This window comes from Muntiacus reevesi, chromosome 2 (assembly GCF_963930625.1).
Source record: "Muntiacus reevesi chromosome 2, mMunRee1.1, whole genome shotgun sequence".
Classification (NCBI taxonomy): domain Eukaryota; kingdom Metazoa; phylum Chordata; class Mammalia; order Artiodactyla; family Cervidae; genus Muntiacus; species Muntiacus reevesi.
In genome coordinates this window covers 236830481-236884263 of record NC_089250.1, presented here as the reverse complement: position 1 = coordinate 236884263, position 53783 = coordinate 236830481, and the positions used below count along the sequence as shown (strand labels likewise).

Sequence of the window (53783 nt, the reverse complement as noted above, 5' to 3'; positions counted from 1 at the left end):
TGTGCCTGCCCTGGGAATCTCATAGAGCATGAAGGTTAGAGTCCAGGAAGGGAGAAGCACTTATGAAACAAGTTGTTTGAAGAGTCTTTGGTTACCTGTAATTGGAGAGCTTTTATCCTGGCTGTTAAAATATTGATATAAGAGGGCAAACTCCGTGGGGAGAGTATCTTAGAAGTGGCCAGGGTGTGGGGGTGGGGAGGGCAGGAGCTGGGGCCAGAGATGGAGAGGGCGTGACCTGGAAGGGGGCACAGCGGGGAACCGGACCGCATTGTCCCTCCAAACTCCTAGAGACCTGCAGTCACATGGGCTGCGCTCTTCCTGCGCTGTGGCTCTTTGCTCTGATCGTGACCTCGCCCTCCACTTCCACGGCTTGGAATGAGCACTCCTGAAGTACAGAGAGCGGGGTGGCGTTTGGAAATATTTGGCCCGAGCAAGGTGCCAGAGATGCATATACGGTAAACGTTCCCTAGCAGCGGCACGCCCTCTGGACTTGGAGTTTTGCACCTAGCCAATCTGGTGGCCTCAAGAGACACAGGGGAGGGTAAACACCCCAAGGCACAGCTGCACGGGCTCTGACATGTGCAAAGAAAGATCAGCTAACTCCCCCCTCGCTGCTGAGAATGTGGGATAGCAGCTCCTATTCTCCTCTTGATTATTAGTATAGTGTGTGTGTGTGTGTGTGTGTGTGTGTGTGTGTGTGTGTGTGTGTGTGCGCGCGCGCACCAGTTGCTCAGTCGTGCCTGACTCTTTGCGACCCCATGGACTGTAGCCCACCAGGCTCCTCTGTCCATGGAGTCTCCAGGCAAGGATACTGGAGTGGGTTTCCATTTCCTTCTCCAGGGGATCTTCCCAACCCGGGGATTGCACCCTCATCTCCTGCATTGCAGGCGGATTCTTTACCATCTAAGCCACCAGGGAAGCCCCGATTGTTAGTATGGATAAGGCCAAATGATGGAGAGTGGCTCACCAGAGTATTATTACCGATTCTGGAGCCAGAATGTGTGGGCTCCCATCTGGCTCTGCACTTAGTAGGTGTGTGTGTGTTCTTACTCAGGGGATATCCCTTTGCTGTGCCTCGGTTTTGCACATCTAAAATGAGAGTGACAACTAGGTTGTCATTGGACTGTTGTGAGATTGAAATGGGTTGTTTTTAAAAGTGCATGGAATGGAGAAAGTGAAAAAAAGGGAGGGATTCATAAATAAAGAAGTTGCTTTAACATGCGGTATATTAATAGACACTCTGAGGTGTGGTAAAGCCCATGTATCTGGAGCCAACTGCCATTTAAGAGATAGTTTGTTAGTCCCAGTTCCCCAGAGGAGGGGGCGTGACGCCACCTGGTGGGGCACAAGGTGATGCCCTGGGTGTGTCGGGTGCAGAGGAAGGAGGGAGGAATTGGGGGTAAGAACTTAATCTTGGTTGGTGGGAGTGGGGGTGAAGGAGCTAGCCAACCCCCCCCTCCTCCCATGGTCTGGGGCTTAGGGACTGCCCACAGTTGTCAGGTCCTTGACCTAGAGTGACAAGAACTGGATGATAGTGGTCCATGTGGAGGACCTAATAAAGAAAGAAGTTGGGGAACAGGCTCTGGGATGCTGGAAGGGAAAGTTCACTCTTATCTCCAGGGATTGGCTAACTCTGGGAGGGGCAGTCCCCCCAGAATCAGCAAGGCTCCAGCAGTCAAAGCGTCAGAATACAGGACATAGAGGACACGATTAATACAAGGGTGCAGCAAGGGACCTCAGAATGCATCTGTACTATTTTATAGATGAAAAAACTGAGGCTCAAAGAGGGAAGTGTGCCCACAGTCAGCTGGAAAATCATGCTCTGAATTCTATCTCTGTCTCCTGAGTCCAGAGCCAGTGCTCTGGCCATCAGTGGTCTGACAGCCCAGCCTCCACTGGGTTTAACCCTCTTCCTGGTGCTGTGATGCTGTGAGAGGCCTGGAACCAAGGGTAAGAGCAGAGTAAGAACCAAATTAGGAGATGGTTTCCACCTTTAGAAAGTCCATATTGGCTGCCTCCATCTCCACAGTTAACTCATCTGTAAAATGGACATATTAATATCTACTTAGTGAGACTTTGAGCTTCCCTGACGGCTCAGTGGGTAAAGAATCTGCCTGCAATGCAGGAGACACAGGAGACTTGAATTCCGTCCCTGTGTTGGGGAAGATCTTCTGGAAGAGGAAATGGCAACCCACTCCAGTATTCTTGCCTGGGAAATCCCAAGGACGGAGGAGTCTGGTAAGCTGCAGTCCAAACGGTTGCAGAGTTAGACATGGCCGAAATGACTGAGCATAGATGTGGACAGCCAGGCTTTTGTGAAGATTAGTAAAAAGGGACCGGACTGCACATGGAATAATTTAAAAATTGTTAAGAATTTCAAGATTACAACAGAGTACTAAAGCAATCACGGGGCCTGGAGGCTTCTGAGAGTGGGTATTGTATAAGAGCACACGTCTCACATCCATGACACAGCTGGGATATGACGCTTGGTTGTCTGGCTCCAGAACCCAAGTCCATAGGTGCAAAGTAATTCTTCCTTCCTACACAGAACACGGTTTAAGGATATTTATCTGGGCTTCTCATGTTTAACTTCATGCCTGATTCTGGCCAAAGGCACCCATTTGATTGACAGTTCTCTGCTGCCCTCTTGTGGGCAGTGTCAATAATAACCACACCTCCTTCAAGGGTGGTGGCTGACCTCCACCCCAGGGCAAGACTCTCAGCAATGATCCCGAAGAATGGTGACTATGCCTGAGCCGACACACCCAGGGGCAGCATTCAGATTGCCCCTTTGTCTTTTGCAGCCTCTAGGGCCCTAACCATGAAGCAGTTGCTTGGGGCCGGGAGTTGGGGGGTGGGGGGAGGGTCGGCTGCACGGAGATTCCCAAATCTTATTCCTCCTTCAAGCTGAAATTAAATGCCTTCTGGTCCAGGTGACCTCCTCAGGCTCCAAGATGGAACCAGTTCAATATTTAGCACCTCAGAAGTGCTGAGGCAACTTGACTCATAAAGCATTTGTCTGAAAAGGATCTATCCTTTGCCTCTTACCTGGGCTAACTGAGGATCCTCTTTAGGTTGGCTGAAAGGCCCCTTTGGGTTTTTTTCCCAGCACATTTTACAGAAAAACCCAAATAAACTTTTGCACCAAGTTTGTAGTGCTTCCTGCCGCTGTTCTCCACCCTGCAGAGCCAGAGCGGTACATCTGAATGGCTACAATCATTTTCGCTTCTCTCTGTGCATACCCTTTGTGGTGTGATTTTGCAACTGCACTCAGGAAGCGTCTGGGCTGGACTCTTAACTCACTTTGATAATAAAATAGAGCAGATGTAGTGGTTTGCCAGCTCTTGACTCAGGCCTCAAGAAGCCTTGCACGTGAACACTTACGCTCGCGCCCCTGTGACTGCCATGTGAGCGAGTCCAGTTGAGCCTGCTGGAGAATGAGACAGCACCTAGAAGTGACTAAGACCCACAGCTGCAGACACATGGGTGAGCCCAGTCAAGATCCGCTGAGGCTGATCTGGGTCAGCAGAACTTCCAAGGTGGCCCACAGGCTCAGGAGCTGAACATATTGTTGTTTTCAGCCTGGGGCTGGTTTGTTACGCAGCAACTGCTCGCTAATACACTATATACAACCAAGTATGATCACATTGTGAGAGGGCTTCCCTGGTGGCTCAGATGGTAAAGAATCTGCTAATAATGCAGGAGACCTGAGTTTGATCCCTCGGTCATATTACTCCAGTGAAAAATACAAAGCTTTTCATTGGCTCCCTGTTGCCCTCTGAAAAAAGTTCCATCTTCTTATCCAGAATAGGAGGGCCCTTGTCTTCCAGATTTTATTTCCTTCTGCAGTCCCTCTACTTAGACACTTCAAGTCTGCAAGTCCTTGTATTCCCTTACTGCTTCCTAATTCTGTGCTGTCACTCTAGTGACTCTCATGACCTGGAATTTCCCTCATGACTCAGCTCAAGGGCTACCTGTTATGGGGAGACCTCTCTGGTCTCCCTAGGTGGGATTCTGTGCATGATCTCACTGCCAGGTTGAGAAACAGCCTTGCTTCATTCATCTGTAAACCCAGACATCCACTGAGGGCCGACCATATGCCAGATACTTGTCTAGGCACTGGAGATACACATAAAAGTAAGTGGTCGTGACCCTCTGTACCAAAAGTTGTTAGTCCTCTGAAAGATCTTTGACAACCTGTGGTAAATGCAGTGACAAGGACAGGCTCAGAAAGGCTTTTATAAGAGATGACATCTTAAGGGACAAAGAGGAATTAGCAAGTTTCAGAGAAAGGCACAGGAATGCAGTCCAGCAGGCCAGGTGTGCTTGGGGACATACCTGCAGCTAGTCCAGGTAATTGGAGCAGAGAGGTGGGGCAGGCTGAGGAGGCAGAGTTTGGATTTACCTTGAAGGCCATGGGAGCCATTAGAGGGCTTTAGAAAAGCATGCAGCCAGTGCTCAACACACATTTCCTTATTAGCACACCATCTGTATTCTTCATCAGACTGGGAGTTCCCGAGGACAGGGTTATTCCTTCCTTGTATTCTCTGGTTCCTTCCTGGAATAAGAATGGGACTGAGTATAATTCTGATCAAAGAATGAATGAATAAGTGAATAATTCCACCCAAGATATAACAATACAAAACCCAGTGGAGTTTTTTCCACCCAAACAAGAATGGCTCTTCACTATCCTGGCCAGGCAGGTGTTGAGGGTTCAAAGAGGCTCTGAGATGGGCCCAGAGAACAAAGACCCTCAGTCCTCCTGATGTCCCTCAGCCTCTGCTTGGCAGCCAGGAGTGTGTGCTGGTGCCACCTGGAGGCCACGGTGCTCATGTTCTGTTTGGAGTGTCTTCCTCCATTGCCAAAGTGCCCTGTCAGCCCAAGGAAGGGGAGCAGGAGCCTGGGGACGGCCAGAAATGGTCTGCCCAGCATGTAACTGAAAATTTGGTCCCTGTTCCCAATGCTGAATGAGAACAAGGACAAAGCTTTCAATAAAGTAAAAAAAAAATTTTTTTTAACATAACCACACTCCTTGCTCTCCTAGATGATACAAAGCAGGGTCTTCAGAACTCAGTATTAATCATAATACCACCCCATAAGGCTATATATAGCCTTAGAAACACTTTGTGCTCCTTAGATGTGGGGGGCAACAGGAGAGAATGGAAAAGAACAGTGGCTTCTCTGGATAGCTTCACCAGAGTGCCAGGTTATCTAATCCAGTTGTTTGGAGTGAGAAAAATTTCCTGTTAAGTAGTTCACCATCCTTTCCAAAGCTTTGCAGAAACCTTGTGCTCTTCTGCTCTTGGCACTTAGAAACAGTCCAGTCTGTTAGCTCGCTGATTAGTCCTTCATTCAACAAGCATATGTTTTTTTTCATTCACATCGCAGCTCAAATGGGTTTTGCCAATTGCAACTTGCCTTCCCTGGTGATTCGGCATCTGGATTCTCCATCCTGGGATGCTGAGATCTTCCAGGGCCTCCTGAGTCATTTCTGCTGTTCTAGAAGAGTCTCCTGGAGAGGTGGGAAGCAATTGAAGCCCACCCTGAGGACATAGAAGCTGGCAGTAGCCATTGTGGGGCAGTTCATTCTACAGAAACACACCGGTGCTGACCAGTGCCTTTCTGGAGTCCTAAATAAATGTTTATTTATATTTAGTTTTTGGCTGCCCTATGCAGTTTGCAGAATCTTAATCCCCTGGTCAGGGATCGAATCTGCACCCTCCACAGTTAAGGTGAAGCGCCCTAACCAGTGGACCACCAGGGAAGTCCCTTGAGAGATTTATTAATTTGCCAGCAAATGAGGAGGGTAGCAGACTAACATCTTGAAAACTACCGTCCTATTCTCTGAAAGAGGGCAGGACTATCTAAGGAGAATTCTGAGGTTTGGGGTGGCAGGACTGCATGACTGAGACATGCAGTGTGTTTGGAGAAAGCGAGCAAAGGTATTTTCCTTGACTTACAGGAGAGGTTTGTTCAAGATGAACTCTCTTACTTTGTTATCCAGAGCAAGTCATTTGCTTCCTAGCATATTGTAGGCAAATTATATTTATATATAAATGTAGAATATTGAAGTGCATATATATATAACATATATAAAACATATGTATGTGTTCAAATTACAAATGTGGATACACACAAATTTATTTTTATATTAGGTATTTGTAATTGAAGAGGGTGTTGGAACTGGTTGAGGATCCATGCCTCTACCAACTGGATCACGTTATGCCTGAATGTCTGGGGCCCAAGGGATATGGCACCTGTGGTTAAAGGTCAGACTAGAGCCAGATTTCCTGGCTTCAAATCCTAGTTCCCCCAGCTACTAAGTTGCATCATCCCTTTTTGTCTCAGTTTTCCCCACTTACAAATGGGGCTAGTAATACTAACTCATTGACTCATTGAGAAGATTCAAAGAGTTGCAATTTGTAAAGTACTGGGAACAGTAACTGCGGCAAGATAAGACAGTGTGCTTTTTGACTGAATGTCAGCTCAGGGCATTGGCCTTGTCCAGGGTGCTGATGTCCGTAAGGTCTCAGTCCTCCTGGGGACTGTGGATAGTCCCATTTTCTCTGTTAACAAAGCCAGGTACTCCTTGTGCCATTCTCTCTTCCAATTCCCAAACCATGATGGGGGATTCTATACAATTTAATTGCTTACCTAATAATTCTAGTCGTGGCTCTGTCTGTCACTCACTGGAAATGTCGGAGCTGTAATGTCTTTCCTCATCTGCGAAGTGAGTTTTTCTCATTTGTCAGCCCTGCCCTCTCACTCCTCCCCATTGATAGGTTATCGTTATTAGCAAGTGACCAGATGGGAGGGGTCAGGGATCAATGGCAACTACCAGGGAAGTCTGGGGGGGCTGTGGTGTAAGAACAGAAATGTAGCAGGAACCTGGGCATGGATTCAGGGTGGGCAGCAGGCAGGTGACTTGTCATTGGCCTGACTATGACCTTCAAGTGTGCCCCAGACTCACCGTCTCCAGGAGCTGGACTTGCTTCAGGGCTCTCCTCTCTGACTCCGGGTCTTCCTATCTGAGGCCAGAACTCTGGACTAGACTTGAAGCTGCAGCAGGTGGGGTGGTTGCTCCCTGCATAAAGCCATTCTTTGCTGTAGAAACAGTCAGTCATGGCTCCGGGGTATGGTCAGGCCATGACCCTCGCTGGGCCTTCTCTGGGGACAGAGGTGGTCACTGCACCTCAAATCAGAGGTGGTCTGATTTCCTGCAGCCCAATCCCTTACCTTCATGTTTTTATGGGCAGCTCAGCTCCTCCCTGGCCCAAGGTTGACAAGCCAGTTGCTGATAAAAAGGACATCTGAAGCCAATCAGTAGCCAGATCTTTCGGGAGTCTCTGGTTACCACACTTCTGTCTCCACCTCTTCTGGGTCATAGCTGAGGCCAGGGCCTCCCTGAAACATGGCCCAGCTAAGGGAGCATCTCCCTCGCCAGCAGCCTAATGGGGGCTGACAGCGGAGGGTTTGTGGGGCAGCTGGGTCCTGTAAGAGGTTGGCTGCTGCCTCCCAAGACCCATGGAAGCTGGTATTTTCTGAAGCTGGAACTTCCTGTCCAGCTGTTCACATGCATTCAGGCCCAGGGAGACTCAGATTTGGCTATTCCCAATTCAAACATCTGGGGTGCTATCCTAATGAGGGGACAAGAGAACACACGCTGTTTTGGCTACATGAAAACACAGCAGCAGTAGCTGGGCTGCCTTTGAAACGGGCAAAGATGGGTGAGAAGGAGAAGAAATAGATAATCATTATGTAACTGACACGTGCTAAACATAAACTAACAAGCTGTGCAAGCTAGCCCTATTCTGAATCCAATATTAATATTTAATCCTCTCTACAGCCCCATGAGGTGGTCACTATCATCATTCCCATGTAAAGATGATAAACTGAGGCAACGGAGGTTAAATAACTTGCCAAAGTCTTCACACAACTGAGTGATGGAACCAGGATTTGGATCCAGGCACTGTGGCCCCTGAAAGGTCGCTCTTAAGTGTTTATCATCTTGTTTGATCCTGCTAATCCTCTTAAAAGTCTTATTCTCATTCTTCAGAAGCAAGAGAGACTCAGAGATTTTACGTAACTTGTCCAAGATTCCACAAGAGTGAGTAGTAGGGCTGGTATTCAAACCCAGGTCTAACCTGACTCAAAACCCTTTGTTCTTTTCCCCAATCCTGGGCAAACCACAGACTGCAGGCCAAATCTATTCCACCACCTGTCTTGTAAATAAAGCTACTTTCATTCTACAACAGAATTGAGTACTTGTGACAGAGATCTTTACAGAAAATGTTTGCTGAAACCTACATTAAAAATATGGAATGGATGAAAAGCAGCAACTTCCACTTCTGTCTATTAGGAGCTACCTAGAAAGGTAGTCATTCACATTTTAGTATGAATTCGTCCACCACAATCTGTAATTGCTCCCTGAGAGTATATCATAGTCAAAAACAGAAGGGCCCTTGAAATTCAGCCCTAGAAATGAAAAAGTGAAACTAGTTAGCTAATTAGATATCCATTTTATAATTAACTGAAAATATGTGTCAACCATTTACCCCCCCTCAAACTTCTGTCCTAGGTTATAAAAAGAGTCATTTGGGTGAAAGGTGGGCCACGATGACCAGAAACTCTTCATTACTAGCTGGAGACTGGTCATGGAAGACCCACTGGACTTACTTAATTTTGTAGTAGTTTACCTCCAAGCCAGAAAGAATACCACTACCAGATATATGGCACAGGAAATATCCTTTATTATTCTGTACACTGAATTTTCCAGGAAGAGGACAGCTTTTAAAATAAACACACACCAGATATGGAAATCTGCATGACACTGGAACAGTCCGTGACACAGGGCACCATTGAAAGAGTCCTTGTTTACACAGAAGTGAATAAACAGAAGGATGAGGGCAGGAACCCCAAAAGCAACTTCACATTCACCAGAATTTTGGTGACTTGTACGACTGTAACTATAGCTGAGCTGCACATCCTCAGAGCTGTGGATTTTCGGACTCACGAGGGCATGACACCTGTTGCCCTCAAATTCCTTCAAACAAAAGGGTTGCATTTATTTTTTAAACTACCAAGTGTTTCTGTCAACAGCTGAAGAAATACTGGAGAAAGAGGAAGTGCTGAATGTCCAGAAAACACGATACTTCCAACATGTCTCTACTTAGTAGATTGTTATCGGTCACTAGATCATCAGGAAAGCCCTCCAGTAAACTGTACGCTTCCTTCTTTGTAAATTTAACATAATAACGTTGCTATGGAGACAGGATTTTTTTTTTTTTTAACTGGGTGAGACCTTCAATCCTCTGATTCAACCCTTGCTTTTTTACAGACAGAGAACTCTGCAGCCCACAGAAGTGGAGCCCATGCCCCCAGGTTACCCAGTAAGACAGTCACAGACTCAGTCTGGTAAAACTCTAAATGCTGCGCTGCTTCCCCCCACGCCACACTCCCTCTGTTCTCCCGTCCATGGCTTTCAAAGGATAGAAACGAAACGAGCTCGGTGAACTTCTTACTAAGAAATGACATCTTTGGTAAGAATGTTTAGTCTCACTCACATTACCAGGATCCTTTGGCAAGAGACAGGCCCCCACCTGGGCTGGAACCTCTCTGAGAATTAAGGACCTTTATTTAGCAGGATATTTGGCAAGAGTCAGCAGGTCCCCTTCACCTCTGTCTCATTCGCATCTGGAATGAAGACCAACTCACAGGTCGACACTAAATAATTAGACATTGAAGAGCTGTTAACGGAATAATCTTAAACAGATATTTCAACACTTCGTGGAAAACAAAAATTCTTTACAAATCTAGTAAAATAGCAAAAGTGCCCTATACAGTACACAAGAGCACCCTTATCCTGGGTAACCTCTATAATAATAATAATAATAATAATAAAATGTCCTCAAAGAAGAAGTCAAACACCGTTTATGATAAAGCCCACGCTCTCTTCTCATTAAATGTGGGTGAAAGGTGAACCCAGAAGGTCTGCCAACACCTCATGAGAACGTCCACAGGTGTCCCAGGTCCCCCCACCCCCAGAGCTGTTCCCCAGGCTCGGGAGGCAATTTTCCCCAGAAAGCAGCACTGTTGGGTTGGTTGGTGTTGGGTCAGCTAGCACCACATTTCCAAATGCGCCCTCAGACATATGTCTGGAAGCAGAAGGGCCACATACAGACGACAAGAGCAAACGGCAGGATTTGTCTGAAGGGGGCCCCTGGTACACAGGCTTTTCTGACTAATATCTGCCCAGCAGACTCAGCTCTGCACATGCCACTGTTCCCTAGAGCAGGGGTCCCCAACCTCTAGGATCTAACACCTGATGACCTGAGGTGGAGCTGAAGTAAAAACATTACAAATAAAGTGCACAATAAATGTAATGCGCCTGAATCATCCTGAAACCCTCCCCACCCCGGTCCATGGAAGAACTGTCTTCCATGAAAGCAGTCCCTGGTGCCAAAAACGTTGGGGACCATGGCCCTAGAGTGGCTCTTTTCATCGAAGGAAGTCAGTGAAATACTTTCCTCCCTGGCAAACAGCTAGAGGAGAATGAATGACATCTCCTCCTCCCCTCTTGCCTTCTTCCAACACATTGCTCTTTTGCTAAGAAGTAAATACTCCTTGGCCACTTGGCTGGATGGATTGTTGTTTCCATTTCATGACAGCCCTGGGCATGGTGAACCGTACTGTGCTGGGAATGTCAAAGTGCTCTCAGCTGAGACTCGAGCTGAGAGCTGAGGGTCCGACTGGATCCCTTAGTAGCTGAGGAACTATGAGCAAGAATGACAGAAATGTTGGACCTTGGTTTTCTCACCTGGGAAATGGGGACAGAGAAGCCAGCCCTACAGAATCTGCTGGGCGGATGGGAGGCAATGTGAATGAAAGTGCTTTGTAAAAAAAAAAAAAAGAGGTTATACCTAGGGAGGAATTATCCTTCAGGGGCGGATTTGGAGCCACAGGTGGGACCAGATAACCACCAGGGCACCGATCACCCTGCTCTCATTCCCACACATGTTTATTCCACTCGGTTGGGTGCTTCCAGGCTGCACCTGCTACTTGGGTTGTCTCCGATTTCTAACTGGACTTTTTTATATGAGAAGATCCAAGTCTCCTGAGGTTCCCACTTTAAAGAAAGACATAAGGAGCCTGACTCAACAGAAAATCCACCCCCCTGCCCCCAGCCAGCCCCCAAGAAACCATCTGCCACAGACTCCGCAATCAGTAGATCGGGCTCCCAGGCTGCCCGCCCCCTGCCCCGCCCCACCTTCCCTACAGCACCTCTGGGGTGTCACCCTGTACTCCCAGTGAAAGGATGTGGCCTTGTTTTCTCCCCCAAGATTCTGCAACAGGGCCTCTCACACAGAACAAGAATCCACGAGTCTAGGTTTCCGAGCGTATAAGGAACTGATACCACAGGGAGAAATTCCAAATAGATGTCACCGACTATACCTCACCTCTGAATGAGCCAACACTAGCCAGTAAGCACCACCAGAGGGCATCACTCGTGAGAGTGTATCAGAAATCAACCTAGAAATGCTTCCCAAGAGCCAACCTGCTCCCTGAGCTCGGAATATGAGTGACCTCAACCTGAGTGATCAGGGAGCCGTGTCCTGGGTTCCATGCTGCCCTCATGAAGAGAGACAAAGGGAGTTTTCAGGGCCCACTCCCCGCCACTCAAGAACCCCTGGTCCACACGGGGGTGGGATTCCCACAGAAAGGCTTTGAAGGTGTCTGTGAACAACACGGAAACAGCCGTCTGTCGGACGGCCTTTGGACACTGACCTGGCTCTGTGAGGACAGCAGAGGATCCTGTAGTGGAGACACACAGCTGGCCTTGCTGGCTTCCCATCCCGAGTCCCCAAGGAAGGTCCCAGGAGCCACAGGTAGCTCTCTGGGCATCATTCCCGTACAGAGCAAGACCCGCATGTGGCCTCTATAGACCCATCTGGTTCCTATGCAGAAGCCACTTACTGTGACACCCACAGCTCTGGGCCCTCTGAGCACCAGAAGCCAGAAGAATGTCCCAGAACACACACAAATCAAACCCAGGTCAACTGGAATGAAAACCATGAAGATTTATGCTCATGATCCCCCCAGAGGTTCTATCCGTGGACTTCATAACAGCGACAAATATCCCCAAAGCTCCCTGATCAAGGTCCAGCACTGACCAGGGCAAACGAGAGAGGTAAGATCTAGGTACCACTCCCTCGCCCCCCAAACTCAGCCTGGCTGCTTATTCGTGTTTTGGTTTTACAGTGTCTGACCCAAAAAGCAACACCCTCTGTCTGATTTGGTGGACTGAAGATTTCTTCTGTGGCCCAAAGTACCAGCCAGCACACTAGGGAGTTCTGCCTGAGACACGAACCTCAGCCCCAGCTGGCTCCCACAGCTGGGGGGAGACTTCCTTGAAACTAAAGAGGTTCAACAGAAGTCATTCTTCCTATTCCCTCCTCTCCTCTTCTCCCACGAGGCTTAGCAATCCAAAAGCCCACAGCCCTCGGGCCAGGTGAACAGAAGGTGAAAGAAAACCAGGTCATTAAATCAGTGGTAACTTGGAAAAGAGGAAGAAGAGGGGGTCGGAGAGGAATCCCAAGACAGGGTCCGGGGCGGCCTTTGACCTGAACGTTGGCGCTGCAGGGTTCCTCCTCGGGGCCAGGTTCAGATGGCCAGCCAGTGCTGCAACTGCAGAGAGAGACAGCAAGGCCAGGTTCAGGGTAGGCAGGGGCTGAGGGACGAAGGCTGCTGAGAAAGACAGTAGGACACAGGGGAGGGCAGGAAACACCGCTGCTTCCTTCAGAGACTTGGAGAACACCTAGGAGGATTCCCTAGTTGTCACATGGGGACTTCCCTGGTGGTCTGTCTGGTGGCTAAGAATCCACCTGCCAATGCAGGGGGCATGGGTTCAACCCCCAGGCCGGGAAGATTCCACATGCTGCGGGGCACCCATGCCCATGCGCCACAGCTACCGAGATCGTGCGCCCACATGCTGCAACTGAAGCCCGAGCTCTGCAACAAGAAAAGCCACCGCAATGAGAAACCCCAGCGCCGCGACCAGAGAGCAGCCCCCGCTTGCCACAACTAGAGAAAGCCCGCGCAGCAATGAAGACCGAGCACAGCCAAAAATAAATAAAATGAAACCGAAAAAATTAAATTATAACTTTCACGGAGACCCAGAAAGGGCAAAGGAGGCTTTGCAAAGTCACACAGTCAGTCTGAAGCAGGGGAGTCACAGGGAAACTCCCCAACCCCCACCCCCACATTTTGAAAGGGAAAAGAGTAGGACTTAGATCACCAAGTCACCGATGTACTTGCAGCACTTCCTTCAAGATAAGCAAGCCTCAGCCTAACCTGGGGATACTCCACGGTCACAACTCAAAGAGGGAGAACAGAGTTGAGGAAATTGGGGCATCTGGTACCTCGGGACCCAGGAGCAGAGGGGCAGGCGGAAGCTGGGAGTGGGCAGAAGACAGGCCCCTTTTCCTCCGTTCCTAATATCACACCCCCAGGCGCTAGAGCCCACAGCGTTCTGGGCTTTCTGGCGTGTGTGGTGTGTGGTCCTGCCAGCACACCATGGAGCAGTGGGTCCCCACCCGCAGTCCCCGCCGGAATGGTCCAAGCTGCACCTACTTGGAACTGCCTGATGTCCCTCTGGGCCACCAGGTGATGCTCGCTCTCTGGAGTTATGCCATAGGCCAGTCTCTGTGAGGATGGAGAAGTGGAGGAGGCCTCAGCTTGGCCCAGGGACACCCTTCCGGCAGCCCGGAGCACACCCCACATCAGGGCCGCCTGCCGCTTGTCCCTGCAGGCCCATGTGGACAGCAGGAGAGGTTTGTACAAGACGCTCTCCACCCTGGCTTATGGAGCTGGTCAGTTCACTCTGAGATATGCATTCAGCGAATGCTTACTGAGCCAGTGACTGCTGTCACACACTGGCCTCGGCCCTGGGGGTCCAGGGCTGAAGGACACCCACACACTCTGCTTTGGGGGAGCTTACAGCTCACGGAAGGGGCTGACACTGAACAGACACACACAGAGGCAATTTTACAATCTTGATCAGAGGCAGTGCTGCAGACAAGCTCAGAGCACAGTGAGAAAACAGTCGACAGAACCTCAGTCCTGCCTGGGGACCGGGGCCACCTTCTTAGGGGACTAGACACAGGGTGGACTCAGGGAATGTGTCTGGAATCAATGTCTGATCACTAGGTGGGGGGACCTCAAAGTGTGAAGAATAAAAAAACTCAAAATGGGTCCTGGTTCCACGTCCAGGATGGGTTCACTGAACACGGTCCTCCCAGTGGCCCAGAAGTTCCCGGACCGTAGGATTTCATGAGCAGGAGACATGGCTCACGGGGGTGGGGGTGGACACAGCCCTGCCTGGGACCCTCTCCCCTAAGTTCCTGTATGGCTCACTCTTTAGGTCCTCCTGTATGTATCTGTCCTTTCGTGAGAACCTGAGCCCAGGGGAGTGTGTCTAGTGCTGAGAATACAGCCTGCCCTGTTCCGACTCTCAGTAAGTATGAGTAAAGACAGTGGATAAAGAAGGAATGAAATCAGGACATGAGGAAAAGACTATCACCATCATTTATAAAGAAAGGGCATTTAACCGAAGAATAGGGTGGACATAATTTCAGTTAAAAGTCTCCGGTTCCCAAATACTGATCCTGAATGTATGTATCTGCAATGCACACAGCTCAGAGAAGAAATGTACTTTGGAAATCTCTGCTTTAGGTTGATCAGGTATCAGATCCAGGAAAAAGGCAGGTGAAATCCAAAATACAAGGTCATGGTGACTCCAGATGGGGACAGTGGGAGATGTGTGCGGTGATGACAAACCTTAGGAGATGGGACAGGAGTGGGCACAGTTAATGCAGACTGATTCCTCCTTAGGGGAATGGAGGGCTGAGCTCAGCACGGTGACAGTGGTAGGAACAGAGGGGCAGGACACTACATATGACAGGCGACATAAGAGCGGGCATCCTGTGGGGGCGATCGACCGTGTGCCAGGCACCAGGCTAAGCGTTCCCTTTCACCTCTCAAGGGCCACGGGATTATCCCAGGTTACAAAAGTGGGACCTGCGGCTTGGGGGTAAATAACATGGTCAACATGGTGCGTCCGTCTGACTCTAGAGTCTGTGTCCTGTCTGTCTCTCTTTTTTAAAGATTTATTTTATTGAAGTATAGTTGATTTATAATGCTATGCAAGTTTCTGCTATATAGCAAAGTGACTCAGCCATGTGTGTGTGTGTGTGTGTGTGTGTGTGTGTATTTTTTTTTCTCATATTCTTTTTTTCATTGTGAGTGTTTTTTTAAATTTTTACAATGGCATGTTGGTTTCCGCCATACAACCATGTGAATCAACCACAACCACACATACATCGCCTTCCTTTCCTTCCTGTTTGTCTCTCTCACCCCAGCAGGAATGACTTGGGATGCCCCTTCTCCTGCTGTCCTCACCCTCCCTGCTGTCGCCACCCTTCCCTGCTGTCCCCACCCTCCCTGCTGTCCCCCACCCTCCCCTGCTGTCCCCCACTCTGCCCTGGGCTGGTCCAGAGCTCACCTCTCGAATGGAGCCCCGGGTGCTGAAGAACTTGTAGACAACGTAGGCGGGCACCAGAACCATGGAGGAGCCCGCGATGCCCCATCCGACCCAGTTGGCCCAGAGTGGGAAGATGTAGTCATCGTAAGTGAGTGGCTTGAAATTGATGATACTCACAACCACCACAAACTGGGGGGAAAGGATACAAGGATGAGGGAGAAGAGAGACAAGGGGAGATGGGGGAGGAGGTGGGAGGGAGGGAGAGACGCAGAGAGGAACCAGAGAGAAGTGAGGACCGATGCATGAGATGGATGCCGGGGATGGAGACAATAAGGATGGAGGGAAAGACAGAGAAAGGATTCAAGGAAGGATGGATCATGAAAAGGAGACAAAGAAACGAGCAATACAAAGAGAAGAAGACTAGAAGGGTGACCTTGGAGCTGGGCTGAGGGGTGGCACACACAGCCCCCGCCCCAGACCTGGCTCCAGGCTGGACACCCTGCTCACATGGAAGCCTCCTTGGAATCAACAGGGCAGGCGGAGCCTCCTGAGTAGGTCTCTGCATCCCAACCTCCTCCCCTTAGAAGCAAAGATCCCCACCTCCGCCCTCACCCCGGGATGCTCCCACCACACACTACACACCAGGAGGAAGGCAGGGCTGACAAACTTCCAGCAGAGTCTCCAGTACAGGCCGGGCTTGAACCCCATCATCTGCTGGATGTCGTTGCTGAATCTGTCCACACCTGCGCACACACAGGGCGGGCCCGTCACCGCGGCCCCTACAGAGCCTGGGGCTGCCCACTCCTGTCTGCTGCCTCTGTGGGTCTGCCCCCAGGCGGAGAGCAGAAAGCTGAGGCAAGCAGGGGCACCCTGGCTCATGGCAGACCTGGGATGGGCACTCGGCTGGTTCAGAACAGGCGAGAACACACTCAAGGGTAGCGTCCCCTTCTGTGAGTAACCCCAATTCACTTTTCAGAAGGAAAACCAGGTCCTGGGGAGGGGACTTGTCCCTGTTACACAGCCAGGGTGGCCTGATCCCAAAGCCCAGCTCTTTCCTCTTGCTTCCTGAATCTTAAAACAATGATGTCTGTGGATTCAGAGGCTTCCCTGACTTTAATCTGGTAGAAGAGACAAGACTCTTTCTGGTCAGCAGAAAAGAGTGAGAACAGGATAAACACGTTAATTGTGACACATTGGGGGCTTTCCCTGTGGCCCTAGAGGTAAAGAACCCGCCTGCCAGTGCAGGAGACATAAGAGACACGGGTTCAATCCTTCGTTCAGAAAGATCCCCTGGAGGAGGGCATGACAACCCACTCCAGCATTCTTGCCTGGAGAATCCCACAGACAGAGGAGCCTGGTGGGCTAAAGTCTATAGGTTGCAAAGAGTTGGAGACGACTGAAGCGACTTAGCACACGTGCATGGGGAAAAAAGCGAATGACAACACATTTCACTTTCTACCAAGTTCTCCCCGTTCAGCTCCAGGATAAGGTTGCCAGAGAAAACACAGGACACTCAGTTGCATTTGATTTTCAGAGACAACAATATAAATTTTAGTTTAAGTAATTTCATGCAGTATTTGGGACATAGGGATATATACTTAAAAAATTACTATCTGAAATAAGGGGTCTTATTAACAAGGGGTCTTGTATCCTGGGTTGACAAAATCTGGCAACCCTACTCTAGAATGAATGGCAAGGGAACAGCAGTTTCCTCTGAATTCCTCTCTTAACAGCTGACACTGATGCCTCTGGGGACTTTGCCGCCTCTTGTTAAAGGGAGTTCATGCAAAGATGCGTTGAGAGTTATAACCAATATAAGCCACTTATACAATTCTGGGATCAGCCAGTGACAGCCCTGGAGATGGAAAGCCCCTTTGCCTGACCAGGTGAAAAGTCTCCAGAAGTTCAGGGGGCTGAGGCTTTTCCACACACACTCAGGGCCCAGGACCTACCATAAAACCAGGAGACGCCGATGGCTTCCATGAGCACAGCAAAAAGAATGGAGGTTCCCGCTGCAAACGTGTCCAGCAGGGTCAGCACATATATTCCACCCTGGGGTGTGGACAGAGAGAGCCTGAGGCCTTCATGGCTAGAAATAGTGATCAACTGTTACATCCATCAGATTGAGCTCTCCCCTGTCCAGCCCACTCAGAACTCACCCCTACCCCATACTCAAGTAATGAGGTTTACAGTGCTACTGTGCTGCTGCTACGTATTCTAACAAAGACCTTCTGGGGTCACTGGGTCTGAGGGTGGGGACTTCAGCCAGTAAAAAGCAAGTGGGGGGACTTCCAGGGTTCAATCCCTGGTCAGGGAACTAAATCTTGCATGACGAAACAGAAAGATCTCGCATGGCTCAGAAGATCGAAGATCCTACATGCCACAACCAAGACACGGTACAGCCAAATAAATGAATAAATTAGTATTAAAAAAAAAAAAGCAAGATGGATTTTATCAATGAAAAAAATGTTGCCTCCCATGTAAGTAACAAAGGATGCTGCAGCCATCAAGCCATCACATTACAGCTGCCCTGAAGCTGAGCCCTGAGGGAATTCAGGATAGAAACAGGATACCTGCCATATAGCAACCAACTGCTGCAGTCACCCCCTGTGGGGGCACTCAGCATCAGAAAGTGTGGATACTGGCCCCAGGTAGTGGAGCTATATATCAAAGGAATGATTTCAATGAGCCCAGACTCTTGCATCTTCCTATACAGAGAAAAGCACTAAACTCCTTAAACTTGAGATGTCTGTTTTTCTTTAATTAACAGTAATCTTTTGATGTTCTGATTTCCTTGTTCTTTGTTGCAAAAACTCATATATTCCTGAGGCAGGAGATAGATGGGCTCCGGGTTTGACATTTACAACTGGCCCCCTGTTCACACTTACTGGGGTGATAAAAAGACAGGCTCCAGGCCAGATACTCACTACCAGCCCTGTGTTTACATTTGCTGAAGCAAGAGACTAATGGGCTCTGGGATACATGTTTAGGACCAAAGGCCTGCCTACATTTTGAGATCTGCACTTCGATATGTCAACAGGAATACGGTGGGTAACCGGGCATTGGGTACTTCACTGGTGTGAACAGAGAGGGGTTAAACCCTGTTAAGAGATCAAGAGGTCATACGTTTTCCATCCTTGGGCCAGGGAGACACTACACATGTGCAAAAGGCTTCTTGAGATCAAAAATGCAGGGGATGCCAGACCATACTAATGCCAGACCCCCTCCATATGCCTCTGCGATGAATTCTATCTTGACTGAGAAACGTGTGCACACCTAGGGAAGGGTCCTGAGGTAAATTAGCCATGGGGAGGTTAAAGCAAGACGACTGGCCAAGAAGAAAAGACCTGGAAGACTTCCCCTTTAACAACGATTTAAACCTTCCAAAGGCGCGACTCTAGCAGCTCTGAGTTCACCCATGCATCTTTCCACATGCACTCTGCTTTTCTGATATATACTTTACTTACCTCTATACACTCCATCTCCTTGTCTGATTTTTCCTTACAAGGCAGACAAGGACTAGGGACAGAGATTCTAGGCACCAGCCCCTATGTTCTAATGTTTAAGATTCCTTATTTCCACCCAGACAACTAGGGTTTGTTTCTAGTCAGGGAACTAAGGTCTTGTTTCCAGCCACTGCTTACTGCAAGCTACTGCTTCCTGCTGCATGCATCCGAAATCATCCTGGCTCCTCCCTGACCTTGTGGGAACAGCGCCTCAGAGCTATCTGAGATGCTGAGCCAGGCTTAGGGCTTCCTTGGTGTTCAGATGGTAAAGAATCTCCCTGCAGCGCAGGAGACCCGAGTTCGATCCCTGGGTCATGAAGATCCTCTGGAGAAAGGAATGGCTACCTGCTCCAGTATTTTTGCCTGGAGAACTCCAAGGAAAGAGGAGTCTGGCAGGCAACAGTTCATGGGGTCGCAAAGAGTCGGACACAACTAAGCAACTAACACTTTCAGGTTAAGTCCTCAGTTTGGTTCACCAAATAAAACCTAATTCTCAACTTTCGGGTTGTGCACTTTTCAGCTGACAGTTTAAAATGGCCCTTTGCTGCTCCCCACCCCCAAACCAATAAGCAGGTTTACCTGGATGTCCTCAGGCTTAGAGGCGATAGACGACAATGGGATATAATCCTAGAGGACTGGACCACAGAGTTCAGGATACCAGGTACTGCCATGGTCCCCCTAGTCCTACCTTCTGCTTCAAGTCTGGGAATATCTAACTGGATTAAAATGCGGTGACCCAGAGCCAAGCCCCCCTCACCTTGGTTATGCAAAACAGAGCCAGAAGGAAGGTTCCAAAGGAGACAGCAAACGTGAAGAGTTTCCGGTGTCGCTTCAGAACCTGGAAGTCATCAGCCAGGCCCGTGATGACCGCCTCCATGCCTCCCATCTGGAGGGGACCAGGCAGGGTGGGATGCAGAGGTGAATGAAAATTGTGGCCCGGCATATCAGCAAACAAAGGATGCCCCAGCCGTCAGCTCCCAACCAAAGGTACACCCTGAGGAGACTCAGGATGGGAAAAAACAGGATACTGGCCCTAGATGGCTAAGGTACATATTAAAGAAATAATTTCAGTGAGCCCAGACTCTTGTATCTTTCCCTTAAAGAAAAGCACTAAATTCGTTAACTTGAGATGTTTGGTTTTCTTTAGTTAACACTGACCACCTGGTTTTTGTTGCAAAACTCCTATATGTCCTAGCTCCTACGTTACCTCTTCAGAGCAGCCTCAGAGCAATCTGACAGGCTGCCTCCCAGGCTTGAAGTCCTTAGAAAATTCACCAAATAGACCATAAGTATCAGCTTTAAGGCTGTGTAAATTTTTTCAGCCTAGGGAGTCATTCCCTGAACCTAAGTCTCAGGTCCCCGGCTCCCTCGAACTTCCCAGCAGCTCTGAACTCACGCACCCCCAAGAGGTTTCTAGAGAAATTGGCAGGTTCGACTTTCTCCCTGCCCTCTCACCCCACTTTTGCCCTGTTGTCAACCAAGCTCAGAACTCAGAAACCATGTGAGAGGGGGCCAGGAGTTAACTCCTCTCTCCCCCTTACCAACAGGGACCTGACTCCTGTCCACTCACTCAGCCTGAGTGGATGCTGACAAAATACCACGGGAAGAATGGTTGGTGAGATAACAGGAGCTAGGAAACTCTGAATTCAGTTTCCCCGTCTGTAAAAGGAGAGTACTGGGCTGGCTTATCCCAGGTCCCTTCTAATATAAATTTCCACAGTGCCAAGGCGGTTTCTCCTGGTTCCCGGCAGGTGGCTCAGAGACAAAAAGAAAACCCGCCTGCAAATGCTGGAGAAAGAGATGCCAGTCCGACCCCTGGGTCGGGAAGATCCCTGCAGGAGGGCACAGCAATCCACTCCAGTATTCTTGCCTAGAGAATTCCGTGGACAGAGGAGCCTGGCGGGCTACAGCCCATGGAGTCGCAAAGAGGTGGACACAAGTGAGCACACATGCCATCATCATTGCCTTTCTGAGTACTGATTTCTTTGCTTGCATTTAAATAGGGCCTTCTGGAAACAACTACTAATCAGGAGTTTGAATGGGGGAACACTTGAGGCTTAGCAGTGTGTGTGTGTATATTTGGGGAGGGAGAGGGTCAGAGGCTAGTCTCTGGGGGCGGATGGTATCCTGAACAAGGTCACTCACCGAGCTATCAATTCCCAGAGCCAGGAGCATGACGAAGAACACGATGGCCCAGAATGTGGATCCCGAGAGGGTAGAAATGGCTTCTGGGTACAGGATGAAGACTAGGCCAGCTCCTGGAAGAAACATCAAGGACCTCATCAATGGCTGGGGCTGTGGGTCTGAGCTGCAGATGACAGGGGAGCATTTTGAGGCCCAATAAGCCCCAGTCCAGCCCCATCATATTTGGTCAATCATGTGTGGATAGAGCAAACCAAGGTTCTAAAGACGATGGACTGGGACTTCCCTGGCAGTTCAGTGGTTAAGACTCTGCACTTCCAGTGAAAGGGCTGTGGGTTCAGTACCTGATCAGGGAACTAAGAAAACATATGCCATGTGGTGAGGCCAAGAAAATAAACAAATAAATATGACTGATGAAGCCAGCTCCAAAATAAGGCTGGAAAGAAGGTGGGGTCATCTTAACAAAGTTCTTGAATGCATAGGTGAGAAGCTGAGAGGCGCTTGGGAGCCATGGAAAATTTGTTGAAGAAGGAGGCTGATGACTTGATTTCCCAAGAGTTTGATATCAGTTTCATATCACCAGTATGTCAAAGGTTCGATCCCTGGGTTAGAAAGATCCTCTGGAGAAGGAAATGGCAATCCACTCCAGTAATCGTGCCTGAAGAATTCCATGTACAAAGGAGCCTCGTGGGCTACAGTGCATGGGGCCCCAAAGAGTCAGACACGATTGAGTGACCAAGCAGATACACATGTGCCAAAGAGGCTGACCTTAAACAGCCAAGCCAGAGAACAGTCCTTCTCCTGGCCAGTTACAGGCAATGGTTCTCAAACCCCACCTCCTACACCTTGTGAGGGATCCTCTTACTCTCAAAACTTTGTGAGTTTTCAGAGTTCATCATAGGCAGCCCCTCCCCAGGTCTCAGCCTCTTTGTGGCCATAAGAATATGAGAAGAAAAAAATAATAATATGAGAAGCAGTGGGGAAGCATAGACTCTACTGCAGGACTGGTCAGGGCTCAAACGCTGGCATGAATCACTAGCTGGGTGACCTGAAACAACTTCAATAGACTGAATTTCAGCATTTTAATCTTTAAAGTGGGTCCATTAAGACTTGCCTGGCAGCACTGCCAGAACTAAACCAAGATATGTCAAGTGCTTAGCCCAGGGGCTGGTAGAGAGTGGGTCCTTCAAAAACCTATCTGGCCTGACCTGATTCAGAAGATTCTGCCTGGAATTTCTATTGACGGCCTCAAAGAAAGTCCATCCAGCAGCAACAGGGAAAGCCCCATGCCCAGCTCCCCTCAGTCCTGCAGCCACAGGAGAACTGCACAGCTGAGAAAGGCGTGAGTTTCTCAGCCCCTTCTTTCTCAGTGGGCAGGACTACCCACCCACCTTCAGTGGCAACATCCTCAATGTTGACCTTGTGTTCATGGGCCATGTAACCAAGGATGGAGAAGATGGCGAACCCAGAGATGAAGCTGGTTACACAGTTGATGGTGCTGGTCAGCAGGGCATCCCTGGGGAAAAGCAGGACTGTTAGTTCAAGTGGTCTGACTCTTCACAACCCTGCTCAGGGACCATCTATGGAATCCACAGCTTCAAATGCCATCCCCCTCTTCAGTTTGTCTGATGCCACCCAGACCCCAGTGCCCCACCATCCCTGGGTCAGAACTTGTAGATGTAGGAAATAGGTCAACAACTGCTGGATAAAACACTTTGATACCAGCAACTGATATCAAACTCTTGTTGGGAGACTGAATCACCAGTCTCCTTCTTCAACAAACGTTCCATGGCTCCCCAGTGCCTCTCAACTTCTCACCCAGGCATTCAAGAGCTTTGCTAAGATGACCTCAGCTTCTTCCCAGCCTTCTTTCGTGGGACTCTCTAACATGTACTCTCTGAGCAAGCCAGTCAGTTTGCTGGTTCACAAACATACCACCTCTCCTGGCTCTGCTCAGGCTGCTTGTGATCCACCCACTCCACGTCTGCCTATCCCAACCCTAACTCTGCCAAGGCTCACCTCAAATGTACCCTCTATGTTCTCATCGATCCTCTATCAGAGGGCTGATTGCCCCATTTCCTTAGCCCCCCCTCCCCCATAGCCTGTCCCACTGGCATGCATTCATCCTACTCTGTCTCGTACCAGGGATTCTGTCTCAAGCCTTTGACAGAGAGTGATGAAGCAGCCCCCAACTATGCCCCTGTCTGAAGCCTTCACAGCACTGGGCCTGCAGGAGGCAGCATTAAATGCTTACAGAGCCAGATGATCTGGAGCACCGTCTTCTGAGCAGGCTTCTTATTCTTCCCTGTGGTTTTAAGTTCTGACCCTGCCAGGGCCCTCACCCCTCGAGCAACCAGCCTGGATATTCCGCCCTTGTCTGCCCCCCAGGTGTCAGACAGACAGACAGGCAGTGCTGGCTGCTCTGAAAGCCACACAGTGTCCCTCTGTCACAGCTATGCACTCCCATGATTTCCCAGGGTTAATGGCCTCAACTATTCCAGTTCCTCAGCTTGCACTGTTTAAGAATTGTCCTGAAGTGACATATGTTCACCAGGACCCCCATAGGCCATGTCAGAGTTCATGGAACATCCAGGATGATCTTTACTCTGTCTCCTCTCACAGGGAAAGAAATCCAAGAAGAAAATCTGACTTGTTCCAGACCAGAACCCTCTCTCCCACCCCTCTGAAGGTCCCCAGGATTTAGAGCTTTCTGAAGTCCCAGGAAGGATCTTACCTGTAGCAGTTATTGTCAAATTTGTTGTAACTAGCAAATGCAATCAAGACTCCAAATCCAGCCCCCAAGGAAAAGAATATCTGAGTTGCAGCATCAATCCACACCTAAAATGGGCAGATAAAGGCCATCACCCTCTGCTCCCAGAGAACTGGACTACCTCACTGCTTCAGATGGGCTGAGAAGCCCCAGGGATGCTCTTAGACCCAAGAAATGAGATCTAGCCAGAGATGGGGCAGTCACACAACTCCTGCTCCCCAACAGCCTGTACAAAATCACTGTCGAGAGAGGCTGGGGTCTCTCTGGCATCGCACAGCCTTGGGTGGTCATGAGCAAGCTCACCCTGGAGGAACTCACTGGCTGAATTTGATATTTTGATTTTCAAAGAACATTAAAAACTGAAAGTTAATAAACTAAATGCTCCAGGCAAGAAAGTGGATGTGGCAAGGGCAAAGGGTTATGACCATCACAGGCGTTATGGAGACAACAGCTTCAGGAAGGAGTTACGATTCCTAGTAGCTTGACCAACCCACAGAGAGTGGGGACTCATTGGTGGCCAATGGGGCTTGCTTCCCTCATCTGATGGATGATGAAATTGCACGCCTGGAAGCCTGGAGATCTGAGTTCCTCCAATTGCTCAGCCTCATGGTCTAGCCCTGGTCAGTTTCACTGTCTATATCTCAGTTTCCTCGTCTGTACAATGGGAATCATTTTACCCAGCTCACCAGGACTAAGCCACCATCAGAGCTATGAGACTTCTGTCATCTCCCCACTTGGTAAGCAGAGGGTGTAACAAGAGAAGCCATCTGATGGAGGAAGACAGAGCTGCTCCTTCAGATGGTACTCAGGCTATTTCTACTGTTGGAAAGATTTAAGATATGTAAACAGTGCAGAACAGATAGAACTCTGACTTGCTTCACAATTTACAAGGATGATTTGTTTCTTACGCTGTTATTTTTCTGTCAGTTACGAAGGAAGCAGGTTTTCTTCTTGGTTACTGGGCTATAACACTGAGGTATGCCTGGACAATGGAAGCTGTGTCCCTCCTAAACCTCTATTGGTCTTCGCTGCCAGGATATTGTGGGTTCAAAAAGAGTATGGGGACATTTTTGGGGATTCTGAGGGGAGCATGCTGAGGTGCTGTCACTGAGGTGCAATGAGGAAGGAGGTTGGAAATCATCTCAGCTGTGATCTGAAGATGCTCAAGGCACTAGGAACCTCCAAGATATCTCTGCTCCTGGCCTCACCCCACTGTTTTGGACTCCACTCCAAATTCACCCCACTTGCATGGTAATCTCTGGGTAGGACAGTGAGCTGAAGGAGATGTGAGGAGAGACAGTCAGTAGGGTTTGGGTCTCCCTGTGGCTGATGCTGCTCCTTATGCTGACCAGATGGTACCAGAGGCCAGGGTTGGAGACCAGAGTAGAGACAGGTCTGGGGTGTTGGAGTGGGTTAGGGGGCCATGACACTGGGCAGAGATAAGAACCCAGGACAGGATAGTGCTGTCTTTGAAAAGAGGGGGTCTGCAAAGGCCACTTAGAACCACAGATTCCAGATCATCAGAGCTGAACAGGCTCACGGATACTGTTGGGTGCAGATGAAACCGGTCTTTGGTCAGATGGAGACGCTGCTGCTCAGAGTGGGGAGGATCCATCCCAGGCCACATAGAGCACTGAGAACCCTCCACACCCTGGCCCAAGGGTGGGTGGTGGCTGGGCACTGACCGTGGCCTCTTTTAGGCGGTAGAAGTCGATGTGCAGGTAGGCGTTGATGCCGTTGGAGGCGCCGGGCAGCGTGATGCCATGGACCAGGAGCACGAACAGCACGAGGTAAGGCAGCGTGGCCGTGATCCACACGACCTGGCGGTGGACAAGCTCGCCGTGAGAGCCTGGCTCTACTGCCCGCGTGGTGCAGGGCTGGGGTGAGGGAGCCAGTCACACCCTCCCTCCACCTCCTTCCCACAGTGCACATGCTGAAGTCTCTGTCACTAGGTCAGACCTGGGGCACTCCAGGACAGCGTGGACAGACCAAGGCTGCACCTAGGAGAAAGTCAGCGCACCGGCGGTGCTGCCACCGAGGAAGCTAAGGGCAGCAAGAAAGAAGACTAGGTTCTCGCAGGGCCCAAGGCCTCCTCTGCTACAAGCTGCCTGTACTGACCCCCCAGGTAGAACCAGGCACCCCCACCTGTATGCCCTCCATTGTCCCTCCTCTCTTTCTGCCTGGTTTACCTTCTTTCAAGCATATCCTCCTAAGCTCACTGCCCAAGGAGGGATGTGGTTGGGCAGAAAGTCCCATCTGTAGCAGTTCTTTCTTTTGGGCAAATACAATTTAGGGCAAATACAAACTGCCCTGTCCAGAAACCTGTAAGGGAAGAGGCTGTCCCCAGACTAAGAACAGACACCTGCCCATCTTGCCCAAAATGAAAAACAGAGAAGCGGGGTGAGGAGAAGGTGGTGTGGCTTCCTTTTTGTTCCTTCTCACCCCTGATTACACATGAAAATACTCTGGAGGAAATTATAGATTAAAAATACCAAAGTTCAGATTCCATTTTTGGAGTTTCTGATTGGATTGGTCTCGGATGGGTCCTGCACTTTGTGCTTTAAAAGCTCCCCCTGGCACTTTCCTGGTGGTCTAGCGGCTAAGACTCCATGCTCCCAATGCAGGGGGCCTGGGTTTGATCCCTGGTCGGGAAACTAGACCTCACATGCTGCAACTAAGAATACAATGCTGCAACTAAGGATCCTGCATGCTGCAATTAAGACCTGGCATAGCCAAATAAATAAATATATATATAAATAAAATTTTTTTTAAAGCTCTCCCAAGTTGTAGGGGACAAAGACAGATGAGGAACATTTATGAAGCAATTCCATCTGTTAGCCCAGCACCAAGGACCTCTCACCCCATCCTCCCAACTGCCCTGGAGGCTGACAGGACCATTAATGGGACTCACTTTGCAGGTGAAGACACTGAAGCTTAGGGGGCGTCATTCATCCTGAGGTCACCCAGTAGGGAATGATGGTGTCTGGACTCCAACACAGGTCATCTGACCACAAAGCCGTGTTCTTAATCCTTCATGCTACTGTATGTTTGAGCCCCAGGTTCAAATCTTTTCTGTCAAGACTCCTATGAAACCCTGTCCGTCTCTTGGCTTCAGCGTCCCCATTTGTACAAGCACCTGGAGTACATGGTCTTGGAGAACCTTCTAGGTCAGCATTTAGATGTTCAGTACAGGCTTGTAGTTGCTAAGGCTGGTTCAGCCAAGGACTATGAGTTGGAGGAGGCAGACAGACAGGACTCCAGGGCAGCAAACAGCACTGTGTTTGACATGGTTGTCTGACGCCCTGGGGGCTAATTGACTCCTGACTCAAACCTCCACCCTCCACCCTGCGGTGGTCAGTGAGCCAGGGTCACAGAGTGTGTGGTCTGCGGTAACCCTGTTCCCTGGATCAGACTGTATCCGCCCCTTGCCATCCCAGGTGCCAGCTGTGAAGTCATGCATCTTCCCAAACAGAGCCTTCACCAGCCAAGACAGAAAGTGTGAACATTTGCAATTCATCCCAGGCCAGTTCTGTGGCTGGGGCAGCCTGCTAAGGGAAGGTCCGTGTCCTGTTCTAGGTGTAGTCTGGGAAGAAATAAGCAACACGTGTGGTTTTCTCATGAGCCAAAGTATAAAAATAAAGAGCATAGCAGTGTCCTGTGTGAAGCTCCTTATTCTAGAAAGCCCCTCCCATGGACAGCAGGGCCCCTTGCCTGCTCAGCAACCAGAACACTGGAGGACTTGAGCAAAATGTGGGCGGGGACTTTGGATGACCTATCTTCATCTGGGGCGGGGCTTCCTAGGGCAACACCCCTGCCCTGCCAGGCCCCTCGCTACACTCCTCAGGGGAGGGGATGAGTCCTCATCTGAAGGTGCCTTTGTACAAAGGAATGGAGCTTGCTCAGCTCCACTCCTCTTCTCTTTAGCATCAGTCCCCTCAGAGACAACTCCTGCCTGCTCCAGCCAAGTGCTAAGCCAGGTGGGGCAGGCTGTACCCCTTCAGCGAAGGCAGTAGGACACTTAATTTGGGGGTGCAATACTAGAAGTGCGTGGTGGCCCCTCACACATGCGGGCAGCAGCAGTAAAGCTCACGCACCTTCTGTAGCTCTGTTTTCTGCAGAGGCCAGAAAAGCCCTGCTCCGGCCCCCCCAGGAGAGGCACGAAGAGGCTGGATGAGGCTGGCCTGGGGCTTCTGTGACTTCGCTTGCAGTTCCTTCCATTGACAACGCCTTCCTTCTGCTCCATCTTCACCTGCCCCTGTCCTTTGAGTTCTATCCCAAATGCCACCTCCTGCATGGTCTTTGCAGACCCTCTCAGTTTGATGAACGTCCTTCTGCCACTAATGCAGCTTTTTGGACCATAAGAACCATGGTAAGAAAAACCTTATATATTAAGACACATGGATTGCTATAACTGAATCACAAATTCCACAAGACAGCTCTTACTTTACTACAGGAACTATACATTGTTATTATCTAGACAATTTTATCTTGAAAAACTGTGGTGACCCCCTAAATTGATTTAATGACAGTTGAAAAACCCAAAGTTTGTATCTCAAAGTGCAACCTGACTACCTGTTGAAAAATTATCTTCAAGGTAAAGAAAGTTAAGTTTTTTAAAAAAGCAAGATCTGTAATAGTATGTATAGTTTGTGACCATTTTTTTTTGAAATGGAGACACACATGTGTCTCTGGATGGGGATGCAAGAACAAATGTGATTGACCTACACCTGCCTGTAACACACATAATACTACAATCAATTGAATCTGTCTTATTTACTCTTGCATCACTAGTACTAGCACCAAGTCTGGCACATAGGAGGTATCCATAAATGCTTAAAAAGTTGCATGCTAAGTTGCTTCAGTCGTGTCCGACTCTGTGCGACCCCATGGACAGAAGCCCACCAGGCTCCCCCATCCACGGGATTCTCCAGGCAAGCATACTGGAGTGGGTTGCCATTTCCTTCTCCAGCTTAAAAAGTTGAAGTGGATTCAAAAGAACACTTAGTGAGGTTCCCCAAACTCATTTACCCACCTACCCTTCTTCCTACCTTCCCTTCTTCCCTCATTAGTTCTTCAATAAATATTTACTGAAGACCTACTATGTGTCAGGTATTGGGATGGTTGTGGTCCAATCCTGGTTTTGCTCTATCTTAGAATTCCTCCACGCCCTGGTCTGCATTTCATTTGGGTTCTTCCTTGGAGCAGAAACCATGTCTCCAACATTCTAAGAGGGAGTTCCACTGCAAGCTCTTCTTGACAGACTTCAATCTCATTCGCTGCTGGTGCCTTGCCACCATCTCTGCTATCTATCACTTAACCAAGACTCTAGGAGAACCAGAGAGATCCCTGATGCATCCCACTTTCCAAAATCAGTTGCCTAATGAAACTTCTCATAAATTCAGGCTGCCTGACTATGATAGGTTGTTGCCTTGTAACTCCCAATGAACACACACTCCATGTGTTCCACATTGACTCTGGGCTTTACCACAAGACTTATTTTGGCCCCTGGGACAATAGCAAGCATGATGTAAAGAGAGACTGGAAGAGCTGCTTGCACTTTAGGGTTTGTTTCCTTGGAACATGCTCTTGGAACTCAGCCACTATGCTGTGAGAAGCCTAAGACACACAAAAAACTATGTGGAAACAACCCAAGGTGCTCTGGTTGCAGCTCCAGTTGAGCTCCTAACGAGTACCAACTGCCCTCAATGAGTATGTGCCATCTCAAAGGTTCCAGCCCAGTCATGCCCCCAGACATGTAGCCCAAGAAATATCATACGGAGAAAAAGAACCATCTTGCTGAGCCCAGTCAACTCAAAGAAACATGAGAGACAATAAAATGATTGTTATTTTTCCATCATGAAATCTTGAGCTCTTTTATTACACAGCAAGAGCCAACCAAAACACTGGATAGAATATTTCCCAACTACAGACTCTAATACAATCAAGCTCTACATAGACCCATAGGGTCCAAATGGAGTTGTTGTTCTCATGATGTTTCTCAGGCTCAGAATCGATGTGGGCGATGACCTGATTATATTCCACCCTGAGGGGCTGGCTATGGGGAGCAGTGTCACCTAAGTCAGAACACCAACTCTGGCAAGCTGTCCTAGGTCATCTAACTCTGTACTCCCCTCCCCGGGAAACCTAAATGCTTGTGAGGACTCAGCACTATGTCAGAGGAGGCCCCAGGATTCATCCAGATATCTTCTAGAGCATTCTCTTTGACTCAAAAATTCAGGAGTGAGAATGATTAATTTTATAGTGAAGGCAATGGTTATATTCTAGAGAAGGCTGCAACACTGGCATGCAATTTTAGTCCCCAAGAATTTAAGATTTATCAAATACATGTCAATAGGTTGCTTTGGGCTTTGGTGTCCTCATTCCCTGGTCTCTGCTATTAGGGAAGCTTTGGTGGGAAAGTGTGAAGAACCCTGATCCACTCACACCCCTTCACCCTACTGTTGGGAGAGTCCGGGGCTTAGAAAAGGGGAGGGATTTGTCTGAGGTCTCCAGCAAGCTGGTGGCAGAGCTGGGGTGAAAACTCAGACTTTGTTCTTCAAGCATCACCTTTTCCTTTCGCCAACTACCTGAATTACAGGTAGGAAAAAAAAATCTTTTTTTTTTTTTGAGGCCAACTTCCCAACTAAAAGAGAAACAAAGGCATTACCTTTCCTGACGTCTTCACCCCTTTCCAGAGGCTAAAAAACAGGACGATGACGACGACGACCAGGCAGAGCGAAAGTTGCCACTGAGGCGGGCCGATGTCATGAATCCCGCTGCTCTCGTGCAGGTGCAGGACGCCGCGCCTGCGGGGAGACGGCATCAGCAGGGGGACGACCTCAGCCTTGGCCCCGGCCGGTGCCAGAGACTGCGCATCGGTGGAGGCGGGCCCAGGCGGCCCCAGTCCCTGCCCCGCACCACCCGGACCTGCTCTGTGCAGGCACTGTGCCTAGCACTGCCCTGATCCAGCCAGCGAGTCTTCTGGGAAGACACCCCCACCCAAGGCTGTTTTTTAAACAGTTACAGAAGTTTTCAATATAATAAATATCTCTGCTTGCCAGGTCCTGGAGAGATGTTGGTGAATAAACAGAGGAAAGGTCTCTGTCCTCACAGCATTCACAGGCTAGTGCAGGGGATATTGGAACATCTGGCAGTGTCTGGAGATATCTATGATTGTCACAACTTGGGCAGAAGGCATCTAGAGCAGCGGTCCCCAACCTTTTTGGCACCAGGGACCAGTTTCATGGAAGACAGTCTTTCCGTGAGTTCAAGTGCATTATATTTATTTCGCACTTTATTTCTATTATTATTATGTCAGCTCTACCTCAGATCATCAGGCATTAGATCTCAGAGGCTGAGAACCACTGATCTAGAGGAAAGAGAAATGGAACATCCTATAATGCATAGGACAACATAAACATCCTATACGGCACAAAACAGCCTCCAAAAGTCCTGTGTTGCTGAGCTTAAGAATCCCTGGCCTGGAGATCAAGAAGTAAACATTTCTCCTATTTTACTCAAACTACATACACATACACATGTATGTCCTCTGCCTTAGTAATTCTACTCCTGGGTATCTGTCCAATAGAAACATATATACATGTTCATCAAAAGACATGGTGTAGAATGTTCAGAGCAGCATTGTTCATAGCAACTTCAAATTGCAAAATACTCAAATATCTATCAACAGTAGACTAGATAAATTATGACATATAAAGTAGAACATTATACAGCAACTAGCTCTGCCTGGATGAATCTCACACACATAATTTCATGAGAAAGAAGTCAAAACCGAAAGAGGGCTGCTGGGGGGCTGGTGACAAGGCTGTGGACAGGAGGTGATGGCTCCAGCCACATAGGACTCCTGGGTGACAATGGCTGGTGCAAACATTCCCCATCTTGAGCTTTTTTTCCCTCTATAGCAAAAGGGCTCTCACGAGGTTTACATTGCTAGAACTCAGAAAATGCTCAACACCGATGATCATTGGAACTACCAATCTGATTAAGTACCAGCCTTCAAGGGAACAGCAGGCATCAGCAAAGAAGCTGAGGGGGGCCCAGAAAATTCAGCCAAGGGAGTCAGCAGGGCAGGCTCCACAGAGGGGGGTGTCTGGTGCCTTCTCTGTGGGCCCATGGGAGAGCAGGTGAGTGGAGCCAGGATGCTTGGGTGTGGTAGGAGTGAGATGGGGAAGGTGGGGTGTTGACAGGCACACAGAGAAGTCTGCAGTGAGTGAATGAGCAGAGCTGTGTGACTGATCAAGGGCCACCGAGACCTGTGTGCCCATCCCCAGAACTGCCTTCATCCTGACCGCCCCGGGGTAGGATGTCATGGCTGTAAGCTACTCATCCTCCATCAGCGTCCCCAGGCATGAGTCTCCAAGTCTGGTCCCTCCTAATCTTATCTCTTGATCTGCTACCAACATCCTATCCTCATGGCCCAATGTCAAGCCAGACCCATATTCCCTTCTTCCAGGACTGCTGTGAAAACCTCCCCATTCCCCATCATCCCAGTCTCTCCAGTCAGCCGCCTTAAATCCACAGTCTGTGCGGATCCATCTCAAGTTGTATTCTAACCTTGTCACTCTCCTGCCCCCCAATCCTCATAAGCTCTTTATCACCTAAAACAATGGTTCTCACTGGGTGTAAATTTGCCCCTGCCTTCCCCAGACACTTGGTAACATCTGGGGACATTTTTGGCTGTCATAGCTGGAGGGCAGGGTGGGTGTTACTGGTTTCTAGTGGGCAGAGGCCAGGGATAGGCTAGACAACAAAAATGCACAGGAGAGCCAACCTTCTGCAACATGGGATTATCCAGCCCCAGATGTCAAAAGCATCAAGGTTGTGAAATCCTGGTTAAGAGGATAAAAAAAAACAAAAGCCTTTCAGCATCTGAGGCCTTTCAGAATTGTCCTGTGCCAAGTGCATCCCCCTGCCTTGCAACATCCTGCTTTTGGCTCCTTGTGACCGCCAGCCACTTGTCATCCCCCAGTTATATGACGCTCTCATCGCTCTGGGCCTTGGAACTATCTGTTCCTTTCTGCCTAGAACACACTTCCTGGCCCAATGTGTCTGCCTGGCAAACTTCTCTCCCTGCTAGTCTCAGCTCTAAAATGATGCCCTAGCTGAGGCCCACTCCCCTGTCCTGAGAAGGAGGGAGAGGGAGAGAGAAAGAGAAGAGAGGAGACAGAGAGGGAGAGAGAAAGTGGGGGGGAGAAAGTGAGACAGAGAGAGGGAGAAACTGAGACAGAGAGAGGGAGGAAGTGAGGGAGGGAGGAAGAGGAAGAAGAAGAAAAGGAGGAGGAAGAGGAGGAGGAGGAGGGAGTGGAGGAGGGAAGGGAAGGGAAGGGAAGAAGAGAGGCTGGGCATATCTAAAAAGACAGAGAACTAGAATCGGGTACTGAACCCATCTGACTCTTAATCCTGCTTCTTCCCATTGCTCTACATACAATCAAGTGTTAAATGGTATGAGTAAGCATTTGGCTAATTTGACTGAAAAAAAAAGCGGGGGGGCTCTGAACCAACTGTGCTTGCCCTGAAACATGCTAAAACGACTCCTGCATCCCATCAGATGGCTGACATGCCCCCTAACCAGCCAGGGGACCCACATGTGTGCAAGGTCTGCTTTAAGGTTTGCAGTGGTTGTCTAGATATTTCATCAGTGAAAAAAGCTAGACTCCAGAGCTGATCTCCAAGAAAAGTGAATCTAGCCTCCTCTCCACTAGTGGCCCCAAGCCTTGGGGGTTAGGACAAATAACTTGGGTTTGTTGCAGTTTTCCAGCAGTTTAATGAAAATGAATCATCGTTAAGTATATGATCCAGACTTTCCGAAGTCTGTGGGCCAAATGGGCTCAGATCTCACTTGACATTTAAGCGCAGAGGGTTAGTGCTGGGGTGAAGGGAGAGGTCTTTTCCCCACCAGGAACAGGCAGGGAGTAGAAGTTTTCTATTCCTGGTGCGTATTCACCAAGGGTGTCCTTTTACAGATAGAGTCACAGAGCATCAGGGTTTCTTTTTGCCTCAGGCTGTTTGACTTCAGGCCTGGAGCCTGGGGAGTATTGCAGTTTTGTTCCCTTAAACGATGTGTTCAGTTCATCAGCTTAAACAAGCACAAGATGGTAAGAGAATTGGCCAGCAGGCTCCAAGAAAAGCAAAAAAAAAAACAAAAAAAACCAGCTAACCTCCTCAGGGTTGGCACTGGGAGTCTTACTTGCTGGGTTCCCAAACTGAAAGTGAGTAACTTTTAAAGCAGAAGCATTTAGATAAAAGGGCCATTACAAACAAATCCCAGAGGTAGCTCATGACTCAGATTCTGAGAAGTACACAAAAGCAGCCTGAAGGTGAGAAAGATGCATGAGAAGGGCTCCAATCTACCCACAGACACCTCTGCGCTCCTGTCCCAAATACACCCCACTGAAGATTCTGAAGAGACTTCTTCACCCCAGTGGAGAAGACAGAGGAGAGGCTCATCGATGGAGTGAGAGCCTCCACCCAGACAGCCTGGATTCAGACCCCTTCCACCACTTCCCTAAAACCTGAACCACTACATTCTTATCTGTAAAACAGGAGTAATTTCCACCTCCATGAACTGTGAAGACTAAATGGGACGTGGACAGGAGGAGATGCTGATGCCCGGATCACAGTAGATACCAGACTTGGGGTGAAGGTGGGGGCACTTAAAAGGATGGGGGGGGAGGGAAGGGGGAGGAGAGGATGGGAAGGGAGCTCTGTAGAGCAAAAAGCTGCTGAAAATAAGCTGTGGACTCTGTCTTCAACGACATCCACCAAGAGAATCAGCCTTTTCACAGCCTAGCTCGGAGGAAGTTTAAGGCTGTAATTAAAGCAAGCAGAGCCTCAAAACCCAACTCACCTCTCCTTTCTCCAGCAGCAGATCCACTGGCCATGAAGATGTCAGAGGAGGAATCAAATAATAACCAGGCTAGACATGAGGCTATCGCTTTCCATTTTAATTTATAAGGACGAGGGTTGCCAAAAGCAAAAAGAAAAATCATGGATTTTCCTCTATCATGAGATGATAAAGGAGATAGCCCAGAACCAATTACATGTATCAGCAGCACCCTCAGCTGCACTATCCTTTACCATCTCCCAGTCCAAACTGCACTCATAAACTGGGAAGACCTAAAACCTCTGCCAGCAAGCTCTCCAGTGGTTCTGGGATTGTCTGAAGCCACACCCGCTCAGGAGAAGACTAAAGGAGGCCCTAGGTTTTCCATGACATGGTACTGTAAGCATGTCAGACTGTCCCCAGCAAGAATCTCATTTTGTCTGAGATGGGAGAGTGCAGTGTCCAAGAAAGGGACTGTCAACATTGGCTGGATATTAGAATCGCTGGAGGAACGGTTAATAAAGTCCCCGCACCACAGTTGCACCTGGACCAATAAAATGAATCTCGAGGCATAGGATCCAGGCATCAGTGTGTTTTAAGGCTCTCCAGGTGGTTCCAAAGAGCAGCCAGTGTTTAGCATCACTGGGCTAAGAGCTTGGACTTTGGAGCCGGACTTCCTAGGTTCAAACTCACTTCAAATGGCACTTCTAAATGCATGGCTGGGACATAATCAAAGCTGGATAAATGTTAGTTTTCATGACGATAATAATTTGATATCATAATAGCCATTCAAAAATGGCCGGAATCCAATATAACACAGAGGTGAAGCCTGCAGGCTCTAGAGTTTCACTGCCTGGGAAGGCAGGGCCTAGGGTGAAGAGAGTGAGGATCATGGAACAAACGGTAAGGAGGAGCTCATTCTCAAGAGTCCAGCAGGTGCCATCTGCCAGGGTCAAAATCTTGGCTCTGCACGGGACTAGCCGTGTGACAATGGGTCAGTGATTTACTGTTGCATCTGCAAAATGAAGCTAATGTTTGCAGCCGAGTCATGTATGGAAGAGTTACAGAACCCTCACTGGGTTGGTGTGAGGCTTACATTGATATAATACATACAGAAAAGTTAGCAGAAAGCCTGATGTACATGGTAAGTGATTAACTGTTGATGTGATGGACAGGAAGACAGGGATGACGGCATAACTTAAATAGATGCTCACTTCAAGTAATAGTGATTCTTCAGATCCTTTGGGGGCTGTAGAAGGATTTCAAGTTCCATGACAACTGTGGACCCTCTCCCCACCGAGTTTCCAAATCTATGTAATTGTGCACTCGGTCCTGAAAGTCCACAGGAAGCACAGATGGAGGCAGGTGGACATGCAGGTCCAGGATGCTTAGCAAATTTTTGGCCATGGCTCATGGAGGGTAGTTCCTGGGTCCTGAGAACCTTGAATCCCCTCCCCTGGACCCCAGGAGGCAGCAGACTTCCCAGAGGCCACCTTTAACTACATCAAATCTCCTTGGTCCGACTGCACCGAGAAGGCAAAGGTGGGAATAGTCCTAAGGAACCCCATTCTCTGAATAACCCCATTCTCTGGTCTGTGGCTTAGCGAGTACACAGGACCAGAGAAGACTAGCCCTGAATTTGTGAACTTGTCTTTTTTCATCCTCTAGACCTGCACTGTCTAATATGGAAGAAACTGGTTATTTAAACGTAAATGAAGGAAATTTCCTGGTTAAGAATTGCCATGTAATGAAGGGGATGTAGGTTCAATCCCTGGTCAGGGAACTCAGACACCGATTGCCATGGATCAGCTAAGCCCACATGCCACAACTTCTGAGCCCCAGCGCCACAGCTAGAGAATCCACCCGCCGCAACAAAAGATCCTGCATGACACAGAACTAAGACCTGATACAGCCAAATAAACAAATATTTAAAAATGTAAATGAATGAAAATTAAATAAAATTAAAAATTCAACTTATCTGTCACACTTGCACATCTCAACTACTCACTAACCACACGTGGCTTGCGGCTACTGCACTGGGCCGTGCAAACACAGAATATTTCTATCATCGTGGGTATTCTCCTGGGGATCACTGCTCTAGACCAGGAGTCAACAAGCCACGGCCCCTGAAACTCGGCTGTGACCCATTGAGCCTGTGAGCTACAGATGGTTTCTATCTTTTTAAAGGGTAAAATTAAACAAAGAATATGCAAGATAGGTATGTGGCCTGCAAGGCCCAAAGTGTAATCTTTTACTAGAAAGTTTTCCAACCACTACTCTAGACCATGTGTCCCTTGAGAGTGAGGTTCGAGTGGGATTTACCTGTTTTGCCCCACACCTTGTGCCAGGGACTTTCTTCTGCTTATCTGCTAACACTTGTGCAGAGATTGCTAAAACGGGGCTCACCCCCATCCCCTGAGGGATAAAGACAATAGATGCTACATTCTGAAGGGACCATCAAGCAAACTTTCAAAATTAGATGGCTGACAAGTTGACTATCACCAATCTCAAGGACTTGAAAGGATGGAGTAGAGGTTGAGGGCGTTCAAGGAAGCAATGAAATAAATAATGACGGTTATGGGTTAAACCACAGAATAAAATAAACTCCAATGAGCTCATACAGACAGAAATGAGTAAATGAATGAATGGATAAATAAGGGGAAAGGGACAACTTTTCCCTTCAATTAACCTAGAGGGAATGATGAGACTAGAAGTCACTTTGGACCAACACTATAAAAATAATTCTCATTTGTGGGACTTCCCTGGTGGTCCAGTGGCTAAGATGCTGAGATCCTGCTGCAAAGGGCCCACGTTCGATCAATGGTCAGGGAACTAGATCCCACATGCCACAACTAAGAGTTTACATGCTGCAACTAAATATCCTAGCCAACCTCAGGCCTGTGGTGGCTGCTGAGCACATTACAAGGACTGACGTGGCCCCTTCCTCTCCAGTGGTTTTCTTTAGTGTTTGGCTCAGGTTCTGCCCAGTACATGTGCTCGATGTGAACAGTATAGGTCCCCATGTGAATAGGACGAGGAGTCAAGGACTTACTCATAAAACTCTGCTGCAGGTGTGAACTTGTACTTGGAGTACTTGGTGTGGTTGCCCAGCACGGAGCTGTTAAGGAGCTTGGGGTCGGTGCAGTTGGGGCTGTTCCAAGCGTGGCCACAGTCGGTCCAGGGCAGCGTCAGGGTGAAAGAGGAGAAGAGGTAGTAGAGGGACCAGGCGATAATGACGTTGTAGTAGAAGCCAACGTAGAGGGCGATGAGGATCACAGCGTAGCCAACTCCTGGGCGGGGGGCACAGGGGTCAGGCAGGGGCTTCCCCGCGCGCACTCTCCCTCCCAGAGCCACGACTCCGGGGAAGCTGGCTCCAACCATTGCACTACGCACCCCTATGCCTGTCTTTTTTCTGTAGCAGACCGTCAGAGCCTAAATCCCCCAGGCAGAAGAATGCAGTGGGGGGAGAGCGGTGGGAGACAGGGAGTTTGGGATCGACATGTACACCCTGCTATATTTAAGATGGATAACCAAGAAGGCCCGACTGTACAGCACAGGGAAGTCTGCTCAATGTTACTGGTAGCCTGGATGACACGTGAGTTTGGAGAATGGATCCATGTATATGTATGGCTAAGCCCCTTCGCTGTCCACCTGAAACTGTAACTACATTGTTAACCAGCTAGACTCCAACATAAAACAAACTGTTTTTAAAAAAATTCCCCAGGCAACCACCATCCCTTTGCCTGACGGCTCTTTCTTGCCACTGGAGCCCTTTCTGTTCACGCATCAGGCAGGACAGAAATGCCAGGATTTTACTGCTCCCAGGGAGCAGCCGGGCCGGGTATTGGAGCACAAGTATCCCAGCTCCCTCGCCCCTTGGGTAGAATAACAATGAGACACGATAACATTCTCTCCCAGTGGAATGAAGCCCCTTGCCCAGGGTGGAAAGGTGCATGATTGATTTATCAGTCTGCCTTGGGAGCAAGAGGGAGACAGTAGCGTCTGGGTACCTCTAAAACTTCGTGAGTATTTCCCAGATGGGAAAACAGACTCCCTCTGGTCACTCAGCTGCACAGCCTGGACTGGAACCCAGATTTCCAGACTTTCGAGGCTAAAGCTATTCCTGACATCTCCAAAGTGCTTCATGTAACTTTGAATGGTGGATGTGCTTGACCTTGCCAATACTTATAAATTCCACAAGAAAGCTGGTCTAGTGAGGATCCCACCTTTGGGGTAGATTCTCCAGGGGGCACAGAGAAGTCTTTTAGAACAACCTCTGACTCCTTCTTTACCTTTGAAGAATGGGCAGATCTTCCACACGGTGGCTGCCCCTTCCCGGTTGTACTGGCCCAGAGCCAGCTCCATGTAGAACAGAGGCATCCCAGCGATGATGAGGAACAGGGTGTACGGGATCAGGAAGGCACCTGGGGGACACAGAAGTGGAGCATGAACCCCAAGACCCCTGTCCAGCCTTGGGCCTGCCCCTCAGAGTGTGTGGATCAATGTCAGTCAGAGTTGCAAGGGTCGTCATTCATCTGTCACCTGGCCATTTCTCAAGGGGTGTCTTGTGGTAGGAACACCAGGGCAATTAAACAAATAATCATAATATAATAAAAGTCATAGCACTAGTCACAACCATAATCATGAGGTTCTGTGTTCAAATTAGTAAAATCTGGTTCATCAAATCTAAATAGGGGACTTCCCTGGTGGCCCAGTGGCTAAGACTGTGCTCCCAATGCAGGGGACTCGGGTTTGATCCCTGGTCTGGGAATTAGACCCCACATGCTGCAACTAAGACCCAGTGCAGGCAAATAAATAATAAAATTAAAATAAATAAATATTTTTTAAAAGCTAAATAGGCTTGGTCCTTGCAGAATTCTCCATGCCTTTGATACGCAAGCACATGTTGTGACAGGCTATGAGGAAGATCAGCTGCAGTCTTTAACAGACTGATCTCAACACAGAATCCTTTCTTTCATGAATCACCACTCTGGGGAATGCCAATCACCCCAAACCCTTCCTTTTATAGGTAAGGAAATTGAAAGCAGAGAGGGAGAGATATGTAACTAGTGCCCAAAGTTATATATGATTGAGTCGGATTTTTGTTGTTGTTTATTTTTTTATTTATTTGGCTGCACCAGGACTTAATTGCAGTGTGTGGGATCTAGTTCCCTGACCAGGGACTGAACCCAGGCCACCTGCATTGGGAGCTCAGAGTCTTAGCCACCATTAAAGGTCACCTGGGACTTTCCCAAACATGACCTCACTGGATTGTCCGCAGTCTCACTTCACTTCACAGACATAATCAGAGAGGGTCATTATTTGTGACCCCGAGCCACCCCCATCCCACACCCTGGGGGCAGCTGGAGGCAGAGAAATACACTTGGTTTTGTTTGCACCGCTGGTAAGTGACAGAAGCAGGATTCACGTTCCTGTCTTCCAACCCATCAGGCTTACTCTCCTACTGGGAGCTGAAGGTAAACAAACACGGGAGCAAAGAGGCCAGAGGCTCCAGTCTCTGAGCAGGAAGATATCACCCAGAACACTGCTGAAACTAGAGGGAGCCCTTGGCAAAATGGGCAGCAACAAATCCCTGGGAGAATTCCTGGTGGAATGAGACAAGTCTGAGTTCGGTATGTCCGGTAGCCTGGGGTGAGCTTAACAGGTTCTGACGCCGTGAGGTGACTCACGGGATACATACCACGTCAGCCTAGGCTGCGAGCGTGATCAAAGCAAAATGCCAGCTTCTTGGCCTGGTGCAGCTGGAGGTGGCCAGGCCAGGCCACGCTCCTCCCGCCATTGGCCTTTGGCTGAGATGCGGTAACCTTGGAAACCAAACACTCTCTGACCCGCCCACAGTAAGAAAGTGCAGAAACTGGGAAATATTCAGTGATGATAATATGAGGAAGATAATATTCCTGGCTGTGTTCCAGGCACTGTGCTCTATGCAATGTCTCATTCCATCCTCATAACAACCTTAAAAGTATTACTACCTCCAATTTAAGGATGTGGAAACTGGGCCTCCAGGTGAGCAGAGAATCGTGGCAAAGTCGTGTGCACCCAGGGTTAAACTCACCCAGCTACTTAGACTGTCGGTCTCCACTTTCCTCCCAGGGCTTCTCCTCAGGAAGCCCAGGGCTCTGAGGGACAAAGCATGAAATTCTGGCCCTAGTGCTCTGAGACCCGGTCCTTTTGTAGCAGGAGATGAATCAGTAGGGTGGGCAGTAGGGAAGAAACCACTGAAAAATGAGGACCTCCTATGTATCCAGTGGAGCACTGGGCACTGGACAGCTGTCTTCCCATTTACCCCATCCAGAAACTGTCTTGGGTAGCAACTGCTATACCCATTTTTCAGAGGAGGAAATTGAGGCTTAGAGAAATTAAGTGACTTATCTAAGTTCACTCAATTGGTCAATGATAGATCTGCGATTTGGACCCTTGTCTGCCTGGCTCCAAAATTCCAGAGCCATTCCCAAAATATTCTGCCAATTTCAGACTATCTCAGCCAAGATGTAGGACGTGAGTCTGAATAAAGTCTCAACAGAGCACGTTCTGAAACTGGGGCTCTGGGGGCCAGGTGATCCACTCGGTCTATTGGTCATGTTCAACATTTCAGCCCCTTCTTCAGGCTTGATTTCTTCTTCTTCTTCTTCTTCTTCTTTTTTTTTTTTTTTGGTGTGTGTGGACCATTTTAAAGTCTTTAGATTGAATTTGTTACAATATTGTTTCTGTTTTAAGTTTTGGTTTTTTGGCTGCAAGGCATATGGTATCTTAGTTCTTCAGAGATCAGGAATCCCTGATCCCTGAGGGGGACTAGGGATTGAACCCACACCCCTACATTGGAAGGTGAAGTCTTAACCACTGGATGCCAGGGAAGTCCCAAGGCTTAGACTTCTTTGAAATGGCCACATGCCAACCTCTCCCTTCCCCTCTTCATTTCTTACTTTCAACCTCTACCCTTCTCTTTCCTCCCCCCCCCAGAGAGGGCTAGTCTGGCTTCAGCATGCATCTGTCCTCATTGCCGACAGCAATGTTCATGATGCTGACAGAGGTCAGGATGGTGGTGGTGATGACGGAGTTGGTAAAAGTAACATGTACCATTTATTAAGCCTCCATTATATGCCAAGCCACACACTAAGCTTTTGAATAACTATTCCTTTAAAACCATTCCTATGAGAATTACCGCCAATCCCACGTAAAAGATGAGGAAACCGAGGCTTAGAAAGGTCAAGTTGCTGGTCTGAACCAGTAAGTAGGCAGCTTGGCTCCACATCGGGATCTGTCTGCGCCCGCCTTGTGACCACCTGCCATTGCCCGTGGGGGCCTGAAGCCAGAGGGTAAGGGAAATAGACGTATTAGAGTGTTAACAGGCCTGAAGACTGAAGTCATTGGCCCAAGAAACAAAAGGAAAGAAAAAAGCCAGGAGTCATGCCTCAGATCTTGGCAGTGTGACTTGCTCCTGGCGACCAGATGCTCTTTTCTACAGCCAGAGGAAAGAAGAGCATAAGCCAATTCACCAGGCATCTCACGTTGGCCAGTTTTCTCAACTCTAAGCCTCTGGGCAGCACTGCCAACAGTAGGTAAATTGCCCAGTTTGAGATCCATCTCCTCTTGTGCTGGCTGGGAGGCCCAGTGGAGGGACAAGAGGAAAGATGACGGGTCTGCACCAGTCCAGGACTCTTCCAAGTGCATCTAATGTGGGCTAGTCAAAGCTTCAGCTGGCAACAGACCAGAAACACTCAAGAATGACGGAATGGCTGAGTATGAATGAAAACCAGCAAGCTGTCCAGTGGCCAGTGTCTTATCCTAATAGAAGACATCAACCGGTGAGCTGGTCCAAGCCTCCTTGCTCAAAGATCTGGAGGAAGCCAGGGCAGAGCTGAAGAGTCAGAAAGAGATTTATCAGGGGTGCCTAAAGATCAGCAGAGGATGCTTCTCCTAGAAACAACCCTGCAGCAGCTCCTGGGACATTGAGACTGGTTGCACACTTCCTAGAAAGTGCTGCTCTGTAAGGCCCCAAGCTGCCACTTTCCCATGGCCCTGCCTCATCTTCCTGTGTGGTGGCACCAACTGCATCCAGCCTCACACAGGGCTGGAGAGCTGAGAACCTCAGAGGCCACAAGCCCAGAATCCTGGCGCTGGCTGTGTATGTTCTGGGCTGATAGGCGCAGAGCTGGAGAAACAGAGGCAGGGTGTACTTCCAAAGGATCTCAGCTTCTGGGAGTCTCCAGCATTCATTCACACACATACACAGATGCACACTTGTACATCTTCACACAAAGACTTCTGCACATCAACACGCTTGCATGAACACAGGAGCAAAAGACTGTCAACTGTAAAAGGGACTCCAACCAGTGGCCATTGGGAAGAAAAGTATCTGTCTGACATAAACAGCCTGACACCCCATCATTAGAGAGGAACCCTACTGGTCAGAGTGGGGTTCTGGAACCCTCTGTGCAAATGCCAAGTCCTCATAAAGGGAAGCCAGTGGTCACTCAGTGTAGAGTGGGGTGTGCTGGAGCAGACCCCGGGTGGGTGAGGAGGACCCCAGGACAAGGGGTCCAGCAAGACGTGGGAGGGGACCTAGTAAGACATGGCAAGGCCCAGGCCTGGTGAGGAATCAGGCGGAGGTGGAGGGGCTGTGATCAGAAAGGGGTGGCAGGAGGGAGAGGAGGGTCCGTTGAGACCCTACTGGACCAGTTTCCCAGGCTGTGAAGGGCAGGATTCCTCAAACTGGCCACATCCTGATACATGAAGACATGAAAACCCACAGAACTGTTCATCTGGTGCCCGAAGCCCAGCTATAGGTTGTCACTGCCCGTGGCTTTCACCAGAATTCCCAGAAAACCTTGGTCAGTGCCTAGGGTTGCAGATTTGTCCCAGTTCCCCAAATACCCCAAGGGTACAGACAGCAGGGAAAAAGAGAAGGTGCGATTTCAGTAGGAGACATAGCTTCAGCATGCAGCAAGGCCACTCGACTGGCAGGGCCCAGGACAAGAGAACACATGGAGATCTACCTTACGGTGTCTACATATTAAAGATGACAACTCAGCTCACAGCTGTTACACACGCCCCATCATCCTACTTTGACAACTAGACCTTCAGCATGGTTCTATTCACTATAAAGTTCGACTCTGGAACCCTCGGCTCTTGAAGAATTTGTGCTGGAATGTGGAGGCATTCGGCGGGGGGACCCCACATCCTGATTTTTTCCCACCCCAGCTCCATCCAGAGATGTGTGAGGCCTTTGCATGTTCATGTGGACTCTTGTGCCCACAAGTTTAAGCTCTGTCCACAGCCTCTGCAGACAGCGGGCCCTTGGCTTCCCCTTGGCTTGGATCTGCACATGCCTATAACCCAATCCGGGCTGGGGAAGAAGGATCCAGGTAAGAGGACCATGCAGAGATTTCCCTGGTGGTCCACTCCCAATGCAGGGGCCTGGGTTCGATCCCCGACCAGGGAACCAGATCCCACATACCGCAACTAAGAGTTCACTTGCTGCAGTTAAAGGTCCTACGTGCCTCACCTCTTTACTCCATCCCCTGCCCTTTACTGAAACTAGCCAGCAGCATCCATACACCTGTCTACAGAAGCCCCTGCTGTTCTATGAGGGGATTCTATAAAATGATCCACAAAATGACCAGAACTGACTTTTCTTGGAGCCACAATCTCTCACTATCCCCCCTACTATCTCATCTTCACTTTGGGTTCTTCCAGCTGGCCTTAGCTCTGAGTGCAGGACAGTCCTAGCGAGGAAGAATGCTCACTCCCCTGTAGGTGAAACCCCACTTCTCTAAGGAGGTCAGTAGGGGTGAAGATCAGGGAGACTGGAGCTGGGCTACCCCTCCCCCTGTGACAATTCTCCCCTGGCTATCAACTTTGCAGGATCTGACTTGATTCTTCCCAGTGAAGATTCTTGAAGATTTTGGTTTCTCATCCCCTCCATCCTGGTCTCTATTTAAGAGCAAGCAATTATAGGCTGCTTGGAATGGTTCGAACCATATTAGAGAAGAAAATATAACCTACGAAGAACAGAGTGGAACCTCCCCTTCCTGATTTGGGAGCTAATACTACCTCAGTAACAGAATATAAAATGACATTAACTTGCAGAATATCTATAATAGACTTTGAACTCCCTAAAGGCAAAGATTGCCTTTTGTTCATCTCTATATTCCTGGCACAGGATGGGCACTTAGTAAACGGGTATTTTTGTTGTTGTTAAATAAATGGATCCCAGCAGTGACTCACGAAGAGACTACAGCTAATGCAAGCCCTGGGGCCTTTCTCCACTTGTGCTGGGGCCTCATCCTTACTTAGGCAATTGGGTTTGGGGCTGCAGGGCAGGATGTAGCATTTATCCTTGTGAAACCCCATCTTGCTGCAAACCATCTCTCTAGATCTTTTTGGCCAGCTCAGAGCAATGGGCCAATCATGCTGGTAATGTCAGATCATGGTCTCAGCTCCAGGCCCTGATGAACAGCCTCATTCCCACAAACGTCTTAGCCAGAGGGCCACCCCAGCTGGCTGCTCATGTGCATCTGAGCTGAATCACCAGCGTCAGGCTTGTGAAGTCCAGGGTGTAGATGGCCCCCTGCAGCCAGGCCCAGTGTGAGACCACTGAGTTTGCAAACTCCTGCCCTTTGTACCTGCCACCACCTCTTCCTTGGCCTTAAGAACCCCAGATATTTTGACCAAGAGGATTCCCAAAGGTCTGTGGGTACCTGAGAACCTGAGCTCACTTGAGGAAAGAAGGGAAACCTATTTGGGACCCAGAACTACATATCTCATGGGACCCCATGTAGGAACGTTCATCCCCATTTTTCAGGTAGGGAAACAACAATGGGATAAGGTTAGGCCGTTAGAAATTCCAGGCCTGGGGCTTCCCTGGGGGCCCAGTGGTTAAGAATCTGCCTGCCAATGGAGAAGACATGGGTTCGATCCCTGGTCCAGGAAGATTCCACATGCTGGGAAACAATTAAGCTTGTGCACCATAACTACTGAGCCCTTGCTCTAGAGCAACAACAAAGACCCAGCCCAGCCAAAAATAAGTAAATAAAATAAAAAGAACTCCCAGGTCCAAGCATGCTTCCTTTCCAGTCTTATAGCCCTTCTAACTTCCTCTTAGAGCCAAGTCTGCTCCCTCCAAAATCAGGACCCTGTCCTACTCCCGGATCTAGCCTCGGTCTAGCAGTTCCAGATCCAGGAACCATTAGCAACAACTTCATTTACTGAGTCCCTACTATTTTCCAGACATTGTTGTGAGTCCTTTGCTTGTATTATCTCTAACATCACATCACACTATGGGAAGATACAATCACCCCCCTTTTCTGCACAAGGAAACTGAGGTCCAGAAGTGACTTGTCCAAGCCCACATTTCCAGGAAATGTCAGGCTCAGAGTCAAGTTCAGGTATGTCGGAACCTAAAGGACATCTCTCTGACAACTCAGAGCCATCAGCCGGACACGTCTCAAGCTGTCCTTTACAAAAGATAATTCACAGTGGTCTCTTCCCTGGCAGGGAGGCAGACACGGGGACCCAATTGATCTGTCCACTCCTCCCTGGGGACCAGCAAGGCTAGGTGCAAGACCACAAGCATGGAGGACCTTGGAAAAAGCCCCACTGGCACTGCCTCCACGTTCGAGAAGGTTCTGAACAAAGCCTTGGAACTTCTGAGAGGGGCTTTCCTGGCCAGAAGCCACCTGTACCCATGCATCTCAGCAGTTAGCTTTTGGGAAGATGTTCAGACAAGCTGATCCTTCTCAGTAATTCATTCAAAAAAATATTAGCCAGAGGCCTAAACTATTGGTACCTTTATCATTTCAAAACATCCTCCAGTCTGGGCCAGCGTGAACAGCTAGACTTGGAGGTCACCATGTTAATACTGGCACCAGGAGAGCACACAGCTTGTTAAATAACAGGGCGTGTGAGTCCTGGCTTGGGGGCAGTGCTGATCCAGGCCTTGGAGAGGGACAGATCTCAGGGGTCACCCAAGATTACCTCCAGCTTCAGCGGGGCACCTGAGCTCAGAGAGGGGGACTTGAGCTTAGAGAGGGGGACCTGAGCTCAGAGAGATGGAATTTGAACGTGGGTCTTTTGACTGTGTCCAGAATCACAGGTTATCACCTGCCAACCTGCTTGCCCATCTCTGGGGCTGACTTTATAATCACTAGATGGGAACTGATCCACAAGGAGCAGCCAGGAGGTCTCAGCAGAGACAAAGCTCTGAAGAGGCCTGCTGAGCATCCCCTGGAGGGGTGAGGAGTAAGTGAGAACAGGCGCTGCCTCAGACTCTGATAATGTGAGGCTGCCCTGCTCCACTGTCCTCCATGGACATTCTAGCCAGAAATGGAAATTCACTGGTGTAACTTCCCCAGCCCAGAGCCTGGCAGTCCAGGTCTCCATAGCCTGGCCCCAACTTGCCTCTCCACCCTTATCTCTCCCGGCTTGCCCTTCAACCAGTCTGTACTTCTAATCTCAGAGATGATCCCACCTGCATTCTCACACAACTAGAATTCCTCCTCCCTTTCCTGAGGCTTGTGTGCGCCCCACCCATCTGTGCTCCAACCACAGCCCACCCCCTCGGAGTCTTTCCTAAGCAGACCTTCCCCAGGCTCATCCATCTCACATATCAACCTAAAGATGTGAATAAGAAGTGGCAGCTACCTTTACTAAGGCCATACTTCACGCCAGGCCCTCCAGGGGCATTATCACATAGAGTCTTCACAATGACCCCTGAGTTGAACATTTGTCAGATGAGGAAACCAAGGCTTGGAGAGTCGCCCAGTGTTACACAGCTAAAAGCTGGAACCCAGGACCCACGGCCAGGGCTCCTAACCACCCGGTGCCACCCCCACCCCCACAAGCCCAGCTGCCTCACTTTGTTAGTTCCTGCTGGTGGGGTTAGGGATTCTGCTGTTTCTGGGTAGGCGTTAGGTCTCTGAGGGCCTGAACCACTTGATCCATTTACTCATTAATTTGTCGGGCACATCCCCTTCTACCACATCCCCTGGATCTAGCCCTTATCTTGGGCATTAGAAATACAGGCATGGGGACTTCTCTGGTGGTCTGGTGGCTGACTCTGTGCTCCTAATGCAGGGGACCTGGGTTCGATCCCTGGTCAGGGAACCAGATCCCATATGCTACAACTAAGACCGGTACAGCCAAATAAACAAACAAAGTTCAACCATAAGAACTTCCCTGGTGGTCCAGTGGTTAAGACTCCACTTTCCAATGCAGGGGCCCCAGATTTTAATCCCCGGTTGAGGAACTAGATCCCACATGCCACAACTAAGAGTTCACATACCGCAACTAAGACCCCATGCAACCAAATAAAGAAAAAGCAATGTGACTAATATAATAAACAGGAAAAAAAATACAGGCATGAAAAGCCACAGTCTCTCCTCTCAATGTGCCCTAGTCTGTTTGGAAGACAGACCCACAAAGAGACAAATGACCAAACAACTCAGAATGGGTGATGGGCAGGGCTAGCAATTCCAGGAGAGGGAGCGTCTGGCCCATTTCGCCCCCAAATCGGAACGTGTGACAAATGTGCTCTGTCTTGTGCCCTGGGTGTCTGGTACGGATCACCTTGCATACAGCAGGAACTCTCAGTTGGGGGCGATGGCCAAAGGAGCACAGTGTCAGTGAAAACACCAGAATATCCATCTCGCTGACGTGTCCAATTGGCCATCTGGGGTGCTTTTAGTTTCAACAGACACTTAAAAAAGAGAATGACGTGTAGCAGCATGACAACAAAGCCCTTAGGTGACCAGAGCGCCTGGCAGGCAGAAGGGGCAGTTAATACATCTAGGTGACCCCTGCGGAGCCCAGCACTGTGCCTCATGCCAAGAGGAGCCCAATACATATCGCTGATTAATGACAGAACCTTCCGCTGTCTAGGGTCATGCAGCATCGGATGGTCATGGAGGACACGCTAGACAGAGTGTTCTAGGTTCTCTTAGTTCTTTCATTCTTCATTTCTCTGTCAGCCAAAAAATGTCAGAGAAACCGTATTTCCTCCCTCCTTGAGTCTGAAGGGCCAGAATGCTTAAACCTGATCAGACACTCATGAGAAGCTGCAGCAGCCTAATGAGGAAAAGTTTCACCTCTGGATCATCTGTTTCCCTTTCCTCAACCAAAACAAGTGTCCAGAGTACACAGTGAAGCAACCAGCAGGGGCCCAGACCCTATGGGACAAGGTCATGAGCTTTTCCTCCAACTCCAAACCCTTACCCTGCCTCCCTCTGACCCCCTGGAGTCCTGAGCCAGAGCCCCTGCCAGGCAGATGGCCCAGTGGATAGAAAAATGTTTCCGCTGTGGTTGCCTCCCCCCTTTGTCGACTTCTTCCTCTAGGTCATCTTCCCAGGCTCGCTACAGGGTACTCCTGAGCTCAGCCCAGCAAAGAAGGGAGGTCTGGGGCAGTTTCAGCAAAAGCTCTCAGGAAGGAGCTAGGTCTAGGCCCCAGTATCTTGCACGCTGGGCTGCTTTCCCCAGGACTCTGCTCCAAGTGGGCTATGGTTGATATCTAGGCTCTCATTCCAGGGCAGGCAGTATGAGGTCACCTGGCAAGGGAAGGGGGAGAGAGCCTGACTGCTAGAGTGACGTTTCCTCCAGGCCCTTCAACCACTCTACCCTGCAATGTGGCCAGGACCCCAGGAGGTAGAGGCTTCTTCCTAATCAATTACCCAAGCCTCCTGCCTCAAGGGTCAGTCCAGTTCTTGGTCGTGACTGACACAACCCTCCTAGGCTATGCTCTCTGGCCCCTCCAGCCAAAGGACCATCAACCTAAGCAGTGGTGTTCTCTCTGCCACTAGCTTCTCTTTATGTGTCCTTGATCCAAGGATTTCTGTCCCCAGGAGTGCAGGGCCTCCCAAGTGCCTTCAGGGAACCCAAGTCCTTTATCAAACTCAGAGCGCTGGAGTTAGGATTACCGTGTGCGCCGGGATGTCACGTTCTGTGCACTTTCGGCGCTGCATCAGAAGCTCTCCAGATCTCTACCTCCCTTGCTGCAGACCATCAAAAGGTCGGAGCTCATCACCTAACCTGGTGCCCTAGAATCTGTCCTTCTACGCATGCGCCCATCACTGTCCAAGGTCATGCCTCGATTTCCCTCTTCCAAAGGGGACTCCTTTTTCCGTGAGCCCTGTTTGGTCTCTTCCTGCGCCCTGGACTTGCCCGTCTGTCTCCTTATCTCCTCCCGTGGGTATCCCCAGATCCTCTCCCGGCCCTCGTCGCAGACAGGTAGCTTCCCAAGTCAAAACCCCCAGCCCGTCAGGGGGCTCACCGCCTCCGTTCTTGTAGCAGAGATAGGGGAAGCGCCACACGTTGGCGAGATCTACTGCGAAGCCGACCACCGACAGCAGGAAGTCGATCTTCTTGCCCCAGGTCTCCCGGGGCTGCTCATCGCCGTCGCGGGACGCCAGGAGGCACTGGACGCCGTTGCGCTCTTTCACCACCAAGACTTCTTTGCGCTTCCGCGGGGGCTGCTCCGACCCCGGGCCCGCCCCGCCGTTCTCCGGCTGCACCTGCGGGTTCATCCGCGCCAGAAGCATGGGTGCGGCTTGTGAGAGGAGCTTCAGGAATACTAGGAGCACGCAGAGGCTCTGCTGGGATCAAAGGAAACGATGTGATCACTGGGCCATTCCACCCTGCCTGCGGTCTCCCGGGAGAGCTGGGATACTGTGGTTGGCGCGCGCTGAGCGGACGCAGGGTGACCAGAAAAGGCGCGCGTCTGTTGGAAAAATTTGGAAGCGCGCCGGACTGGGACGGAACTTATACGTGGAGACCGCCCCTGCAGCCCTCGGGATCTTTCTTGGGACCCCGAGCGCTTCCCTCATTCGCCCGCTCCCTCTTGCCCCCAAAAGACGAGGTTTGGACACGCCCAGGCAGAGGTTTCCCGGGGCGGTGACTTGACCTGGTGCAGCTGGCTGCCCCCTACCCTCAGTTTGGGTCTGCGCCACGTCCAACAGCACCAGGAGCCTCCCCGGACACTTATTACCTCTGCCCTTCAAACTCGCTGGCACCCTAGCTCTGCGCATCCCAGCCTGGGCCTCCTTGGCACACCTAGTCCGGTCCCGCGCGCAGGGCGCACTCACGTGTCCGGCAGCAACGGGATCCCGGGTGCCGTGCGCCCTGCCTGCCCGCCCGGGACCCGCCTCGCCTCGCCAGGCTGTGGGGCGCGGGCTGGGGCTGGGGCTGGGGCTGGGCTCCGCCGCGTGGCGCTCGGGCGCGGCCGGAGGAGCGGTGAAAGCGCGGGGCGGCCGGCGGGGCGCGGGTCTGCTGGTTCTGACCGTGCTGGGCGGGAGCCGGGCTGGTAATGTAGCCTGCGCCCCAGGTAACGCGCCGATTGCATTAACCCAGCGCCGGGCCCGCTCTGTCTGGAGCCTGTTAGCGCTAATGGAGACTGACAGCGCGGCCGGGGATGGGCAGGGGCGGGGGCGCGGCGCGGGCTCGGCGCGGGCTCGGCGGACTGCAAGAGCCCTGCTCCCGGCGACTCGCGGGACCAGGGCGCCCACTGCCTTTCCAGCACGCACTGGGACACCAGACTCAGTTCCGGGGGCAATAGGCTCTGACCTTCGACTATAGGAAGAGAGCGAGACTCTCGAAACTAAGATCTGAGTTTGAGAGTGAACCCAGGGAGAAAACTGGGGAGTGCAATGGCGGTTCAGTATCAGTTCTGTCATCCGCTGCAGGCCACGGCAAGCTACCTGGCCAGTGTTTCTCCATCAACAGGAAGGGAATGTTCTGTTCAGTGCCTAGGAAGGTACACTGAGGGCTGGTGGGCCATCGGGTGGGTTTTGTTTAGCTTGTTCCGATTGAAAGGTCACAACGGGGCGCTTACTCCTATATCTGTTTGTTATGGGCAGGCTAGCAAGGCATTTGAGGTTCTGACCCCTATTACATGAGGCTTAGAATTGCTCTTCATTCACTTATTTACCCATTCGTGCACCCATTTGCTCACGTGTTCCTACATATGCCTGTTAAATGCCAGACACTGTTCTAGGTTCTTGAGATACATTAGTGGACAACTCTGTCAAAAATTCATGACATGGGACTTCCCTGGTGATCCAGTTGTTAAGACTGCACTGCAGGGGGACTGGTTCAATCCCTGATGGGGAAACTAAGAGGCTTCCCAGGCGACTCAGTGGTAAAGAATCCACCTGCCAATGCAAGAGACACAGGAGATGCGGGTTCAATCCCTGGGTTGGGAAGATCCCCTGGAGAAGGAAATGAATGGAAACCCAGTATTCTTGCCTGGGAAATCCCATGGACAGAGGGGCCTGGCAGGCTACAGTCCATAGGACTATAGTCCAAACAACTGAAGTGACTTAACACACAGGAGAGTGTTTAGAGCATTTTCATTAAGGCGACCAACATGACAGATGTCCTCTGTGAAGGATGCAGAGAGAAGAGAAAGGGGAAAATAGTAGGGTGGTGGATCTGCCCTGGCCTTCTGGAGGCTATCGGTTGGAGGCAGAAGGTCAGGGGAGGGAGGAGGTTTCAGGAGGAAAGCCTGGGACCATACGCACCGGCGATGTTCATCTCCTCTGACCCCTGAACCATTCTGACAAGCCTGTGAGGAAAGTAGGATTGGAACCATCATCCCATTTGGGGGGCCAGGAAACTGCAACTCACAGGTTGGAAGTGACAGAGTTGAAATGAGAACCCAGGTCTCCTGGCTCCTGGCCCCTGTCTCCTCCACTAGCTTATGGATGGAGACCCTCAGAAACTCACTAGGAGTCATGCTGCCCTCCTGCCTGCTACCCTGTGTCTCATCCAAGCGATCCTGAGGATCCCACCTTAAAACTTTCTGCGAAGCCCCATTCCCACTGCTGAAGCATCCCCACAGAGGGTCCCACCCATCACCTTTCACTGCAGCAGCCTCCTCGCTGGTCACCCCGTGTCCAGTATCTTTCCAGCGACATGATATTCACCAGCTGCCAGAGCATTTTCTAAAACTCATCTGATCACCTCACTCTTCTGCCTAAAACTCCTCTGAGAGACAACAACACATCAGTGTGATTTAATTAACCCCGGATTTGAAGTAATTTTATTTTCTTTTTTATACTTCTCTTTATTTGCCAACTTTTCTACAATGAGCCTTTGATACTTATGCAATCAGAAAAATATAACCCATGATTTCTTAAAATCTTTCCATCTTTCCAAGATAATATCAAAACACCTTCTGCAATAGAGACAAGATTCTGCCTGCCTATTTAACCACATCTCTTGCTATTCTAACCTCTTTGTATTCTTTTAAAATTCTTTTACCACCTCCAAAATATGCTTTATTCTCGAGGAACAAGAGAACTCAACTACCAGCAATTCCTTGGATACTCTGTGCTTCTTACACCTCTGGATTTTTAAAAAAGCTTTCCATCTTCCTCTTGTCTATCTGGAGAACTCCTATTCATCCTTCAAAACCTCAGGTGTCACCTCCACTGTAAAACCTTCCCTGATAACTACCTCCCACAAGAGAGTAAATTCCTCCTTTATATTGTTTTGTATATTTGTCTAGAACTTTCTCTGCATGACTTCCCTACTAGGGATAAAGACAGTAGCTGATATATCCTGTTACATAGCTTACACTCCAGAAATATGTACAAAATGGAACTAGGAGAGATCTCATTCGTTGGTTGGATTTGGTGTCTTTGGCTGGGGCTTTTTTCTCTTGGATTCTACCAGAAACAGAACCTGAAACAAAGAATTGAATTCAAGTAGTTTATTTAGGGGGCTTCCCTGGTAGCTCGTATGGTAAAGAATCCACCTGCAATGCAGGAGACCTGGGTTCGATCCCTGGGTTGGGAAGATCCCCTGGAGAAGGGAAAGGCTACCCACTCCAGTATTCTGGCCTGGAGAACTCCATGGACAGAGGAGCCTGGCAGGCTACAGTCCATTGGGTCACAAAGAGTTGGACCTGACTGAGTGAGGTGATCCCGGAAACAGTGATAGAGGACAGGGGAGGTAAAAAAGAGAAGGAAACCA

General features: G+C 49.6%; 1 protein-coding gene across 1 annotated transcript; it reads right to left on the bottom strand.

Moving 5' to 3' along the window:
* Positions 1 to 12295: 12295 nt before the first annotated feature.
* On the bottom strand, positions 12296 to 50350 carry SLC6A2 (solute carrier family 6 member 2). Its single transcript, XM_065920496.1, has 14 exons — positions 50083 to 50350; positions 39092 to 39223; positions 37852 to 38089; positions 30624 to 30762; positions 25642 to 25776; positions 23921 to 24024; positions 22578 to 22702; positions 21190 to 21302; positions 19802 to 19930; positions 17491 to 17590; positions 16181 to 16281; positions 15560 to 15727; positions 13630 to 13701; positions 12296 to 12684 (listed from the first exon to the last, which is right to left on the bottom strand). The coding sequence occupies exons 1-14, from the start codon at positions 50348 to 50350 to the stop codon at positions 12661 to 12663; spliced, it is 1848 nt and encodes a 615-aa protein (XP_065776568.1). The 3' UTR covers positions 12296 to 12660.
* Positions 50351 to 53783: the final 3433 nt, after the last annotated feature.

Bases quoted from the DNA above. Each gene is read 5' to 3' on its own strand.
- SLC6A2 (XM_065920496.1), bottom strand. From the start codon at position 50,350: ATGCTTCTGGCGCGGATGAACCCGCAGGTGCAGCCGGAGAACGGCGGG. The intron at 30,763-37,851 runs GTAAGTCCTTGA...GTCTCCCCGCAG, and splicing joins CCTGCAGCAGAGTTTTATGA to GCGCGGCGTCCTGCACCTGC. The intron at 13,702-15,559 runs GTGAGCTCTGGA...CCATCCTCACAG, and splicing joins CCCGGGGCTCCATTCGAGAG to AGACTGGCCTATGGCATAAC.